The sequence below is a fragment of the Solanum lycopersicum genome, chromosome 10 (genome assembly GCF_036512215.1).
Source record: "Solanum lycopersicum chromosome 10, SLM_r2.1".
Lineage (NCBI taxonomy): Eukaryota > Viridiplantae > Streptophyta > Magnoliopsida > Solanales > Solanaceae > Solanum > Solanum lycopersicum.
This window is the reverse complement of record NC_090809.1, coordinates 24,804,160-24,876,248: the sequence shown is the minus strand read 5'-3', so window position 1 is coordinate 24,876,248 and position 72,089 is coordinate 24,804,160. Positions and strand designations below refer to the sequence as shown.

At 36.6% G+C, this 72,089-nt stretch overlaps 5 protein-coding genes across 25 annotated transcripts in view; 1 reads left to right on the top strand and 4 right to left on the bottom strand.

Moving 5' to 3' along the window:
• The window catches only part of LOC101263168 (regulator of nonsense transcripts UPF3-like), a 24,009-nt gene extending 15,384 nt beyond the window's left edge, over positions 1–8,625 (bottom strand). For 11 of the 21 annotated variants that reach the window (XM_004248802.5, XM_069290622.1, XM_010329231.4 and 8 more), the window contains exons 1-7: positions 7,889–8,254; positions 7,650–7,756; positions 7,379–7,474; positions 7,189–7,287; positions 6,947–7,026; positions 5,983–6,093; positions 5,312–5,456 (exon numbers count right to left, since the gene is read on the bottom strand). In XM_004248802.5, the coding sequence (XP_004248850.2) occupies positions 5,312–5,456; positions 5,983–6,093; positions 6,947–7,026; positions 7,189–7,287; positions 7,379–7,474; positions 7,650–7,756; positions 7,889–8,022 (772 nt within the window). In that variant the 5' untranslated portion in view covers positions 8,023–8,254. Of the gene's footprint in view, positions 1–5,311; positions 5,457–5,982; positions 6,094–6,946; positions 7,027–7,188; positions 7,288–7,378; positions 7,475–7,649; positions 7,757–7,888 lie in introns of all 21 variants that reach the window. The other 10 variants (XM_010329229.4, XM_069290621.1, XM_069290623.1 and 7 more) reach the window with 3 other exon arrangements.
• A 12,396-nt stretch (positions 8,626–21,021) lies between these two features.
• On the bottom strand, positions 21,022–21,491 carry LOC138338763 (uncharacterized). Its single transcript, XM_069289851.1, has 2 exons — positions 21,486–21,491; positions 21,022–21,420 (listed from the first exon to the last, which is right to left on the bottom strand). The coding sequence occupies exons 1-2, from the start codon at positions 21,489–21,491 to the stop codon at positions 21,022–21,024; spliced, it is 405 nt and encodes a 134-aa protein (XP_069145952.1).
• Positions 21,492–38,286: 16,795 nt separating this feature from the next.
• LOC138338762 (uncharacterized) lies at positions 38,287–39,747 on the top strand. Its single transcript, XM_069289850.1, has 3 exons — positions 38,287–38,475; positions 38,836–39,019; positions 39,263–39,747. Exons 1-3 carry the CDS (start codon positions 38,287–38,289, stop codon positions 39,745–39,747), a joined length of 858 nt encoding a protein of 285 aa, XP_069145951.1.
• Positions 39,748–56,611: 16,864 nt separating this feature from the next.
• LOC138339059 (feruloyl CoA ortho-hydroxylase F6H1-3-like) lies at positions 56,612–58,394 on the bottom strand. The gene is made up of 2 exons (XM_069290365.1): positions 57,820–58,394; positions 56,612–57,342 (listed from the first exon to the last, which is right to left on the bottom strand). Exons 1-2 carry the CDS (start codon positions 58,335–58,337, stop codon positions 56,769–56,771), a joined length of 1,092 nt encoding a protein of 363 aa, XP_069146466.1. The 5' UTR covers positions 58,338–58,394; the 3' UTR covers positions 56,612–56,768.
• Positions 58,395–64,498: 6,104 nt separating this feature from the next.
• On the bottom strand, positions 64,499–66,281 carry LOC138339058 (feruloyl CoA ortho-hydroxylase F6H1-3-like). Its single transcript, XM_069290364.1, has 2 exons — positions 65,707–66,281; positions 64,499–65,229 (listed from the first exon to the last, which is right to left on the bottom strand). The coding sequence occupies exons 1-2, from the start codon at positions 66,222–66,224 to the stop codon at positions 64,656–64,658; spliced, it is 1,092 nt and encodes a 363-aa protein (XP_069146465.1). The 5' UTR covers positions 66,225–66,281; the 3' UTR covers positions 64,499–64,655.
• Positions 66,282–72,089: the final 5,808 nt, after the last annotated feature.

Below are 72,089 nucleotides of genomic sequence, written 5' to 3'. Positions count from 1 at the left end.
CCAATCAAAAGCCAAGTCCAACAGACTCAAATAACTTGCAACGTGTCTACTCATTTTGCATATAATATATATCCTCACTCAAGGTCAAGATCAGCTAGCGAGCACACAAAGAGAAATCCCAAGCACTAAGATAACCAATCGCCATAGCAGAAATATTTGTGATATGGCAGGTTATGCATAGTATTTCCTTCTTCTCTAGCGTCATTTGGTATTAACATTGTAGATTAGTGACTTGTATAAGGGTGGAGCCTGAACATCAAGGAGGAAAGATTAAGTTGATCCTAATCTTTATTATAATATAATTACTTCTGGGGAGTACCTCTCAACAAGATGACAAATGGCACAAAAGAGAGGGCTAACCAGGTACATAAGTAATAGGTCTATCAATGCACAGAATTATTCTCCTGTCCATTTATGTTTTGGTCCATGAACCTTTATACATATTGATGCTTGCTTCTTTCAACATATTTGTTTAACTGAGCAACAAAAAACATAGAAAAAGAGATATATGATTGTCTTAGTTCCTTGGTCTTACTACTGCATAAAATATAATTCCAGAAAAACAAATGTCTCAGCCAGTCAGCCACAAGTTAGTGTAGCTTATTTTCCTACAAATGAAACACTGAGACAGAAATAAAAAGCTTGGAGGCTGTTAGAATATGAATAGAAACACGAATAGCACATAGAATCCTACTCGAATAGGAATAGGAATAGTATATCAAATCCTATTTGAAAAATGATTATAATGTAGTGTCCTAGTTGGAAAAGAAGCCTGATGTAATGTCTACAAATAGGGTCTCAAAGAGATACATCTACGATCCTGATAGAGATTCAAATAACTTTCAACGCTGGCGAGCAGCTATGACTCATTTATGTCGTCCGTTTGGCTAATGATTATGCTAACGCAAGTAGGACTGATCTAGGGCATATTTATGTGCCTACAAACAAAATAATACTCATACTTTAGCCGAGTTCGAAGACAAATTCTCATTGTATTGATAGTGTTTGATTCATGTTATTGCATTATGATCAACCGTTATGATTATTGACAGTAGGTTGGGAGCAAGAGAAAAAGCACAAAAGTGGAAAGCATGTGAAGTGGAATTGGCGATCAAAAGGCACGAAGGATAAAAGGAAGTTCAAAGTGGGAAGCCTCTCCGCATCGCGGAGAGGGAATTTATTATTCCACTCTCGAAGGTTGCTGATGAAGAAGAGTATGTATCCTCTCCGCATTGCGGAAAGGAAGAATTCAAGAAAGTGAAAAAAGCATATGCAGAGGTGGAGTCAACTTTTCCCACTGAATAAATAGACTCCGATGTTATTATTTTTATTTTAATTTTTCAGGCTTTTGGAGAACGACGACTTGGCTTCTATTGATTTCTCTTATGTTTATTGAATTCTTGAAGATTGAGAATCACATTATGAGTAAGCTAAATTCCCTTGTTGTACGGTTGTGGCTAACATGATGATTGTATAGTATTGAATTAGATGGATTGAAATTGGTTATCGCATAAATTGCTCATTTGTTCTTAATTTAGTATTTTGTGACGGCCACCGTTGAAATAGACTTATTGTCTGAGTTGAACTCAGAAGAGGAATAAGAGGATAGAACGTGTGACATAAGGAGCATGATCATCTCTAGAATTAGAGTTGATTCGTATCTAGGATAGGGATATACGTAGAGACCTTGCTTGGTTGATAAACAGGATGAAAACGTAAAGCTAGGTAATTGTTCTGTATATCCCCACTCAAAGATGTAGTTAGACTGTCAATTACAGTAGGCGATTAGAGGTCGGGAGAGCATGATCACACATTTAACTAATTGACGTCTGTTAAAGAATATAGTATGCATGAATTCAAAGTAGACTGCAGCCCGAAAATTCACTTGTCATTGTTTTAACTCCAACTTGAAATTGAATCATATTAGCTAAATTATTTTGAATCGTTACTTTAGAAACATTCATCAACCATTCTGGGAACACTTGCTTTAAATTATAGTCATTGGAAAAATCAAATATCATCTAATCTCAAGTCTCTGTAGTTACAACATCCAACTCTTGAAAAGGGCTACTTAATTACTTGCACAACCAAACTTGCATGTGCATTTGGACGCAACAAGGACCAATGATATATGCATGAACCCTATATTTAGGGAAGAAAACTGGCAAGTCACCATGAGTCAATTTTCGGAGACTTTTTAGGATTATTTTGTGTCAAATGCGTATGTGCCATCTTTTTGGTGACTATTTATTCATATTTGATTCGTGTAGCACTGTGCATCTTTTTGGTGACTACTTTCTCATATCTAATTTGTATAGCACCGTGCCATCTTTCAGTGACTATTTTTTCATATTCGATTCGTGTAGCACCTTGCATCTTTTTGATGACTACTTTCTCATATCTACTTTGTGTAGCACCATGTCATCCTTCTGATAACTACCTTCTCATATCTAATTTGTGTAGCACGGTGTCATTCGTTCGATGACTACTTTTTCATACCTATTGTGTGTAACACTGTGCCATCTTTCCGGTGACTACTGTCTCATACTACCTCCGTCCCTAATTACTTGTCCACTTTTCCTTTTATAGTTGTCCCTAATTACTTGTCCATTTTGATAAATCAAGAAAGGACAATTTTTTTACCTCTTATACCCACAATTCAATGACTAATTACTTTGAAAAATGTAGAACTTTTCATTCACTTCATAATTAATAGGGGTAAAATGGTCAATGGGGGGAAAGGGGAGTGGGTAGGCGGGCTCCTTTAACTTGACTGTTTAGTTAGGACTTTTTTCTACGATGTTCGAGATCTTTGTCTTGCAGAGGGCGAAATGAGATCTTCAAACTCACTACGTCATTAATTATTTTCTTAATAGGTGTGCCAATTCAAAAGTGGACAAGTAAAAAGGGACAGAGGGAGTATCTAATTTGTGTGGCATCTCGCTATCTGTTCGGTGACTACCGTCTCATATCAGTTTATGTAGCACCGTGCCATCCTTCTGGTGACTACTTTCTCATATCTTATTTTTGTAGCACCAAGTCATACTTCGGTTACTACTTTATAATATCTAATTTGTGTAGCCCTTTGCATCTTCCGGTGACTACTTTCTCATATCTATGCTACTTAGCACCTTTTGTATTACCAATGACTTCTCAGATATGATTAGAATAGTTCTAAACATTTTTCGAGTGATATTGATACTCTCTCCCATGGCTAAAATAACATATGTCCGCCTTGTTCTATTTATGACTGTTGTTTGTCGTTGATTTTTTAATCAATTGGACATTAAGAATGATTCTCTACAATGATCTGGAGGAAGAAGTCTATATGGAGCAACTGTCTAGTTTTATTGGTAGGGGGAGTCTAGTAGCCTTGTATGTTGATTGAGCAATCATTTTAAGGTCTGAAATAGTCTTCTCAAGCTTGGTTTGGGAAGTCAGCACAGTAATTCAAAAATTTGGCATGACTACTAGTGGAATTGATCACTCTGTATTTAATTGATATTCTACATCAGATCCAATATTTCTTGAGGAGACTACGCACATGAGATTGACTGTCAATTTTGTAAACTCGAGTGATCAACTTGCAAATATCTTCATCAAACCCCTCATCGGTCCTCGTATTAATTACATTTGTAACAAGCATATGACTTGTATGCACCAACTTGAGGGGGAGTATAAGAATATGAACAGGAGCAAGAATAGTATATATAATCCTACTTAGAATAGGAATAGGAATAGTATATAGAATATTACATGAAAAAGGATTATAACATAGTGGCTTAGTTGGAAAAGGAGTCTTATGTAGTGTCTATAAATAGGATTCCAATGTAATAATGTAGAGACACAATTCAATAACATTCTTCTCCAATATTTCTCACAAAGGTCTAGACAGAGAACTGTTCCCTCCATATCCACCCACCCTGCTTTTGCAGAGTGCATCCTAGATCCTCCTCGGGTTTTTGTTAAGTTTCCAACATCCAGATTCTTCACTAGCAAAGTTATGATATAGATCTAACTGGTTTTAGTATATGTACCAGCAGTACAATTTCTTTACCTTTAATCCAGTGTTTTGGGAGGCGAGAAGCGGAAAAAAGCGACGAGGGCTTGCTTCACAGAAGCGAGAAACGAGAAGCGAAGCGCACGCTTTTTTTAAAAAGCGACAATTAGTATAAAAATAAAAAAATATTAAATAACTAAATAGAAGTAATATAGTCTTAGATAAAAAGAAAATAGATAATCAATAATACTCATAAGTCATAACATATAAAGCAAAAGATCAAAAACATTATTAAATCACAAAGACTCAAACTCCTATTCTTCAACAAGATCCTCAAACTCTTCAAGTGCCATAACCAAGGGTTATAATTGGTCATCATCTTCTTCATCATAAGAAGTGTCAAAAAATAAAAAAAACAACTGCTAGCAAACACACTGATCACAAAATAAAAACGAAAAAAAAAGAAGCAAAAGAATTGAAAAAAACAGAGGAGGCAGTCAGTAATTGTGAACAGTTTCAGAGAAGATCGCAGCAGAGATGAAGAGAAGAAGAGAAGAGGAAGAAAAAACTACAGCAATCGCATCGTGAAGAGAAAAGAAACTCAGAGATGAAGCAAAGGCGAAGATTGTATATTTCAGATGAAAAGGAACTCATAGAGATGAACTAATAAACATAGGTTAAAACTTACCTGCAATCGCGGTCGAGGTGTGAAGAGAGAGGCAGTCTCAGGTGCGGTCGTGAAGAGAGAAGACGCGAAAGAGGAGTCGTGAAAGAAAAATTAAGTTATATTGTATAGTTTAGATTAAAAAAAACTAATTTTTTTATAAAAGAAAACCCTAATTGTCGCTTTTTTATATAAAAGCGCTCTTTAATGCGCTTTTGCCTTAGTGTCACTTCTCGCTTCTTTATCTGAAGCGAGCGCCTTTTTCAGATCGCATCGCCTCAGGAGAAAGAAGCGCACTAGTGTCGCCTCGCTTTGAAGCGCGCTTTTTTGCGCTTTTCACAACACTGCTTTAATCTAAATCTCCACACAACATCACGAGTCAATTTGTCACTTTCACTTGTTATCCCTCCCAAATGCATTAACGTACGCAGACATTCAAATCATAAGATCCAAATGTCTTGAGTATTAAAGATTAAACATTCTAGATCCCAATTGAACGCCCCTAAAAGATCTTTTAAATTTTGACGGTTAAACTTTCCTCAAACTAACACATACACACACACACTCAAAAACCCATTACACATAAGAAAAAGGAGATGGACATCAACTGCAGTATGTAGCAAACCTGTAAGAAACATAAGACATACCAATTTCTCCTTCCACTACATCAATCCAAGATCCAGGAGCAGAAGCACTAGACTTGTCAGAGAGTTGCTGATAACCACATTTTGACGCTAGAATATATGATTTGTCCTTACTGTTGCCAACCTTAGAACTGTCCCGTTGAACATACTGTGAAATAAGGAGTTGCGTAAGTAATACAAGACATGAGATACTAACTACATGAAAATAAATAGAAAAATTCCCAACAAGCAGCAGCTTTATTGTTTAAATCCTACATGAAAAGATAAAAGAACAAAAATATGCATCTAGATGTGCGCGTATGTGTGAGTTTTATGACCAAACTAAATATGTTATGCTTCCTTGCATTTAGAGAAAATGGTAACAAGTATCGAAAAGCTCAATTATAAGGCAAAGTTGCAAAGTACAAAAGCAAAGTAAGAGCGGTGAAGGCTTGACATCATCTTCATCTACAAGCAGGCATGTAGATCAATCCAGATCAGGCATTACAATGAAAGACAGTTGAAAGCAGTTCAAGAGTAAAGAATATTACACTCATAGAAAGCCTTAATATTCTCTGAACTTGAACCGGAAAATTTATCATGTATAAAAAGTTGTATAGAGAGTTGTGGTGTAAAAAGACATGGACTAATCACAGTAGTTCATGGCAACAAACTTTGGGATGAAAAGCATGTACCATGGTTGTAGAAGTTCTCTTTTCAGAGCCTCGTCTAGATGCAGTTGAGCTAGGACTTCTTGAGCTTGTACCACCAACACTTTTACTTGATTTTCCATTAGAGATAGACTTCTGTCAAAAACCAAGGCCAATAAACTTGGTGTCGTTCGTTACACTTAAGGGAAAATGCTCAAAAGAAATATACCATAATTCATTTTACAAGACAAAAGATACAAGATCAAAAGAGAAGTAGTAGAGAATGCTATGGAATCTTCTACATAGAAACAAAGGTAAACAAAGAAAGACCAACAAAGGAACTTCCAGAAGAGAAAGACTGAATATAGTCCGCAAATCAGCTTTAGAAGAACATAACACAATCTTTACCACAAGATGTAATTCGACTATATCTGGTTCTTCCCACTACTTTTTTCCTTGTATATTATCAATTACCATCTGCAATTGTAAATAATTAACACTCAAAACTTCAATCCCTTGTATAAAAGAATTCATTGCTGAAAAATCCAGATTAACAGGGACATTTTATTTTGTACTAAGCAAAATTAGAAGCTTATCCTAGTAAAATCTACACAATCAACAAACTTATTTTACCAACAGGTAGCTCAAAGAGGAATATTTACAGATTATTCAATTATTTGAGGACACATTTCAACCTGAAACAATAAGATAAAAGGAAAACAGGAAGTTCCATTATAACAATCCAATTTAGACCAAACTATGAAACTTTTCCTCAATTGCTCCCGTACCCAAGTAAGTCACTGAAGGTAACACAAAATTGATGTGCAAGACCTAGTACTTTCCCGTTTCTCTTTTTAACACATTCAATGGCAGAAGCATCCAACAAATAAACCACAGACAAATATAAATAGAAAGCTGCATATTACAAGAACATGCAGAAACTAGTTCTTTAATGGTAAAGTTTGAGAATCCCAAGATTCTGAATTTTGAAACAGGAAAGTTTCCCCACCCGAGCTCCACTCGTCACAGCTCTTTTCTGACGTACATAATCCATTAATGGAGTAACTATAGGAGCATCCTTTGCTGAGCCTGAAATATAGAAATAAGTAGAACTTCAGTTTCTTGAGAACATGATGCACTCCACCTTCATGTTTTGCTCTCCAACTCTCATTTTGATAGATCAGATCTCCATTTGATGCTCAAGGACAGTAGGAAAATGTGGGGAAATGTTCTAATCATGTTCTGACTAACCAGCTCGTTCAGCTTCCTTTCTCTCCAATTGTATCTCAGCGCTCGGCAGATTCTCAACAGGCTTTGCAAGAAATTCAAGGAACTCCATATATGCAGGATCTACAAGTGCATCAACAAAATTAATGTAGCAGCAGGCAAGATGGACATAGCATGTATGTCACATCATGCAATCAGCTCATCATTTAAATACCTTTCAATATGGTCCCTTCACGGGCATCCTTCTTGAGCCAGTGCTTTGGGACACGCTGAGAAGGAGCATACTCGACAATTGTTTTGAACTGAGTGCCTAGTATAGACATTCCGCGAAGATGAGCATAATAATTTGCCAATCATATCAGATCAGTGAGCAAGATAAATCTAGTAGGAAGCAGATAAGAGATAAAGCAACATATAATAGTGTGGTGACAACCAAAGATTTTCAAATGCCCAATTAATCTGGTGTAACTGTGCTTGAGATTTACCTTTCTCATTGACAAACATGTGTCCATCAAAGAACTCAGCAAACTCAGTGACATCTTCCATATTCCGAAAGTCAATATAGGCTTTTGAATAGCTTTGATGCTTCAGGCTGCACAAGAAATTTGGACATAAATGTTGTCAACAATTGAGAATGAGGAGAGCAGTGGAAACCTTAAAATATTTGCAGAACTATCACAGAAAATAATGCAGCCTGCTATTTGCTATTAATGGAAACCCTAACCTGGTCTTGGCTGGGCGAAAATTGAACCAATTGTATCGACCAGCAAAGCGAGAATCAACATGCTCCAGAAGCATAGACTGAGAAAGTGTCGGCGGCAAGTGCCGGAGAACGACTTTGGTTCGCCGATTCTTCATAGGAAAATATCCAAAATCTAATCTACTCTGCTCAAATTACCAAAAAATTAACTGAAAATTTGCCAACAAATCACATCTTTTCCCTGTAGCAGTGATGAATTTCTATAGCCCTAATACGAAAATGTCCATGCATAACAAATTCTTTCACAGAGATGGAAAGAGACCAGCTTGACCAAAGAGGATTTCCCAAGGAATTTTGTTTTGTTTCTTATACATATACATGTTTTTAATTAATAAAATAATAACTAGAGTATTCATCCTATATTCCAACTAAATTAGTATATCATTTTTAGCAAAAAAAAAAAGAGAAAAACACTATCTAAATATTTAAAAGTTAATAATTTTTTCATTCTTTTGTTGAAATTTGTAGAAACTAACACACCCCACAGGAATCAAATTGCCCTTTTCAACCTTATCAAGTAGAATGCATGTGACTATTAATTTCAAAATGCATGTTTTATAAAATAATAACTAGAGTATTCATCCTATATTCCAACTAAATTGGTATATCATTTTTAGCAAAAAAAAAAGAGAAAAACACTATCTAAATATTTAAAAGTTAACAATTTTTTCATTCTTTTGTTGAAATTTCTAGAAACTAACACACCCCACAAGAATCAAATTGCCCTTTTCAAGCTTATCAAGTAGAATGCATGTGACTATTAATTTCAAAATGCATGTTTTATTAAATTGTATATTGCTTATTTAAGCGAAAATTTAAATAATAAGTTTACCAAATAATAATATTATAGATTCTTTTATGAATGTTCAACATGAATCATTATGTGTATATTTTATTTACACAATCATATGAAGATGGTCAATGAAAAATTTTATTAGTTAATTGCAATAATGTATATATTTATCAATTTGATAAGGTTAAATCATGTAATTAGTCTTATCTCGCTAATATTTCCTTATCTCGCTAATATTTCGCTAAACATTTTAAAATAAATATATTTTAAATTAGAAGATCTTGTTGACTTGATAATACATTTGTGACATACATAATACTTTAATTCAAAGACAAATACTTAACCAAATACAAATATATATTTGCATTAATGAAAATATTTATCTCATAAAATTAATTATTAAATAAATTATAAAAATAATACTAATACAAACTTCAAGTGTGTTATTACAAGTCATATGAACCTTTCTTCATCTCAAATACTGAAATATTAAGAGATACTAGTAAATAAGTAAAACAAAAGGGAAATACTTATATGGTAATATTTTTTTGAAGCAAACTTCATGAGAGTCTAAATCACACAAGTAATATTGATAAATAAAGTCATTCTTTTGTCTTGAGCATCAAAACAAATCGTGACAATTCTCTAAATTTTGGAAAAGATATTCAGAAGCATATATCTATATCACAAGAGAAATTGTTAACAAAAACAAATGAATTTAAACTATATCATGTTAACTTCATATATTGGAACATTACATACTAATTTATATATTAAGCAAAAAAAAATTAATTATATCATCAAAATTATTTTCCTCAAGTACCCGAGGTTATGTAATATACCCTCTTAGGATAGAACAACTTATTTCATCAGAATAGTGGTATCTCATATTTGTCTTAACTTCGAACTCACTCAACGACAATAAATAACAAAAAAAAATGCAAGAAGAAGAAGAGTAGAAGATTAAAATAAATTGGTTTAAAATGAAGGAAGTCTCTCTATTTATAGTCATCAAAGGGCAGTATGAACAAAAAAAATTTGTGTGTTTTCTGAAAAGTCATGACCTTTTTTAGAAGTGACAACTCTTTGAAAAAGTCACAACTTATTGGGAAGGTCACAACTATTGAAAAATCACAATCCTTAAAAAAAAAGTCACAACTTATCGAAAAAGTCACAACTCATTAAACAAATTCACAACCTAATTAGTTAGGAATATTATAGTAATTTAATATTCAGGTTAGAAGTTCATGCTTTTAAGATAAAACTAATTTCATGGCACGTGCATTGCACGTGTGTAATAAACAGTATACAACGTTGTCAAATAGAATTAATATTACTAAATTAATATTTTTAGTAAATAATTATATTTGAAAGAAAATATGACAAATGCTTTGAAATGATTAATACATATTGTCATATAGTTTGTTGTATTTTGAAATCAAAATAACTAGATATCACTGAAACATTTCTAATCCATTCATTCAGAGTTTAAATTTGGGGAGAAAGTGACATTTTCTTAGTAGTATTAATTTCACTTCACTCAATTTTGTAAACAAATCTAAGTGACATTTTTTTTTAAAAAAAAATATTCATACAAATGTGACCAATAATTTTTCCTCTTGAGGTTATGAAAATAAGTGATGGACATCATGTAAGTACAATTTTTATTTTAAATACTAATATTTGAAATTTCGTATGTGCATAACACGAATAAGGATTACCATAACATTTGGGAAAATGCATCATAGTGTCACGTAAGCCGAAAATTAGTAGAAAATTGTTCATAAAATAAGTTCGGGGGGAGGGGGAGAGGGGGATGGGACCTTAGTATAGTATAAATGTGTCTTTTTGAGATTTCGGGTGTAGGTTGGAGTAAATGCTTATAAATTTTTCCTAAAAGTCATTGCTTATTAGAATAGATGTGAATTATGTCTTATCAGAAAAGTTACAACCTTTTGAAAAAAGTCATTGCTTAGTAGAAAAGTTACAACCCTTTGAAAAAGTCAAAACCCTTTGAAAAATCACAACACTTCGAAAAAGTCATAGCTTATCGAAAATGTCACAACCAGTCAAGAAAGTAAGTGCCCTTTGAAAAAGTCACAACTCTTAGAAAAAATCACAACCCTTTAATGTGAAAAGGTATTTACTTTTAATATAATTAAATTAATAACAATAATAAATCAAGTATTTTGATTGAGGGTATTATAGTAATTCAGTATTCAATTTTTGCTGTTCATACTTTTTAAGTAGTATAGATAGATAGATAGATAGATAGATAGAGCAACCTCAAAAATATTATATGAACTTTTTTTTATAATAGAGTTTTTTATTAGGCAAAGTCTATTAATTTGATAGTTTTTTCATTTATTTTACATATGATTTAAGATCAAAAAAAAGTTCATTTGAAATATGTTTATTCTCGATTAAATTTGCTAGAGGAGTAGTTAATGGAGATGCTATTTTAGAGAAATCCTGCACAAAAAGCTTGTAGTAATTTTCCAAACCCTAAAAGCTTCGAATTTTTGTAGGTGAAGTAGGTCTGGGCCATTTCTGCACAACTCTTGTCTTTTTGGAATCCACCTTGATCCTGTCTTTGGACACCACATGCCCCAAAATGTTATTGAGTCTAGCTAAAATTCACACATTAAGAACTTAGCATAAAGCTTATGTTCTCGTATAGTTTGTAACACTGTCTTTAGATAATTCTCATGTTCTTTCTAACTACGAAGTATACCAAGATATCATCAATAAAACTATCACAAACCTGTCTAGATACGACCTGAACACCTTATTCATTAAATCAATGAATGCAATCGGAGCGTTAGTTAATCCAAAAGACATCACAAGGAACTCATAGTGCCCGTATCGAGTACTTAATGTTGTCCAGATAAATCTTCCTCCCTGATTCTAAGTTGACGATAACAAGATCAAAGATCAATCTTTGAAAAGTGGACAACTCCTAGTAATTGATCAAATATGTCCTCTATACGAGGTAAAGGATATTTATTGCATATTATTACCTTGTCCAACTGCCTGTAGTCTATGCATATTCTTAGAGACCCATCTTTCTTCTTTGCGAATAATATTGGTGCTCCCCATGGAGATATACTTGGTCGGATAAAACTATTATTGAGTAAGTTCTGCATCTTTTATTTTAGCTCCTTCAGTTCTGCTAGTTTCATACGATATGAGGATATGGATATTGACAATGTATCAGGAGCCAAATCAATATCAAAGTCTATCTCGCGTACATGAGGTAATCCTGGCAAATCCTCAAGAAATACATTAGAAAATTCATTCATCGCTAGTATCTTCTCCAAGCTAAGTGCTCCTTCTGTTGTATCCCTTACCATAAAAGACCCATACAACCTTTCTGTAGTAATTCCTGAGCCTTCACAAGGGATATAATTTTTCCAACCTCAGGGACTTGATCCCCTTTTAATACAAAAGTAGGCTCATCGGGTATTTTGAATTTGACTATCTCTGCATGAAAATAAACACTAGCACAACAAGGGGATAATCAATCCATGCCCATAAACACATCAAAATCAATCATATCAAGTACAATTAGGTTAGATAGAGTATTTCTACCCTCTACTCTGATGTGTGATACGCTCAAATTATACTTCCCTAAAGAAGTATAAGCGGTCGTATCAAGTAAAGAACCAAATTATTAGGTTGGGGTCGATCCACGAGGAAAATAGTTTAGACTCAACTTTAGTCTACGATTACGTCTATTTAGTCAAGTCCTTTCCGAAAAAAGTTAATTAAAGGGGGGGGGGGGTTGTGAAACAAAAGTGTTCAATTATGTCTAAGTAAAACAAGTAGCAAGATTAAAACTTTGGTGTTTATCAAGTGATGAGAGTAACTACGGTATAAGTGTTCCCCACAGGTTCATAACACGGAAATTCTAGCTATAACAATTCTTTTCTATTGTCTTGCATGCAAAGTGGTAAGTTATGTATCTCTAATTCCTTGGACCGGCAACTAGATAATTTCACTCCGTACCTTGGTCCGGCTACGTGTATTTAAATTACTAACCCTTACCTTTTACCTCATATTAAGCATCATATTCGCTGTATGGCTTAGTTACTACTTCGTACCAATCGAAACTAGCCTATTAGATAGTGCATACTAAATCTATGTTGATAATTCTTTTCCTATCAGCTACCTCCTTGGTCCGGCAAGTGAAATAGGGTAAGTTACGTTCTAACGCGTGCACTCGTTAAAAAGACTTCTAAGCGAAAAAATTATCAGTACATGCAAGAACCTATTCTAGAATTGTTATTTAGTTAGTTTTACCTTGTTAATCACCCATGGTTCCCACAACCCTAGTTGTGTATTTAGTTACCCATGCTTAGAAATACACAATTCATGGTTGTTAAACAAGAATTCATGTACTTACTTTGACAAGTTTGAAGAAAATTCAGAAATAGCACTTGAATTAACGAAAATATCTTGAGAATCGATTCCAGACTTGAAGTAATTCCCAAAATCCAAAGTTCAACTTCCAATAACAAGTATGAAAAATAACAAAAACTCCAACCCCAAAAACGAGGTTTTTAACCCTATTTATATTAATAAAGTCCTAAATTAAAATGAGTTCTAAATAAGGAAAGTCTATCCAGAAACACATCTTCAATCGACGACACCACTAACGGTCCGTCAATGGAACGACAGACCGTCGACTGCCTCCGTCGGTCCATACTTAGCATCTTCTTCAGCCTTCATCCTTGCATATTCTCTGATCCAATCGACAAACCAACAACACAATTCGTCGATACACTTACGGTCTGACGATGCCTCTGTCGTTTCACACTTAGAGTTTTTCTTCAACTTTGGGTACTAAGACTAATCTCTGATCTGATTGACGATTTGCCAGGACGGTCCATCAGTCAGTCGACAAACAGTTGATCCTTCCATAGCCCCACACTTGGTAATAATTCCCCAAGTTGCTTCCAGATGCTTGGACCTCCAGTCGACAATCACCACTTACGGACCGTCGATGGAATGATGGGTCGTCGATGGCTTCGTGGGTCACCTCTTCTAATCTTCTGCATTTCTATTTTGGACGACTTTCCTGCAAAACACAGATAAAAACCATTAAAATTACTACAAAAAGGCCCTAGATACACACTAAACTTAAGGAAAAATCATTGAATGTACCGTGAAACCACAGTACATCAACAACCTCAACTTAAATTTGTTGTTTGTCCTCAAGCGACGCACTATGACTCAACCTTTGTACAAAAGTATCCTCATTTAAGCTTTCACAATCATATGGCTATCAATCCTGATTATTTTCATTGCTTTCATGCATGATATTACTCTAAGGCTCACTCATGTGGATCAGACCATGACACAGACTCACCACGCCGACAGCTCTACTCTTTTATCTCTCACAAAGGCACTAACTCTCAAATATTGCAACTTGTGTTCTCACTTCAAAATATATCCTCCTTTTTTCACACGGTGGTTTCAAATTTGCGTATGAGGATCATTATTCAACACTCACTCTCAGGAGAACTTCACACTTAATTGATACTTGTCGTCATAGGCTTGCCCTTATTTTCACTACTTTAAGTTCACCATATTAGACTCTTAGGATCACGATAGGACTTTCTTGGCTTGTAACGTAGGCTCAGGGTCAGGTATGGTACATATGGATGTATTTTAGTGACTTTTTGCCCTCCTTGACATTACGACTAAGCTTCTTACCTCTTTGATTGTCTATTATGCCCTATTCTTCCTTTTCTTGTATTCTTTGCCTTATTTTCTCCTTTCTTTCTCCTTTTGTGCAAATGACTCTTCTTTTATTTATTTTTTATTTTTTATTATTATTTTCTCTCAAATTCTTCACTTTATTTCAACTTTGATTGAGTCACTTCTCTTCTTCACTATTTCTTTCTGTTTTTTTTTCACATTAATCTTCTCAACCCCACTTTTTGGAACATTACTCATAGTAACCACCCTCAATTCATGGCTTTGCCATGAGTCGAGGTACACAATACCCAAGGTTGGGTCAGGGCCAAGACGAGATTGGTTTCTGCATTAGCCACCCTCAACTTATGCTTTTGGCCTAAGTTGAGGTGCACATGTCCAGAAGGGAAACCAGGGCCAACACATTATACCCAGAAAAGATGAGTTGGGGTAGAAAAGAATGGTCCATTGTAAGCTCAAAATATTTGTATAAAAAAAGGATCAATTTCATTTGGTTTTTCTTTTATTTAGGCTAAAGATTGAGTAATTTGAACAAAGGCCTATGATCCTATCCTAATTGTCTAACACAAATTACTTTTTGCAGGACTAACTTGGCAAGTTCTAGCTAGGTACCAACAGTGGGATAATCAACATTCCTCACACTCTCTTAACACCTCATTACCCTACCAGATTATCGGACACCTAGTTCGAGTGTTAGATTGAGGGTCATGCAATGGTGTATCCCTATGTCATGCTTAGAGCCAATACATTCAACATTCACTATGCCTAATCATGCAAGCATTCTCTTTAGAACGGGATATCATTGTATTTAGCCATCATGTTTCAGATTTCACATTCATACTTTGTACAAGATACTAAACATGTCGGTGCAACAGTAAAAAAACCAATCTCTTGGGGCAAAAGAACACAGGCAAGAAAACCCCAAGAGAGGATCGTTAGTTGGGCTGCTCAGACTTCACCCTAGCACTCACTTCCCATTTACCCCACCCCCAACAAGAAAGCATGAAATTGTCCCTAATGCATAAGAAATATAAGACAAGGTGGTAGGTGAAGCAAACCTGAGGTGCATAGCGCCGACGATCAACAAGCTGGTAGGTCCAATTTCCCAGAATCAGCTCCATCAGTAGTGTTCGTAGCAATGTCAGCACCCTCAGTGGTGCTTCTCTCAACATCATCAAGCCTGGAGCTAGACCCCCCAGCAGCTAACGTACACGCCCTCATTTGTCGGGCCTCCTCATCTACCAAAGAAGATCTTCTCGCGGCCTCCAACTCAGTACGATCCTTCTTCCTAGCCCGAGCCTCCTCACTCTCTCTGGACGGTGCCTCTTGGCACGCTCATGTGGTGGGGGCGGTAGTGAAGTAGAGGTAGTGAACAATGCAACAAGTAGAAGTAGGGCACCCGCACATCCAAAATGGCATCCACATCAGCCCTTAGACTCGCCACAACAGCAAACTCTCAATTATAAATCTCTCATAAATTATTAATTATTATATTGTGATATTGAGTTGGAGTTTGAATTTAGGAAGCTACAATAGGCAACTATGAAATTCGGCTTTGGTTATACGTCTACTTTTACGTAGACGTTTGGTACATTCGTTCCAACTATTAACTTTAATTGTTATTTGTTTATTAATTTAGTTGTTTTATCTCTTTTATTATATTATTTTGCTTGTTTTTCTCATAATATTTTATTGTTTTAAATTTTAACATGAATTCGGAAAGAAATAGTGGTAAAAGACCAATGTCGGAATTAAAAAATAAAAAGGGAGGAGTAAGTAGTTCTTGTTCTAAAAATTTGCCACCTAGATATTTAGTTAATACTAATGATTATACTTGTGTTAATGAAACTTTTTTTACGTCACCAAGACCTATTGAATTTAATTCTGAAAATGAATTAGATCATGAGTCTTTAAATAGACATTATACTAATTTTGAAGAAGAATTAGAAGAAGAAGTAGAAATAAATGAGGAAGATGAAGAGACCCCTACCCCGACTAGTCCGGTTACCAAAGTCCCCTCTTTACCTACTTTTTCAAATGTCGCCGTCGTACGTGTTAAAAGATCGTTAGTATGAAAATTTTTGATACAAAATAAGGAGAAAGCTACTGTTACGTGCACTAAATGTAAATTGGTAGTGAAACATGTAACTACGGGTACACAAGGGGGAATGGGACGACTAAGAACATATTTACGAAAATGTAATAAAGAATTTGCTCGCCTAGATGATATAGAAAAAGCTAATAGAAATGGAACACCCATACTCGAAAGTTCTATGGGTGTTGGAGGTTCTAATATGGTTCAAAGTGTATTAAATATGTCTAACCCGGCTAGTCGAAGCACACACCGCACGTATAATAAAGAAAAAGATCGTAGAGAATTAGCTAAAATGGTTGCTGTTTGTGGTTTACCCTTTTCATTTCCTTCTCATCCTGGTTTTGTTCATTATATTCGAGAATTATATAACCCAGATTATGATGGTACTCCAAGAAATACAATTAAAAGTGATCTTTTTAAATACCAAAAAGAATATTCTCATTTTCTTTGTTGTTTATTTGCTTATTATGATGGTAGATTATCTATTACTTCTGATTTGGGACGTAGTCCTAATGGTAACGTTTATTTTACACTTACTGTCCATTGGATTGACCATGAATGGAACATGCAAAAACGAATATTAGCGTATAAATATGTTGAAGAAACTAAAACCGATTCTTATATAGCATCAAAAGTAGGCTCTATTTTACAATATTATGGAATATGTGATAAAATAATGAGTGTCACTTTAGATAATGCTTCTAATAATTTAAGAGCCGTTGATTATTTAAAAATTAGACTTTGTCCAATTGATAATGGTTGTTTTCATATTAAGTGTGCCGCACATGTTTATAATTTAATACTAAAAGATGGTATTTCTCAATTTGGAGTTTCTTGTGAAAAAATTAGCCTTGCTTGTGATTGGATTTTTAAAGCTAAAGTAAAAGCTAGAATTACTGAATTTAAAAATCGTTGTAATGAATATGGACTTGCATATAGAAAAATTCCAAAAGAAATATGCACTAGATGGAATTCTTTATTTTAAATGCTTCAAGTTGCTTATGTTTATCAAGAACCGCTACAATTAGTTTTTAATGCTCATAATGCGGATCCGAGTTTAAGAATTTTCTTTGAAGATGGCAAAATACAAAAGAACTGATTGATTTTTTAAATGTTTTTTTATAAAGCAACAAATGAATGTTCTGGTCAATACTATCCTACTATTTCTTTTGTTTAGTAAATATTTGTGCTATTTCAATTGAATTTGCTAAATATAAAGGAAAAGAACATTTTAAAGATTCAATTGCTTGTATGATTTAAAAATTCAAAAAATATTTTTTCCCTATTCCTCAAATCTATTTGACTGCTACTACTTTTAGGTGTTGAAAGAATGGTTGAAAAGATTTATAAAAATTTAGAAATTAAAGATGATGAAACTCCTAGTGTTGAACAATGTAAAAGTAGCATTTATACAAAAGTTAAAGATTTATATAATGCATATAAAGTTATGGAAAAAAATATTCCAATAGTTGAACCTTCATCTTCTAAGCCTAAAAGTGATGATACGGATGATATGATGGATGAATATCTTGAGCTTGAAAGTGATGAAACTAATAATGATTTTGATTTATATTTCAACTAGGCACGGGAAAAGATTAGGCGTAAAGAAGGAGAACTTCAACCTCGATTATTAAATTGGTGGAAGAATTGTGAAAAATAATTTCCGACCCTTTCTAGGATTGTTAGAGATGTGCTAGCGATTCAAGCATCACCGGTCGCTTCGGAGCAAGACTTAAGTGCAGCGAGATTTATGATTGGAGATCATCGATATTCATTAGCAAAGGACAATTTGGAAATATCGGTGTTGTTTCGAGATTGGGTCAATGCCGAAAGAAGAAACACTGGACTACCACTATTAAGTAGCCATATAGAAGACCAAATAGATGAAATATTTGGTGAGAATAGTGATGATGACATGGAAGCAATGGAAGAAGAATGACAAATGCCAATTCCAAAAAATCTTCCTTTTCAAATGATACAAAATTTACAAAAAGAATTTTAAAAAAATGGAATTGTTAGTATAATAATTACTATTCACTCCTCCTAAATTATGTACTCTTAATCTCTTTCTAATATTTGTATTGTGTAATTTATTTATTTGAATAAATATACGGCTATTCGCCTTGATTTTTTCTTTTATAATAGTCTCTTCTATTTAATTCATGTCATTTTATAAATTTAATTTTTAATTATTTGGATAAAAGTTTATATTATAACTTTAAATTCAATATAAACTTTAAAGTTTAAATTTAATTTCAAGCTTTAAATTCAATATAAAGTTTAAAAAACTTTAAATTCAATTTCAAACTTAAGTTCAATATAAAACTTTAAATTCAATTTGAAACTTTAAATTCACTATAAACTTTAAAGTATAAATTTAATTTCAAACTTATATAAACTTTAAAGTTTTCAATTGAAGTTTTAATATAAATATATAATATTATATAATAATTAAAATAATTAATTTTTTTTAAAAAAAATACCGGATGAACCGGTAAGACCCGATTCCAAACCAGTTACTAATGGTCCGGGCGGAACAAGGTGATTTTTCCGGTAAAACCGGTCCGGTAAAATCCGGTACCGGTAAGAAAATCTAGTAAGAAAAATCCGGTACCGGTCCGGTTACCGATAAACCGGTCCTGTTGACCCGGTCCTGTTGACCCGGTCCTGTCTGTTTGCCAGCCTTAGTTAGGAACGACGAATGTGCAGAACGGCCCGTCGATCAATCAACAGAACGTAGTCCACTTCTGTCATCCCAGAGTTAAAACAAATATAGGGTGCAACTATTGATGGACCCCATCGACGGTCCGTCGACTAATCGATGGTCCGTAGACGGGGTCGTACTGTCGGTCAGAGATAGATTTTGTTAAGCCCTTTTTGGTATCCCTCAAAGGACAATTTCAAGCATATCAAGACATATCATGTTCATATAGCAAACAATACACCATTTCGTCATTCCTAGGGCTTCGATTATTCCAATTTCAATCCTAGATTCTACGAGACGATCAAGCTCTAAGTCAGAAAACCACAAAACGCATAACATAGTTCATTTAGATACTAGCACACCCAAACCATTCACTTTCGATCATTCTAAGGGACAAGGAACCCATTTTTTAACAAGTTAATCATGAATTTGTGTCCCGAAGTAAAGACCCACATAAAGTTTCATCATTTTTGCATGCAAATGAACGAGAATTCATTGAGCGGATGAGAATGGAATACCTGTACGTTTTAGTGGAGTGAATATAAGGATGAACTTTGCAATAACAACACCGAGCCCGCCTTCGAACACCGTAAAAAAATGAAAGAAAAGGATGGGAATTTGGGAAAGAATTGTTTGGGAAACTGAGGGATTTTTGGAGAAGATGGGAAATCAGATGGGAATTATGGTGGATTTAATATAGGAGTGAGTGGGGGAGTAAGAGAATAAGGAGAGGGAAATGGTTCGGGAGAATTTGAAAAGGTGGGTGTAACTTAAAGGGTGTTATTTTAATATATAGCCGGTCGGGTCAGGTTGGGCCATGGGTTCTGGGGAACTCACGATTCCACGTTGACGGACCGTAAGTCAATCGATGGTCCGTCGACTTCTCCATCGATTGTGCTTTAACTTGGACAAAATTAAAAATCATTCCTGGAATCCACGGACGCTATTGACGGTCCATCGATGGGACGAAAGCCCGTCGATTGGTCCGTAGATCAGTGCATCAGACCAATATCTGCAAATTTCCGTAGGTTTGGTACCTGCACATTGAGCACCCAATAAACCATTCTTTTTGTATTTTCTAGACACTTTTTTAGACACTGACCCTAGACTACTCTCTAGCCAACACTCTAAAAGAAATAAAAGAAAATCCACACATGACATTACGTGAAAAACCGAAATAATGCAACTATTCCTATATAGACAAGAAAAAAACTAATGTTGTCTAGAAGATACATATTGGGTTGCCTCCCAATCAGTTCTTGATTTAACATCGCGACACGATGCAAGAATCTTGATTACTCAGACTTCATTAAGATGGTGTGCCTCAACAACTTTATTCACATTTTTTGCATGCCCGAGGTAAATTTTGATTCTTTGCCCATTTACCTAGAACCTTGGAACCTCCTTGTTCTCCAACTCAACCGCACCATGAGGGAACACTTAGGTGATCAAGAATGGACCAGTCCATTTGAACTTGAATTTGCCCGGAAACAAGCGCAACCTAGAGTTGAACAAAAACACCAAATCCCCAACAACAAATTTGCCCCTTTCAATCTTTTGGTCATGGTACTTCTTCATCTTTTCTTTGTAGAGGGATGAACTTTGATATGCCTTCAAGCAAAACTCATCATGCTCATTTAACCCATTTAATTTCTATTCTGCTTCTTCATTCCAACCCATCTTCAGTTTCTTCATTGCCCACATGGCCTTATGCTCTAACTCAACCGGCAAGTGAAAAGCCTCCTATATACAAGCTGGTATGGAGACATACCTATGGGAGTCTTTTATGCTGTCCGGTAGGCCCAAAGAGCATCATCAAGCTTTCTTGACCAATCCGTTCTACTAGCATTCACCGTTTTCGTCAGAATTTGCTTGATATCTCTTTTTGACACCTCAACTTGCCTACTAGTTTGAGGATGGTAAGGAGTGGCTACATTGTGGCGAACCCCATATTTCTCCAACAACCCTTTGAACAACTTGTTGCAAAAGTGGGATCCCCCATCACTATTAATGGCTTTAGGGGTGCCAAATCTGGAAAATATGTTCTTTTTCAAAAACGCGATGATAGTGTTCCCTTCATCGTTTGCAAGTGCTATGGCTTCCCATTTTGACACATAATCAACCGCCACAAGAATGTACTTCATCCCATGAGAACTCACAAAAGGGACCATAAAGTCAATGCCCTTCACATCAAATAACTCAATTACAAGAATGGGATTTAAAGGGAGCTCTAGCCTTCTAGAAATACCTCCATCTCTCTGGAACCTATCACATGCCTTGGCGAACTCATGAACATCTTGGTGGATGGTTTGTTCAATAGTAGCCACATTGCAAGATTTTGTGGGCAGTCCGGATACCACTATGATGGCCACCCACAAGCGAGGAGTGGCATGACTAGAAAATGCTTAACATCTCAACTTCCGGCACACAATGGTGAATAAGACCATCAGCATAACTCCTATATAAATATGAATCATCCCAAAAGAACTTTTTCACTTCATGCATGAACTTCTTCCTTTGATGAAAGGACAACTCCGATAATACGATATCACTAGCCAAATATTTATCAAAATCGGTGAACTATGGAAACAAGTGATGAGAAGCGGCCAAAACATGCTCATCATGGAAAGTATCATCAATTTTAGCCTTTTCAGCCAACTCTCGCATAGCTTCATCTTCTAATCGGTACAAGTGATCGGCAACTTGTTTTTCGGTCCCTTTTCTATCTTTCACTTCAAAGTCAAATTCTTGCAACAATAATACCCATCTAATAAATCTTGGCTTCGTATCCTTCTTTTCCATCAAATATATCAAAGAAGAATGATCATTATGCACTATGACTCTTGTGCTTAGTAAATAGGAACGAAATTTCTCAAATGCAAAAACCACCGCAAGGATCTCTTGCTCAGTCACAATATAGTTCTTTTGAGCTTTATTAAGGGCCTTACTAGCGTAATAAATGGGGTGAAGGATTTTGTCCCTTCTTTGACCCAAAACTACAGCAAGAGAAACCCCACTAGCATCACATATCATCTCAAATGGCTTACTCCATTTCAGGGAAATAATAATGGGCGCAGACACCAACTTTTCCTTCAACTCACCAAACGCTTTCATACAAGATTCATCAAAATAAAATTTACACTCTTTCTCGAGTAAATTGCACAGAGGATGTGAAATTTTTGAAAAATCCTTCATAAACCTCCGGTAGAAGCCCGCATGCCAAAAAAAAATTCCTCACACCTTTTATAGAGATGGGTGGAGAAAGTCTCTCTATCACTTAAACTTTTGCTCGATCAACCTTTATACCCTTCTGTGAGATGCGATGACCCAATATAGTAGCCTCTTTCACCATGAAGTGACATTTCTCCAAATTTAGCAGAAGGTTGCAATCTTCACACCTCTTGAGAACCTCGGGAAAGTGATTCAAACAACTCTCAAAGGAGTCGCCAACCATTGAAAAATCATCCATAAGCACCTCAATAGTGTCTTCCACCATATCGGACAATATCAACATCATACATCTCAGAAATATAGCCGGTGTATTACACAATCCAAAAGGCATTCTCTTGAACGTGAAAGTTCCATAAGGACAAGTAAAGGTGGTTTTCTCTTGATCATACGGTGCAATAGAGATTTGGTTGTAACCCGAATACCAATCAAGAAAACAATACCACCCTTTTCCTACAAGCCTATCCAACATCTGATCCATGAAGGGCATCGGAAAATGGTCTTTCTTAGTCCATACATTCAACTTTTGAAAATCCATACAAACTCTCCATACGGTCACCGGCCTCATTGGAACAAGCTCATTCTTCTCATAAGGGACGTCATTCCCCCCTTTTGGGCACACACTGAATAGGATAAACCCAACTACTATCGACAATCGAATATATGACCTCAACATCCAACCACTTAATGAGCTCCTTCTTCACTACCTCTTTCAAAGGTGGATTTAACTGTCTTTGATGCTCTATACTTGTCTTATGATCGGGCATGAGTTGGATTTTGCATGAACAAATATCGAGTGGAATCCCAATAATGTCTGCAATAGTCCAACCAATGACTCGTTTTAACCTCTTCAACACCTCTACAAGACATTCCACATTCAAATTCGATGCAATGATTACCGACAAAGTTTCCCAAAAAACATATCTCAAATGAGGTGGTAGAGCCTTAAGCTCCAATTTTGGGGCCTTCTCAATAAATGGTTTCGCGGTGGAGACTCGCGATTCTTCATATCCAACTCCAACTTCTTTGGTTTGAACCGAACATCACCTCGATCAAGTGCAGCAACCAATGACCCATACTCTTCAATACCATCACTCTAAAATTTTATGAGCACTACCACTAGTGCCTGAACACCAAGGCCCTATTCTATTTGTACCTTAGACAAACTCTCAACTCTGTAGGATATCGTAGATACTGATTGAAGCTCATCACTCTGCCTCATGGACCTACAAATGTTGAAAGTCGCTTCTTCATTATTTAACCAAAACTTCATCTGCCCTTTCTCTATGTCAACCAATGCGCGACAGGTAGCAAGGAACGACCTCCCAAGAATAATAGGCACCTCAAAATCCACCTCAAAATCAAGAATCATAAAATCGGCCGGAAATATGAATGACTCCACCTTCACTAACACATCGTAGAGTATCCCAATAGGCCTCTTCACCGTTCAATCGACCATCAGTAATTGCATCGCAGTGGGATTCGGGTCACCTAAACCTAACTTATTGTAAATAGAGAGAGACATGATATTTATGCTTGCCCAAAGATCACATAATGCTTTAGCAAACTGTAACAACCCAATTGTGCATGGAATAGTGAAAGCGCCCACATCTTCTTTCTTTTGCACAAGAGACCTTGTAGCAATAACACTACAATGTTGCATCCGATCATCATCCTAAAAACTAACAAATCTCTTCTTAGTGACCATATATTTCATGAACTTGGCGTAACCGGGCATTTGTTCAAGAGCTTCTATCAAAGGGACATTGATGGAGAACTGTTTCAACATAGTAATAAAAGGCTGGTAGTTACCATCATCGGTCCTTTTCACCAACCTTTGCTGGAACGGTAATGGTGGTATAGTAATGGGAGTCACCTTTTGGGGTAGCTCTACTTCTTTTCCCGTTTTGTCTACCAACTCACCACTAACTTTCTCTACCACATCATCTCCTCTCATCTCATCTTCTACGCCAGATGGTGCAGGTGGGTCAATGGTTTGCTTACCCCTTCGAGTAGTGACTGCCATACAATGTCCATTATTTTTTGGATTTTGGACGGTATTGCTAGGAAGAGTACCCAGTTGGCGTGGGTTCACAGTAGAAGATAATCGGGCCATTTGCAACTCAAGATGCTTGATTGAGATTGCATGTGCATCCACCTTTTTCCCAATATTCGCTAAATCACCTCTCAACTCTTTGGCGTGCTGATCACTAGCATCAAACCTCCTCCTCATCTTCTGCAATATATCCTCAACTTGCACCATACTACCTCTTCCATCCCTAAGAGCAACTTTCAATTTTGAGGTGGAACATAGGGCCACTTTGATCATTTGAATTACCATAGTTACCCTGATTGAAGTTGTTTTCGCGGTTGTAGTTGCCATCTCGAACATAGTGACCCCCTCGATTGTAATTCCCATAGTTTTGAACTTGATTTCCTTGACCTTGACGCCAATTCTCTTTATTGGAGTCTTGGGCGTTTGGTCGGAAACCCCTCATTTGCTCATGTACTGCATAAAAGTCTTCCTCATAGTAAAATTCATCTACCGGCGGTGGTGGCTTAGTCAAATAATTCACCACATTCACTTTTTCTGCACCCAAAGTGACATGTTTTAATACGAACCCAAGCTCAGTCCTTATTTGAGCCATCTTTTCACGAATCTCATCTGCGGACGGATTGTGTGTAGCTTGCACTGCAAAGATGTTTCTCCCAGTGTTCGACTTCCTAGTTCCCCAAGCCTTATTGTTTCGAGAAATTTTCTCCAACCTTTCCTCCATCTCTGCGTAAGTGCACTCACCATAAAACCTCCTGCAATAGTATCAAGTACTACCTTATTGTTATCATCTTGCACCCTGATAGAAGTACTCTTTCAATGATTCATCATCAATACGGTAGTTTGGGACACTTCTCAGAAATGAGGTGAATCTATCCCAAGAACTACTTACCGACTCCCTAGGCAATGCCACAAAGTTCTTTACCCTATCTTTGTGGTTAAGCGTTTTAGAAATTGGGTCACATACCTCAACTGCTCCAAAGTATAGATCGAATTATAAGTAACTCAGTAAACCAGATTGCAGCCTTTCCCATCAGTGAGAGAGGGAACACTTTTAATCCAATGATATCCATGTCCAAGTCTGATCTCCCTACACAACTCTTGCATATCGACCTCAATTTGGAGATGTGAGCATGTGGATCCTCATATGGTAGCCCCAAAAATAAACCTCTAGTGGTGAGCATCTGTATCAGGCTACTAGTTACCACGAATGAATGACCTTGTGGTAGAGGAGGTAGGACAAGAGGTCTATCCGAATCGACAATGTTAAGATTGCCCCTATAATACTCCTGAGGGCGTGGGACAGGAGGTTGTCTCCTCAGAGCGCCCTCATAAGGGTTTTTCACGATCACTTGGTTATGAGCATCAACCGGCGGAGGGAGTTGACGGTTGATCCCATCGCCAATATTATTAGTATTGTACGGCTCATTTTGCGGAGTGTATGGTTCAGTTCTTGATCAAGTGGAAGTATTGATTCTCCTCGACTCCATGTACTTGGCATACAATAGAGGTCTAACACAAAGAAAAAAAAGTCAAATTAGGAAATTATTGACTAAAATTCAGTTTTTGCGCTTAAATTTAATCTAAAATCCATTTTCCCCAACAGCGGCGCCAGAATTTGACAAGCTCAAATTATACTTCCCTAAAGCGGTCGTATCGAGTAAAGAACGCAATTATTAGGTTGGGGTCGATCCCACGAGGAAAATGGTTTAGACTCAACTTTAGTCTACGATTACGTCTAATTTAGTCAAGTGCTTTCCAAAAACATTTAATTAAGGGGGGGGGGTGTGAAACAAAAGTGTTCAATTATTCATATGTAAAACAAGTAGCAAGATTAAAACTTCGGTGTTTATCAAGTGTTGAGAGTAACTAGGGTATAAGTGTTCCCAATAGGTTTATAACACGGAAATCCTAGCTATAACAATTCTTTCCTAGTGTCTTGCATGCAAAGTGGTAAGTTATGTATATCTAATTCCTTGGTCCGGCAACTAGAGAATTTCACTCCGTACTTTGGTCCGGCTAAGTGTATTTAAATTACTAACCCTTACCTTTTACCTCATATTAAGCATCATATTCGATGTATGGCTTAGTTACTACTTCGCACCAATCGAAACTAGCCTATTAGATAGTGTATACTAAATCTATGTTGATAATTCTTTTCCTATCAACTATCTCCTTGGTCCGGCAAGTAGAAATAGGATAAGTTACGTTCTAACGCGTGCACTCGTTAAAAAGACTTCTAAGCAAAAGAATTATCAATACATGCAAGAACCTATTCTAGAATTGTTATTTAGTTAGTTTTACCTTGTTAATCACTCATTGTTCCCACAATCCTAGTTGTGTATTTAGTTACCATGCTTAGAAATACACAATTGATAGTTGTTAAACAAGAATTCATGTACTTACTTTGACAAGTTTGAAGAAAATCCAGAAATAACACTTGAATTAACGAAAATATCTTGAGAATCGATTCGAGGAGCTTGAAGTAATTCCCAAAATCCAAAGTTCAACTTCCAATAACAAAAATATGAAAAATAACAAAAATTCCAATTCCAAAAACAAGGTTTTTAACCCTATTTATAATAATAAAGTCCTAAATTAAAAGGTTTTTAAATAAGGAAAGTTTGTCCAGAAACACGTCTTCAATCGACGACACCAATGACGGTCCGTCGACTGCCTTTGTTGATCTATACTTAGCATCTTCTTAAGCTTTCATCTTTGCATCTTCTCTAGTTCAATTAATGGACCAACAACACGGTCCGTCGATACACTTACGGTCTGTCGATGCCTCCATCGTTTCACACTTAGTTTTTCTTCAGCTTCACGTACTGGGACTAATCTCTAATCTGATCGACAGTTTGCCAGGACGGTACGTTAGTCAGTCGATCGATTGTCGATCCTTCCGTAGCCCCATACTTGGTTAGAATTCCTCGAGTTTCTTCCAGATGCTTGGACCTCTAGTTGACGACCACCACCTACGGACCGTCAATGGAACAATGGGCCATCAATGGCTTTGTGGGTCACCTTTTCTGCACAGTGTTTTGCATTTCTGTTTTGGACAACTATCTTGCAAACACAGATAAACAACATTAAAATTACTTTAAAAAGGCCCTAGACACACACTAAACTTAAGGAAAAATCACTAAAAGTATTGTGAAACCACGGTACATCAATCTGACAATCACAATACTCATGCTTAACTAACAAAGTATCCCCCACAGGAGTAGAAACAAGAAAAGGATGATTCAACATCTCTAGTTGTCTAACAAATATCAAAGAGAAGTATGAGGACATATAGGAGTGGATAGATCCTGGATCAATCAAAGCATGTGCATCAAAGGAAAAAACTGAAAAAATACCCATAACCATCGCATTTAAGGCATGAACATCCTGTCTAGTAAGTGCAAAAACTCTTGATTGACTTCTACCAGCATTCCCTTAACCTCTATTTCTAGTGAAACGATCTCCAACAGCTCTACCTCTGTTTACAGTACCGATATTACTTGAACCGTTATGAGTGGTCTGATTAGGTTTCAACTAGTTGACTAGAAGTCTGAGTGGGGTTTCTCGGAGGTTGAGGGAAATCCCTAATGATGCCGTAATTGACCACACCAAAAGCACCCTCCAACCAAAATGTGACACTGGACTGCATGTGATCTACCAAAAGTATGACAGGATAGAGCAATGGATTTTATTTGCCCAGAATTACGATGTCCTGGTAATAATGATTTTTTTGAATTCCTTGTCTGTGATGTGGGTTGTATGTTGACTGTAAAACTACATCCATCCTTATCTGAGAGAGATATTGTTGCCTTCCCTGATTCTTTGTTTTGTGATTTTCACCCAAGTCGCCACTATAAGATCTCTCCATCTTGGCCTTCTTACGCATACAATAGGTTGCGCGCTCCTCTCGACCTTTGTCTTCAATCTTCCTAGCTAGATCAACTGCTTCTGAATAAGTCATGGTACTCACATTTGAGGTTACGGAATTAAATAGACCACTAACCAACCCATGCACGAACCTCTGAACTCTATCTAGTTTAGTGGGTACTAATAAATGAGCATATCTAGCTAGCTTATAAAATTTGGCATTATAAGTTGCCACATCCCTATTTGGAGTCTGTACTAATCTCTCAAACTGTGTTGCATACTTTTGCCTCTGACTGTTAGGAAGGAAATTATCCATGAACAACTTGGTGAATTCATCCCACTTCAGTGGTGTCGTCTAGTGGGTCGACCTAACAATACAATATCATACCAAGTGTTAGTCATGCCCTCTAGTTTGTATGCTGCCAACTCTATAAATCTCACTAGAACATCCTAGAGACTGAAGGGACTTGAACGTCTTGTCCAAGAAGCTTTCAGGATCCTTTCCTGAGTGACCTCCCTTGAAGTCCTAGTACTAGTGTTGTCATTCCCTATGGTGGCATGACTGTAAGACCCCAAAAATGACTTATGTGAAATAGAGCCTAACATGTTTTTAGTGATGGTATAAGGTCCTAAATAGGTATATAATGTGATATTGAGGTAGTGTCTAAGAGTTTAGGTGCATTGGAAGTCAAAACACCAAGGGACGACTAAGATGTTCGACGATTAAGTCACCTATGTGCCTCATATGTTTTTTATGTTTATATGTGTGATTCATGAGGTTATAAGGTTCTTAAATGAGTTACTATAGCATAAATAGGCAGTGTGACAAGTTTCGTGGAGTTTGGAGGTCAAACGTCCATGAACGTCCATGACGTTTGAAAGTGTTGCCTTGAAATGACCTTGTGTGTTTAAGCATGTTTTGTCAAGTTTTACGTTTCGTTTTGGATGAAATTCATGTGATAGGTGATAAACTTGTATACTATCATGTTTGGGTTGGAAAAGTCTGGAAAAACATCCCCAAGGACTATCCAAGGGTCCTTGTGGAAGGACCTAAAGTTGGTGCCAAGGCTGCCAAAGACAGCCCAAACCACAGAGGCAATCGACGCCCAGTGGGTCAGTCAACGCCCCATTGGTAGGGTATCATTGATTTGTAGTTAGACATGGTAGAGGAGATGCCAAAGATAAGCCTCAGTCCCAGACCACGGACCAACAGGACGGTCCGTTGGTCAAGGAACGGGCCGTCGATGGCCCTTCTATCTGGGAAGCTGTCTCCGCGTGCAATTCACTGCCAAGTGAGGGGTGAACTTGTAATTTCACCCACTTCCAAATAAGAGTATTGGCAGTTATTTAGGGGTCTTTTTGGTATTTCAAGTGTGTATATAAATGTTTAACCCTTAGAAGAATTCATTCTTCAAAATCAAAAACCCAAATTCCTTAGACTTCTCTCTAGAACTCCTTTGGAGTCAAAACTCAAGGAAGGCCTAAAAGTTACGAATTGAGTGGAGATTCTTCATAAAATTAAATAATTAGATTCATCAAGGTATGGGTTTTAATACTTGAAACTTTCTTCATCAAGGAGCCCAACCAAGAAGTTTTCTAAAGTTTTCAAGTTGAATTGTCTAATTTTATGATCTATTTCATAGGTTCTTGCATTAATTGTCACAACCCAGATTCTGAAATCACAACCGACGTCGTTAGCCTCTCAGAGGTCATAGACAAGCCTCATCTTACATTCATAACATTAATTTTGTTAAATTTGCGGAAAATTTAAAACTTTTTATATGTATGAAGTATACATAGACTTCATATAATTATTAACTAGATACATCATATACTAAGATCAACATAAGAGAACAACCATTTAACATAAAGAATAAATTCAAAACTGAAGATGAATATATCATAAATAGTTTTCCAAACATGGCCTTATTACAAAGCTTTGAAATGAAGGTGCGAAAGAAATGCTAGGGACAACATCCACTAGATATGTCTAAAACTAAGGCTAGACTAAATCTGTAGCATCCTCGAAATCATGAGGACCTACCAAATGGTTTGGAGAAACGCTGAAGTCCAAACCGCTGCGTGTGTTGTCAACCTGTCCTCTGACCTGCACCTATAAAAATAGTAAATAGTAGGGGGTTAGTACACCACTTGTACTAAGTGTGGGTGTATGCACACATACACATAAAACTATGCATGATCAATGAAAGCTCTTCCTAAACGACATGCTATTTCTGGAAAGTCTAGTCACTAGACTTTCTTATTTCATTGGTTGTGAATTGTGGTACGGATATGATGTGTTTTAATGCATTCAAAGCACATAACTCATTTTCTATATGATTACAAAACATTAGTATCATCAACATAATTTTAGAACAACTGGGGCGAAGATTTGAGATTTTGATCCTCTTAGGCCGGAGCTCCTCTTTGTACACTTTGATTATTTTTCAATCTTTTTCTTCTTGTTGTTGTGTAGTTCAATAAATCCTTTGGTCCTATGTTTTAGTTACAAGTGCAATGATTCATTGGAGTTCCATACCCATAATGAATCGATGTAAGCAATCCAAGGACTAAGGAATGATTTCCCTATCTTATAGTGAGTCATTCTTTACATTATATATTCATTACCTTTCATAAGCAATTCTATATTGATCATGCAATTAATTTCATTACTTTAATGTTTTATATATTATACATTTCATATACATGAGACTTTGGAATCATTGATGTAGCATAAGACATCTCAAGTGAGGGCCCAACATATGGGACCTCAACCCGAGGGCCTTCTTTAGCAAACACAGAGTCTGCTTCATTCGTTCATTCGTACTTCACATTATTCATTTCATTCATTTGTAGGCTTATGTAAACACCAGCTATACCTAGGATGAAGTTGAAGACTCTTATCGGGATCATGAAGTGCAATGACCAAGAATGACCTAATGTCATTACTTGAATCTGATTTCACATCCTGATTGTCTTGCACAAACACCTTGAGCATCGTTCATTTCATTATTTTTCATACATTGAGGAACTATAACCTTAACCGACATAGATCATGTGAGCATCATGAAATCCAGTGTCTACCCCACATTGAAAAGAGGTGGAATCACCGGCCAAAGTTACCCAAGACATGCTAGCTTACATGGGAATTGAACCCCCAGATCCCTATATTGGCAGTATCGGTTCGAAGACAAGGAGATACAAGGATACTCATACCCGGCATGCCGGAAAGTCTCATCTCATGAGAGTTACGTGAACCTCCGCCCTTCCCGAAAGAAGGCATCACCATTCATAGCTAACCTATCGGTGCTCAGTATAAAGTTCCATTTCATTCAACTCATACTCATGGAAACTGGCTTCTAGTATGAGGACATCATAGATCAATAGATGATTTCTCATCTCATCATTAGTATTAAGTATACATCAATCTCAATACTTTCACAGAGTGTACATAGAGACTGGTCTCGTCATTAGCTTTACACTCTCATAGGTCAGTACGTTTTTGTAACATTTACTTAGGCTCATTTGAGATTGCTCTCATATTTCACATTAGCCTCTTATTATATTTTAACCACATTCATTAGCATTAGCACATTTGCTTTTCATAATTACTCATCCATTTTACTTGAATGTTCATTTCTTCTTTATCTTCTAGTATTGACTCAAGCATCATGGAGGCTTGCTTCTAGGTTGAGATTTACTTAATCTATTGATGACAGTCATCCTTACTTTACATTGATGAAATGTGAATTTTCCTTACATATCATACTTTGTTGTTAATGAGACTGGCTCACACCTTCTAACACATTCATACGTGAGTATTCTTTTAACGTAGTAGCTTAGGTGTAAGTGAGGCTTGTCTCACTTCCTTTAACACCCCATTCTTGTCACTTACTTACTTACTTTAGTGTAGTAGATTGATATCATCGTTTATGGACGATGAACACTTTATTCAATGAGTTTCATGAGTTTATATGACATTCTTTTAGAGCATGTTGGAAGTTGTCCCATTCGATAAATTTTTCTGTTTTTCTTTCTTTCGTTGCTTGCTGTTTTTGCGTCGCCTTTTTCTATAAGTTTGAACGTGATTTTTAGGTTTAAGAACTGATATTGAATTATAAAACATAGGTTTAATAAGTTAATTTAATAAACTAATTAACCAATGACCAAAAAGCCCCTCCAAAGTTGATTAAACATAGGAGAACATAACACTTAGTCAAATCTGGAAATTAGTGTTGACTATGGTTTTGGTCAATATTTTGACTTTATATTAATTAATTAAATCCTTAATTTAATTAATTTAGGTACCTAGGGTGACTAAATTACCCCTAAGTCATTGGAACCAAAATTAACCCTTTTGGACCATCTTAGGTTAAATACTAGGGTGTTTCTTGAGTTGTACTAAGTTAGTGTAAGAATTTCGTTTTGATCATTTAAAATAATTAATTAAACTGATAATTTAATTAATTATGTGACCTAAGGTAATTACTAAATTACCCTTAAGTCTTTAGGACCATAACCAATCCTTTGAACCATCCTAGGTTAGGTACTAGGTTGTCTTTTTCTTGTTTTAACCGAAATCTGGAAATTGCATTGTGATTTAGGTTTTGCCCCTTTAAATTAATTAATTAAGTTTCTAAATTAATTAATCAAGTATACTAGGGTAATTACTAAATTACCCTTAAGTATTTAAGATCTTAACTAACTCTTTGGACCATCCTAGGTTAGGTACTAGGTTGTCTCTTTCTTGTCTTAACCGAAATCTAAAAATTTCCTTTTTAGTTTCGATTTTAGACCTTTTAAATTAATTAATTAATTTGCTAAATTAATTAATTAGGTAACCTAGGGGGATTACTAAAGTACCCCTAAGTTGAGGACCATAACTAACCTTTTGGACCATCCTAGGTTAGGTACTAAGTTGTCTCTTTAACTAGTACTAGGTTAGTGTCAACCCGGTTTTGGTCCTAGGTTGTCGGGTGCACTAAATAGATATTTCGTTTGGTCCTAGGTTATTTAGATATTTAGGACTGTAGATTAGATTTTAGAATTAGTTAGGAATTTAGTCTCTACATGGAGGGGTCCCTTGTACACGTTTTCCCCCAACTACCCTAACCGAATTCGGTTAGGGTGGTCCCCTCCTTTTGCATCTTCTTCACATGTCTTGCACATGTGTTGGTTGTACTTTCCTCACTAACTATTATTTATGGTTCATTTGGGAATGCTTACTTATTTTTCCAAGGATCCTCACTATGTCCTTGGGCACTGCTTAATTTACATGATCATTTTAAACGGTCATGTTCTATGGTACTAGGTTTGACACTTGGATGCCTAGTACTTCATGTGTTTGAAATGAATCTGTTGCATTTTAGCCTAGGGTCTGCATTGCAGGTACATTTCTTGGTCAATGAATCTTGGATTGGGGTATGACAACCCAAAAATGTATTTTTCTTGTTTATATATAGAAAATTAGCTAATATCCCTTAGCCAATTTTTCTATACTATGCCCAATATTTCTCAATATTGGCCATTGGGGTGCCTATGTACCCCTATTACGTACTCTTAGAGACTTAAGGGCTCTTCATTAGACATATGATTTTCCGGAATGTTACATTAATGGTTTTTAAACATTAAATAATGATTGAATTTTTATCGTATTGATGATTTCAAACTAAAATAACCTATGAACCCATGAATTGGATGAACCTTAGTTTTTGACTAAATTATGGGTTACTTGATATTGATCTAATGTTGATGAATTCTAATGTAGTTTTATGTCGTCCATTGATTAATGTAATAATTGTAGTAAATTGATATCTAGGTTTCCTTGGATTGATGAATATGTAGTAATTTGACCTAGTTTCATGAATATTGTTATAATTATGTTGAACTGTTGGTTATGGCCATGGGTAATGGCCTTGTGATATCGAATGTGATGATTTGTCATTGGATTGAGATGTTGAGGATGATGTGGTGGTAATCTTCCCTAATTCCTTTATTTTGATATTAATTAGACGTCAATTATATTGTGATTGGTATGGTCCACTTATGGTGGTTGTGTCATGTGATTTACTTGCAATTGATGTGGCCTTGTCGGAGTAGGTTAGAACTTCGGATTCCATGTCTTGCAATCATGGTCTAAATCGGTTATTGCCTATTCTAATTATATGGAATACCTATTAGCATTATAGAAGTTCTATGAAGTTTAGGTGGTGGTATGGAACACTATCTAGACATTGCACAATAGGTTTTGAAGGTGTTAGTTGGAGTTCATAGGTCTTGTCCAAGACCATTACTGTAATGTCCTTTATGTGTTGAATATTTCCTAAATGAACTAATGAACGTATTGACTTAAGTTAAGAAAGTATTTTAATTGAATAAGTACTTATATAGAGTAGTTAAGAGGTGTCTAGTTAAGGTGTGAAGGGGGCATAGGAATGGTCACTTCGTATCTTACCTAGAATGACTCTAGATTGGGAAATTGGTTGGTTATGTGAACATGATCTAAACTTAGGTATTCTTAAGGATTACTTAGGTAATCTTTAAGAGATCAATCATGGACATTATCTTCTTGATTTACTTAAAGAGGTCTTTTGATAGCCTTTGGAAGGGGAATATCATATTATCTATGTGTTGATGCTTTGATGTCTTGTAAGTATGTATGTGACTCATTATAAGTAGTCTTGAGGATCATTTACGCATGCCTAGAAAGGGTGTATGGGTGTTCTCTCTTTGTGTTGCTTAAGTAAGTCTTAGGATATCTTTAAGTGGGATGATTACATAGTAGAAGATGTCTAAGGTGAAGATAAGCAACTTCAGTGTACAATGAAGGAATTCACTATAACATGTAACAGTTAGTTGAGGTTACAAAAAAGTGACCTAAAAAATTATGATATTTGGTTTATTTTTATCTTATGTTTTTCTAAGTTGATAAATGTTGTTATTATGATTATAATATGATTTTTAAATGAAAAGACGCATATTTGTAATAAATGTCTATTTTCATGATTTCCATGCATTATGCCATACTTAGTTCATGTGGTTGTACTAATCCATGATTTTATCTATCTCTATAGTTGTTGGTAGGTGAGGAGCATTTGAGAAGGAAGACTTGGACCATAGCATCAGTCAAGAGAAGTCAAAGTATGTCCTCATTTGATTCGAGGGCATAGATTTCTTTTATGTTTCTTATTGAAGTATTCTAATAGACTAAGTATTTCTATATTTTGAAGTATGGGCCGTGTCCCAAGTATTCTCGTGTCTTAAGTTTGATGAGATTGAGACTTAGCATTTCTTATGACTTAATATGAAAGAGTTTTTAAAATTTGATATATTTGTAAAAAGTATTAATTCCGCACTACTTTTCTTTATGTATATGTGATGAATGATATGTAAGGGCTTGTACAAGACCTCTGAGAGGTCAAGTATGCCTGTTGCAATCCGAGATTGCTCCTAACTTCTAGGGTGTGGTTTTGGGATGTGACAAGCTTGGTATCAGAGCATATGTTATGAAAGTAGTATTATAAATTAAGAAATCTCATCAAGTCACGTCTAGTAGAGTCTTGACCATCGGTATTAGTCGCGACACATCTATGGGAGAAAGGCTTTAGGACAATCGAGTTTCCATTTATTTCTACTCCTATGTCGTGCCGTAGAGTAAAAGTTATGAGTACTGTCACATCCCAAAACCACACCCTAGAAGTTAGGGGTAATCTCGGATTTCAACAGGCATACTTGACCTCTCAGAGGTCTTGTACAAGCCCTTACATACCATTCATCGCATAAACATAATGAAAAGTAGTGCGGAATTGAAACTTTTTCACAAAACATATCATAGTCTATAAAAATCTCTTTCATAAAATGTCATAGGAAACACTAAGTCTCAATCTCATCAAACTTAAGATACGAGAATATTTGGGACACAACCCATACTTCAAAATATAGAAATACTTAGTCTATTACAATACTTCTAATAGAAAACATAAAAGACATATATGCCCTCGAGTCAAATAAGGACATACTTCAACTTCTCTTAAACGATGCTACGGTGCAAGTTTTCCTTCCTAAATGCTCCTCACCTACCAAGAACTGTAGAGATAGATAAAATCATTGAGTTAGTACAACCTTATGTACTAAGCATGGCATAATGCATGAAAATAATAAAAACGGACATTTATTAGAAATATGCATCTTTTCATTTAAAAATCATATTATAATCATAAGAAATATGGTTGATTTTGATGTAATTCTGGGTATGACTTGGCTTTCTCCAAATTTTGCAATATTAGATTGTAATGCTAAAACTGTGACGTTGGCCAAGCCTGGGACAGATCCGTTAGTGTGGGAGGGTGACTACACTTCCACTCCAGTTCGTATAATCTCCTTTCTTCGTGCTAAGAGAATGGTTAGTAAAGGGTGTTTATCTTTCTTGGCACACCTCAGAGATGATACTACCCAAGTACCTTCAATTGAGTCGGTTTCGGTAGTCCGTGAGTTTCTGGATGTGTTTCCTGCAGACCTTTTTGGTATGCCACCGGATAGAGATATTGATTTTTGCATTGATCTGGAATCGGGTACTCACCCCATTTCTATACCCCCTTATAGAATGGCTCCCGCGGAGTTAAGGGAGTTAAAGGCTCAACTTCAAGAATTGTTAGGAAAAGGCTTCATTAGACCAAGTGCATCCCCTTGGGGTGCTCCTGTTTTGTTTGTGAAGAAGAAGGATGGGAGTTTTCGGATGTGCATAGACTACAGACAACTGAATAAGGTAACTGTTAAGAACAAGTATCCTCTTCCTCGCATTGATGATTTCTTCTATCAGTTACAAGGTGCTTGTACCTTCTCAAAAATTGATTTGAGATCCGGTTACCATCAATTGAAAATACGGGCAACGGATGTGCCCAAGACTGCTTTTTGGACCAAGTATGGGCATTATGAGTTCTTAGTAATGTCTTTTGGGCTTACGAATGCCCCTGCTTCTTTCATGAGCTTGATGAATGGGACTTTTAAGCCATATCTGAATCTCTTTATCATCGTATTCATTGATGATATACTGGTATACTCAAAGAGCAAGAAAGAACATGAGGAGCACTTGAGAATTGTATTGGAAATGTTGAGGGAGAAAAAGCTTTATGCCATATTCTCCAAGTATGAGTTCTGGCTAGATTCGGTGTCCTTCTTAGGGCACGTAGTTTCTAAGGATGGAGTGATGGTGGATCCCTTTATGATTGAAGTAGTGAAGAGTTTGGAAAGACCTACTAATGTTACAGAGGTAAGGAGCTTTGTTGGTTTAGCTAGCTACTACCGTCGATTTGTCAAGGGATTTTCCTCTGTTGCTTCCAAAAGGACAAATTTGACTAAGAAGAGTGTTCCATTTGTATGGTCGGACGAGTGCGAAGAAAGCTTTCAGAAGCTCAAGACCTTGTTGACTACTGCACCAATTCTTACCTTGCCAGTGGAAGGTAAGAATTTCATTGTCTATTGTGATGCATCCTATTCCGGTTTGGGTGCAGTGCTAATGCAAGAGAAGAATGTAATTGCATATGCTTCGAGGCAATTAAAAGTGCATGAACGTAACTATCCGACCCATGATTTGGAGTTGGCTGCGGTAGTGTTTGCATTAAAGCAATGGAGGCACTATCTATATGGCGTGAAGTGTGAAGTCTATACGGATCATCGTAGCCTACAGTATGTCTTTAATCAGAAGGATTTGAACTTGAGACAGAGGAGATGGATGGAACTACTGAAGGACTACGATATCACTATCTTGTATCATCCAGGAAAAGCTAATGTTGTGGCAGATGCTTTAAGTAGAATGGCAGGAAGCATGGGAAGTCTAGCTCACTTGCAAGTTTCTAGACGTCCATTGGCTAGAGAGGTTCAAACTCTGGCTAACGACTTTATGAGGTTAGAGGGAAATGAGAAGGGAGGGTTTTTGGCCTGCGTGGAGGCAAGATCTTCCTTTCTTGACAAGATTAAGGGAAAGCAGTTTACTGATGAGAAACTGATCCGGATCCGAGATAACGTGTTGCGTGGAGAGGCTAAGGAAGCACAAATCGATGAGGAAGGTGTTTTAAGAATTAAGGGAAGGGTATGTGTACCCCGCATCGATGATTTGATCAACACTATTCTGACAAAGGCTCATAGTTCAAGGTATTCTATACACCCTGGTGCAACCAAGATGTATCGTGACCTAAAGCAACATTTTTGGTGGAGTAGAATGAAGCGTGACATTGTTGAGTTTGTCGCCAAATGTCCAAATTGTCAGCAAGTAAAGTATGAACACCAGAGGCCTGGAGGAACACTTCAGAGAATGCCCATTCCGGAATGGAAGTGGAAGAGAATTGCAATGGACTTCGTGGTTGGTCTTCCAAAGACAATGGGTAAGTATGACTACATTTGGGTAATTGTTGACAGATTAACTAAGTCTACTCATTTCATTCCTTTCAAGGTGACTTACAATGCAGAGAAGTTAGCCAAACTTTATATCTTGGAAGTTGTTCGATTGCATGGGGTTCCACTCTCCATCATATCAGATAGAGGTACACAGTTTACTTCTAAGTTTTGGAGAACATTGCATGCTGAATTGCGTACTAGGTTGTATCTGAGTACCGCATTTCACCCTCAGACCGATGGTCAGTCTGAGCGAACGATTCAAGTGTTGGAGGATATGCTTCGTGCATGTGTGATAGAATTTGGTGGCCATTGGGATAACTTCTTACCCTTAGCAGAGTTCTCCTACAACAATAGCTATCACTCAAGTATTGATATGGCCCCTTTTGAGGCATTGTATGGGAGAAGATGTAGGTCTCCCATTGGGTGGTTTGATGCATTTGAGGTTAGACCTTGGGGTACTGACCTTCTGAGGGAATCATTAGATAAAGTGAAATGCATTCAAGAAAAGCTTTTAGCGGCTCAAAGTAGGCAGAAAGAATATGCAGATCGTAAGGTTAGAGATTTAGAGTTTATGGAGGGTGAGCAAGTCTTGCTAAAGGTTTCGCCCATGAAAGGGGTGATGCGGTTTGGTAAGCGAAGTAAGCTTAGTCCGAGGTATATTGGTCCCTTTGAAGTCCTGAAGCGCATGGGGGAGGTAGCTTATGAATTGGCCTTACCTTCAGGACTGTCAGGAGTGCATCCGGTATTTCATGTGTCTATGTTGAAAAGATACCATGGGGATGGAAACTACATCATTCGTTCGGATTTGGTTCTGCTTGATGAGAATTTGTCTTATGAGGAGGAGCCTGTTGCTATTTTAGATAGAGAAGTCCGCAAGTTGAGGTCAAGGGAGATTGCATCCATTAAAGTTCAATGGAAGAATCGACCAGTTGAAGAACCCACTTGGGAGAAGAAGGCTGATATGTAAGAAAGATACCCACACCTGTTTACAGATTCAGGTACTCCTTTTCGCTCTTGTTTTCCTTCTTGTGATCGTTCGAGGACAAACGATTGGGTAAATTGGTATCTATTGTAATGACCTATTTAGTCGTTTTGAGTAGTAGAGTAATTTCTGGTAATAACTGTCTAGTCGACGGATCCCACGACGGACCGTCATGGGCACGACGGACCATCGAGGGGGTCTCATTCCAAAACACTTAGAATTTAGAAATTTGGGTACTGAGATCAACTCTCTGAACTTCGCGACGAAATGGTAGGACGGACCGTAGAAGACATGACGGGCCGTCACAGACTCTTTAATGAATTGAGTCTCTGAACTTTGTGACGGAAGCAGCAGGACAGACCGTCGCAGGCACGACGGGCCGTCACAGGCTGCGTAACCCTGACTGGGTCGGAATTCTGTTAAATGTTTTAAGGGGCGTTTTGGACTATTCATGTTATAATTATAAAGTTAGTGGTTGAATGTTAATAATTCAATTACTTAGGGGTTAAAGAAGATAACCTTGAATTAATTAGTGGGTTACTTTTGTCATCTTTTATACTTTTATTATATGGTAATTAGGGTAAAAGAAAAAGAGTTTGAATAAGAAAAATAGAAAGAACAGAGAGAGAAAGGGAGAAGCGATCGATCGATCGAGAGAGAGGAACGAAGAGGATAGCAGAGCATTGGGGAATTAACTTGCTTGATCACGAATTCTTCGGTAAAGGTAGGTTATGGTTTATGTTATTTCATAGTAAACTCTTAATAGCGTATGATATGTATTGGGTAGTATTGTAAACCCTTCTATATGCTTAATTGTGTGCTTGCATGATGTGATTATATAATTGTGATAAAATAAGCATAATGAGGCTGTTGAATCCTAAACCTTGAAACCTCTTTGTTAATTATGATGCCTTGGTATAAAAGAAGGCTTGATGAACTAAAAGAATGAGGTTAGTGGATCGGGTGTCACGTTCCGGCACTAGGATAGTAATAGAGGATCGGGTGTCACGTTTCGATACCATGATAGTATTAATGGATCGGAGTGTCACATTCCGACACCAGGATAGTATGATGAGGATTGGAGTGTCACGTTCTGACACCAGGATAGTATTAATGGATCGGGTGTCACGTTCTGACACTAGGATAGTATGATGAGGATCGAAGTGTCACGTTCCAGCACCAGGAAGTAGTAGTGGATCGGGTGTCACGTTCCGACACCAGGATAGTATGATGAGGATCGGAGTGTCACGTTCCGATACCAGGATAGCAAAGAGAATGAATCTTGAAAGATGTTAATATACTCAATTTAATGAACCTATTTCCCGAATGAGTATGGTATGGAGGCTTGAGTCCTCATGGGTGTAATTGATGTTATTTATAAATGATTCTTATGTGTGTTGCTATTACCTGTTAAGTATTTGGTTGGTTTTATGTTATTACCTGACATATAATGTTTTCTATTTTGAGTTGGTCGATGATACCTACTCAGTACTTGTGTTTTGTACTGACCCCTGCTTGTATTTGTTTTTCTTTGTTAATTGTGGAGTGCAGCAAACGTGTCATCGTCTTCAACTCCGCCGCAACTCTAGCCAGTCTTCATCACACCAGATTTCAGGGTGAGCTAATGCTTCTAGCTTGGACTGGATCTTCTTCTTCATGTCTTGATGCCTTGAAATTCCGGCATGGACTAGCTGTTTAATTGTTTTAGTTTCTTAGACATTCTTAGATTTAGTAAATTGGAGGATAGACGTTCTTGTGGTGATGACTTCCAGCTTTTGGGGATAGTAATTGATAAATTTTAGAAGTTATTAATTGATTTTGTTAATGAGTTTTAAGTCTTCCGCATTATATTCTGGTTATATTGTATTGAAGTGTTGCGGTTTAGATTGGTTGGTTCGCTCACATAGTAGGATAAGTGTGGTTGCCACTCGCGGCTATCTGTGATACTAAATTATATGATAATTAGGGTAAAAGAAAAAGGGTTTGAATAAGAAAAATAAAAAGAACAGAGAGAAGAGGGACGAACGAGAGAGAGAGAGAGAGAACGAAGAAGAACGCAGCTATGGGGAAGTAGATTGCTTGATCACGATTCTTCGGTGGAGGTAGGTTATGGTTTATGCTATTTCATAGTAAACTCTTAGTAGCGAATGATATGTATTGGGTAGTATTGTAAAGTCTTCTATATGCTTAATTGTCTGCATGCATGATGTGATTATGTAATTGTAATGGATTAGAAAGATGAGGTTGTGAATCTTAAACCTTAAATCCACTTTGTTAATGATAATGTCTTGGTATAAAAGAAGGCTTGATGAACTGGAAAATAATGAGATTAGGGGATCGGGTGTCACGAACCGACACGTAGTAGTAGTGGATCGGGTGTCACGTTCCGACACCAGGATAGAAGGGGATCGGAGTGTCACGTTCCGACACCAGGATAGTAAAGAGAATGAATCTTGAATTATGTTAATATACTCAATTTAAAGAACCTGTTTCCCAAATGAGTATGGTGTGGAGGCTTGAGTCCTCATAGATATTCTTGGTGTTGTGGCCAATGGTTATGGAACTTGTTGTTGTCACCTGTTGAGAATATTAGTTTATTTTATGTTATTATCTGATATATATTGCTTTCTATTTTGAGTTGGCCGGTGATACCTACTCAGTACTTGTGCCTTGTACTGACCCCTACTTCTATTTGCTTTTCCTTGTTATTTGTGGAGTGTAGCAAACGTGCCATCGTCTTCAACTCGTCCTCAACTCTAGCCAGTCTTCATCACACCACATTTCAGGGTGAGCTATTGTTTCTAGCTTGGACTGGATCTTCTTCTTCATGTCTTGATGCCTTGAAGTTCCGGCATGGACTAGCTGTTTATTTATTTTAGCTTCCTAGATACTCTTAGATTTAGTAATTTGAGTTTTTAGAAGAATATCTATCCTCAAATTACTAAATCTAAGAGTATCTAAGAAGCTAAAATAAATGAACAGCTAGTCCATGCCAGAACTTCAAGGCATCAAGACGTGAAGAAGAATATCCAGTCCAAGCTAGAAACAATTGCTCACCCTGAATTCTGGTGTGATGAGAATTGGCTAGAGTTGCGAACCAGTCGAAGTTGATGGCACGTTTGCTGCATTCCATAAATAACAAGGAAAACAAATACAGGTAGGGGTCAGTACAAGGAACACGTACTGAGTAGGTATCATCGGCCAACTCAAAATAGAAAGCAATATATATCAAATAATAATATAAAATCAACTACATACTCAACAGGGGATACAACAAGTACCATAACCCTTGGCCACAACACCAAGCACATCTATAAGGACTCAAGCCTCCACACCATACTCATTTGGGAAATGGTTCTTTAAATTGAGTATATTAATATAATTCAAGATCCACTACTATCCTGGTGTCGGAACGTGACACTTCGATCCCCTACTATCTAGGTGTCGGAACGCGAAACTCCGATCCTCTACTATCCTAGTGTCGGAACGTGACACTCCAATCCACTACTATCCTGGTGTCGAAACGTGAACTCCGATCCTCTACTATCCTGGTGTCGAAACGTGACACTCCGATCCTCTACTATCCTGGTGTCGGAACGTGAAATTCTGATCCTCTACTATCCTGTTGTTAGAACGTGACACTCCGATCCTCTACTATCTTGTTGTCGGAACGTGACACTCCGATCCCCTAATACTACGTGTCGGTTCGTGACACCCGATCCATTACCCTCATTCTTTTAGTTCATCAAGCCTTCTTTTATACTAAGACATCATCATTAACAGAGTGGATTTAAGGATTAAGATTCACAGCCTCATCTTTCCAACCCATTACAATTACATAATCACATCATGCAAGCATACAATTAAGCATATAGAAGACTTTACAATACTACCCAATACATATCATTCGCTATTAAGAGTTTACTATGAAATAGCATAAACCATAACCTACCTCAACCGAAGAATCGAAGTCGACCAACTACTTCTCAATGCTTTTCCTTTCCTCAATGCTTTCAAACCTTTCCCATCTATCAAGTGTATATGCATAGTTTGTAAGTTAACAATCCTATAAATACTCATGTTATTATATGTCTAGCTTAGACCCAAAAATCTCCTAATTCTATAATCAAGTTCTTAAAGTTCAATCCTAAGGGTAAGTCTCTATTAGCATAACTTTCATGTACTACACCTTATAATAACTACACCTTATATTTAATACTATATATCAAATTTTTGGTTTATAAGGTGGTAAAGCTACCACTGTCATGATACCAGTGGAAGCCAACAGATGAACCTGACAAATAAACTAACCAAGGGAAACCAATATCACACCAAAACTGACGAAATCCATTCAGAATCACGAAAATAACAATGACAATTCAATTTTGTAAATTTTTTACCTGTAGTCCACTTATTGCTTTAATAATAATTTACATTACTTTAATCATTAAACAATTTCCCTTTAACCAATCAATTTTAAATATTGTCCCACGTTTCAATTGTAACAACATATTTGTTCAATAATTAATGAATAATTATAAAAGTGTGAAAGTAACCAAATATAAATTATAATGTTATTTCTTTAACCACCAACTAAATCAATTATTAAAACTACCCTACTAATCTTATAATATAATTACAAATAGTCCAAAAAAATTTATTTAGAATCTATCGAAGGACTCCTTTATGAAATAAAATGCTCTATTGCTCAAATTGAACAAATGGGTCGTTACAGTATATATATATATATCCATATTATATGAACATCTAAGGGGGAGTATTGTAAACATGTGAATGGCATGGAACCCACCTTTTACTGTAGCAACATTACTTCTCCAAGTAATATTTTTCCTATAAAAAGGCAATGCAGGATGTCAAATATATAGAAATTAAAAATTTACTTGTACTTTCTACTTTACTTATTCCTTCTCTCTCCTCTTGCAATTTAAGTGTATCATTTTTTTCATTTTACTCTCGTCGTTCATTTTTATTTGTCATGTTATATTTTTGGAAAATTAATTTGATTTATTTTTTAAAGTAAAATTAGATTATATTAATTTAATTTTTTTTAAAAAAATTAGATATTCAAAAACTATATAAAAAGTATTATAAATTGCATTTTTGCGCTTGTCAATATGATGAAAATAACATTGTAAAATATTGGTCAAAGTTCTTATAATTTGACTCTAAAAAAAGATCATGACAATTTGTAACGACCTGTTTAGTCGTTTTGAGCAGCAGATTTTATTTCTGGAAAAACAGGCTGAGACGACGGAACCCACGACGGACCGTCATGGGCATGACGGACCGTCGAGGGGTCTCGTTTCAAAACACTTAGAAATTCTGAAAAATGGGTACGGAAATCGACTCTCTGAACTTCGTAACGGAATGGCAGGACGGACCGTCACAGGCGTGACGGACCGTCACAGACTCTTCAGAGAATTAAGTCTCTGAACTCTGTGATGGAGCAGCAGGAAGGACCGTCGCAGGAACGATGGCCCGTCACAGGCTGCGTAATCCCAGGCGGAGTTGGATTTCTTTAAGGTTTTAAGGGACGTTTTTGACTATTCCGGCTTTAATTATAAAGTTAGTGGGTTAATCTTAATAAGTCTAATTACTTGGGGGTTAAAAGAGGTAACCTTAAGTAAATTAGTGGGTTATTATTGCCATCTTTTATTCTTAATTATATGCTAATTAGGGTAAAAGAAAGAGGGTTTGAATAAAGAAAATAGAAAGAACAAAGAGAGAGAGAGGATCGAACGAGAAGAGGAAAACAAAAAGGCTTGGGAAATTGCTTGCTTGATCACGAATCTTCGGTGGAGGTAGGTTATGGCTTTTATACTATTCGTAGTTAACTCTTAATAGCGAATGATATGTGTTGGGTGTATTGTAAGTCTTCTATATGCATAATTGTATGCTTGCATGAATGTGATTATATAATTGTGATGAAATAAGCATGATGAAGCTATTGAATCCCAAATCTTGAAAACCCCTTGTTAATGATGATGTCTTGGTATAAAAGAAGGCTTGATGAACTAAAGTAATGAGATTGATGATGCCTTGGTATAAAAGAAGGCTTGAGGAATTAATGGAATGAAATTAGGGGATCGGGTGTCACGAACCAACACGTAGAATTAGGGGATCGGGTGTCACGAACCGACACATAGAAATAGGAGATCGGGTGTCACAAACCGACACGTAGAATTAGGGGATCGGGTGTCACGAACCGACACGTAGAATTAGGGGATCGGGTGTCACGAACCGACACGTAGAATTAGGGGATCGGGTGTCACGAACCGACACGTAGAACTAGGGGATCGGAGTGTCACGTTCCGACACATAATAGTAAGGGAGCGGAGTGTCACGTACCGACACAAAAATAAAGGTGATGAATCCTGAAAGATGTTAATATACTCAATCTAATGAACCTAATTCCCAAATGAGTATGATATGGAGGCTTGAGTCCTCATGAATGTACTTGACATTATTTAGCAAAGATCCTTGTACATGGTGTTGCTACAGATTGAGTATTGTAGTTGATTTATGATATTATCTGATATATACTGTTTTCTATTTTTAGTTGGCCGATGATATCTACTGAGTACCCGTGTTTTGTACTGACCCCTACTTGTATGTTTCTTTTTGATTATTTGTGGAGCGCAGCAAACGTGCCGTAGTCTTCAACTCAACCGCAACTCTAGCCAGTCTTCAGTACTCCGGATTTCAGGGTGAGCTAATGCTTCTAGCTTGGACTGGATCTTCCTCTTCATGTCTTGATGCCTTGAAGTTCCGGCATGGACTAGCTTTTTATGTATTTTAGATTCTTAGATACTCTTAGATTAGTAATTTGAGGATAGATGTTCTTGTAATGATGGCTTCCAGATTTTGGGGATAATAATAGTTGTTGAGTTTTTAGAAGTTATTGAATTGATTTTTATTAATGAGTTTAAGTCTTCCGCATTACTTTCTGTTGATATTATATTGAAATGTTAAGGTTTAGATTGGTTGGTTCACTCACATAGGAGGGTAAGTGTGGGTGCCAGTCGCGGCCCGATTTGGGTCGTCACAAACTTGGTAACAAAGCATTAGGTTCGTTGGTCTCATCACACATGAACGAGTCTAGTAGAGTCTTAAGGAACGGTAGGGGGACGCCCTTACTTTTCTTTGAGAGGCTATAAGACTTTAGGAAAATTCTATTCTTTCTTTCTTTCGTGCTATAACTTAGGTCCAATTGGTATCTAGGTGATACAAATTGGTATCTGACCATCTTCACTCTATTTCGCAGATGGTTAGAACTAGAGCAACAACCACACCAACACCAGCACCGGCGGGACAGGGTGCGTCTGAGCCAGCCACTGGGGCTGTAGCTCGAGGAAGAGCAGCGGCAAGAGGCCGTGGTAGAGGTCGTGAGAGGACGTCCTCTAGGGGAAGAGGACGAGCACCTAGCCCATCTGATACTAGGGCAGTGACTCCTCCACCGACTGAGGAAGTAATAAGAGAAGGGGAGGATGGGGAAAATGAACAAGTGCAGAATGAGGGATTGCCACCCCAGCCTACCCCAGAGATGATAAATCAGGTGCTTGCTTATCTTAGTGGGTTATCTGATCAAGGTCAAACACCTCCAGTGTTATCTGCACCAGCACCTCAGGCTCCGGAGGTACAACATGTGGCTACTGTGGCTCCCCGCATGGATGCCTCATTGGAAATAGGCACATTTCCTCGTCTGACTGCAGGGCCTGTAATGATAAATGATCAGCATGAACTTTTCAGTAAGTTCTTGAAATTGAAACCTCCAGTCTTCAAGGGTGCTGAATCGGAGGATGCTTACGATTTTCTAGTTGACTGTCATGAGCTATTACACAAGATGGGTATAGTAGAACGGTTTGGTGTTGATTTTGTGACTTATCAGTTTCAAGGGAACGCCAAAATGTGGTGGCGGTCACATGTTGAGTGTCAACCAACAGAGGCACCACCTATGACTTGGGCATCATTCTCTAGCTTGTTTATGGAGAAGTATATCCTCTGAACTTTGAGGGATAGGAAAAGAGATGAATTTTTGAGCCTAGAGCAAGGTAGGATGTCGGTTACTGCATATGAGGCTAAGTTTCATGCATTATCCCGGTATGCCACCCAACTATGTTTCAGTCCACAAGAGCGGATTCGCCGTTTTGTGAAGGGGTTGATATTAGAGTTGTGGATTTCAGCCTTACAGGTAGCCGTTACAACGAAATCTTTTCAAGAAGTGGTAGACTTCGTGATAGAGGTAGAGGGAGTGAAGCCAGATGACTTCACCATGGAAACTACATCAAAAATGTTTCGAAAGGGAGGTGAGTTTAATGGTTCTTACTCTAGAGGACAGGGTTCAGGAGGTTACTCAGTCCGACCAATTCAGTCTTCACTACAGACTGTAGTTGGGGGACCACCTCAGACCGGTCAACACTTCTCTGAAAGACCTATGCTTGAATCCTGAGAGTGTTATGGATGTGGGGAGACTGGGCACGTTAGGAGAAATTGTCCGAAACAGAGTTACAGACCTCCAAATGTTAGAGGCAGAGGTGGTTATGGAAGAGGCCGTCATTCTGGAGGACACGGTGGTCGAGGTAATGGTGGTCACCAAAAAGTCCGGGGTGATGGGCAAACTGGAGCCACTACATCACAACATGGTAAGGGCAACGGACAGACAGGTGAGAGGGCCCATTGTTACGCTTTCCCTGGGCGGTCAGAAGCGGAGACATCAGATGCTGTCATTACATGTAATCTTTCGGTTTGTGATTGCATGGCTTTTGTATTGTTTGACCCTGGCTCTACATTTTCATATGTATCTTCCGCATTTGCTAATGGTCTTGATTTACATTGTGAATTGCTCGACATACCTATTCGTGTGTCTACTCCGGTGGATGAGTCGTAATAGTTGGAAGGATATATAGGTCTTGTTTGGTGAATTTTGTGGGGAACAATACTTATGTAGACTTGGTTATCTTAGAAATGGTTGATTTTGATGTAATTCTGGGTATGACTTGGCTTTCTCTGAATTTTGCGATCTTGGATTGTAATGCTAAACTTGTGACGTTAGCCAAGCCTGGGACAGATCTGTTAGTGTGGGAGGGTGACTACACTTCCAATGCGGTTCGTATTATCTCCTTTCTTCGTGCTAAGAAAATGGTTAGTAAGGGTTGTTTAGCGTTCTTGGCACACCTCCGAAATGATACTACCCAAGTACCTCCAATTGAGTCGGTTCCGATAGTTCGTGAGTTTTTAGATGTGTTTCCCGCAGACCTTCCTGGCATGCCACCGGATAGAGATATTGACTTTTGCATCGATCTTGAACCGGGTACTCGCCCCATTTCTATACCCCCTTATAGAATGGCTCCCCCGGAGTTAAGAGAGTTAAAGGCACAACTTCAAGAGTTGCTAAGCAAAGGCTTTATTAGACCAAGTGCATCTCCTTGGGGTGCTCCAGTATTATTTGTGAAGAAAAAGGGTGGGAGTTTCGAATGTGCATAGACTACAGACAACTAAATAAGGTAACGGTTAAGAACAAGTATCCTCTTCCTCGCATTGATGATTTGTTTGATCAGTTACAAGGTGCTTGTGTCTTCTCTAAGATTGGCTTGAGATCCGGTTATCATCAATTGAAGATACGGGCAACGGATGTGCCAAAGACTGCTTTTCGAACTAGGTATGGGCATTACGAATTTGTAGTAATGTCTTTTGGTCTTACGAATGCCCCTGCTGCTTTCATGAGCTTAATGAACAGGATTTTTATGCCATATTTGGATCTCTTTGTGATCGTATTCATTGATGATATATTGGTATGCTCAAAGAGCAAGAAGGAACATGAAGAGCATTTGAGAATGGTATTGGAAATGTTGAGGGAGAAAAAGCTTTATGCCAAATTCTCCAAGTGTGAGTTTTGGCTAGATGCAGTGTCCTTCTTGGGGCATGTGGTTTCTAAGGATGGGGTGATGGTGGATCCTTCTAAGATTGAGACAGTGAAGAATTGGGCAAGACCTACTAATGTGTCAGAAATAAGGAGCTTTCTCGGGTTAGCTAGCTACTACCGTCGATTTGTCAAGGGGTTCTCTTCCATTTCTTCCCAATTGACGAACTTGACTAAGCAAAATGTTCCATTTGTATGGTCGAATGAATGTGAAGAAAGCTTTCAAAAGCTCAAGACCTTGTTGACTACTGCACCAATCCTTACCCTGCCAGTGGAAGGTAAGAATTTCATTGTCTATTGTGATGCATCGTATTCGGGTTTGGGTGCAGTGCTAATGCTATAGAAGAACATAATTGCTTATGCTTCAAGGCAATTAAAAGTGCATGAATGTAATTATCCGACCCATGATTTGGAATTGGCTGCGGTAGTGTTTTCCTTAAAGCAATGGAGACACTATTTATACGGAGTTAAGTGTGAAATATAAATGGATCATCGTAGCCTACAGTATGTCTTTACTCAAAAAGATTTGAATTTGCGATAGAGGAGATGGATGGAACTACTGAAGGACTACGATATCACCATCTTGTATCATCCGGGAAAGGCTAATGTTGTGGAAGATGCCTTAAGTAGAAAGGCAGGGAGCATGGGAAGTCTAGCTCACCTGCAAGTTTCTAGACGTCCATTGGCTAGAGAGGTTCATACTCTGGCTAATGACTTGATGAGGTTAGAAGTAAATGAGAAGGGAGGATTGTTGGCTTGTGTGGAGGCAAGATCTTCTTTTCTTGACAAGATTAAGGGAAAACAGTTTGAGGATGAGAAACTAAGCAGAATCCAAGATAAAGTATTGCGAGGAGAGGCTAAGGAAGCACAAATCGATGAGGAAGGTGTTTTGAGAATCAAGGGAAGGGTATGTGTACCCCGCGTCGATGGTTTGATCAACGCTATTCTGACAGAGGCTCATAGTTCAAGGTATTCTATACATCCTGGTGCAACCAAGATGTATCGTGACCTAAAGCAACACTTTTGGTGGAGTAGAATGAAGTGTGATATTGTTGATTTTATTGCCAAATGTCCAAACTGTCAGCAAGTAAAGTATGAACACCAGAGGCCCGGAGGAACACTTCAGAGAATGTCCATTCCTAAATGGAAGTGGGAAAGGATTGCAATGGATTTCGTGGTTGGTCTTCCAAAGACAATGGGTAAGTATGACTCTATTTGGGTGATTGTTGATAGGTTAACTAAGTCTGCTCATTTCATTCCGGTCAAGGTGACTTACAATGCAGAGAAGTTAGCCAAAATCTATGTCTCAGAAATTGTTCGGTTGCATGGGGTTCCACTCTCCATCATATCAGATAGAGGTACGCAGTTTACTTCTAAGTTTTGGAAAACATTGCATGCGGAATTAGGTACTAGGTTGGACCTCAGTATTGCGTTCCATCCTCAGACCGATGGTCAATCTGAACGAACGATTCAAGTGTTGGAGGATATGCTTTGTACATATGTGATAGAATTTGGTGGTCAGTGGGATAGCTTCTCACCCTTAGCAGAGTTCTCCTACAACAATAGCTATCACTCAAGCATTGATATGGCCCCATTTGAGGCACTATATGGGAGAAGATGTAGGTCTCCCATTGGGTGGTTTGATGCATTTGAAGTTAGACCTTGGGGTACTGACCTTCTGAGGGAATCGTTAGATAAAGTGAAATCTATTCAAGAAAAGCTTCTAGCGGCGCAAAGTAGACAGAAGGAGTATGCAGATCGGAAGGTTAGAGACTTGGAGTTTATGGAGGGTGAACAAGTCTTACTGAAAGTTTCGCCCATGAAAGGGGTGATGCGGTTTGGAAAAAGGGGTAAACTAAGCCCAAGGTATATTGGTCCCTTCGAGGTTCTGAAGCGTATAAAGGAGGTGGCTTATGAGTTAGCCTTGCCTCCAGGGCTGCCCGGAGTGCATCCGGTATTCCATGTGTCTATGTTGAAAAGATACCATGGGGATGGAAACTATATTATTCGTTGGGATTCCGTCTTGCTTGATGAAAATTTGACTTATGAGAAGGAGCCTGTTGCCATTCTTGATAGAGAAATTCGCAAGTTGAGATCAAGGGAGATTGCATCCATCAAAGTTCAATGGAAGAATCGACCAGTCGGAGAAGCCACTTGGGAGAAAGAGGCTGATATGCGAGAAAGATACCCACACATGATTACAGATTCAGGTACTCCTTTTCACCCTTGTTTTCCTTCTTGTGATCGTTCGGGGACGAACGATGGGTAAATTGGTATCTATTGTAACGACCTATTTAGTCGTTTTGAGCAGCAGATTGTATTTCTGAAAAAACCGGCTGAGACGACGGAACCCACGACGGACCCTCATGGGCACGACGGACTGTCGAGGGGTCTCGTTTCAAAACACTTAGAAATTCTAAAAAATGGGTACGGAAATCGACTCTCTGAACTTCGTAACGGAATGGCAGAACGGACCGTCACAGGCGTGATGGACCGTCACAGACTCTTCAGAGAATTAAGTCTCTGAACTCTGTGACGAATCAGCAGGACGGACCGTCGCAGGCACAACGGCCCATCAGAGGCTGCGTAATCCCAGGTGAAGTCGGATTTCTTTAAGGTTTTAAGGGACGTTTTTGACTATTCTGGCTTTAATTATAAAGTTAGTGGGTTAATGTTAATAAGTCTAATTACTTGGGGGTTAAAAGAGGTAACCTTGAGTAAATTAGTGGGTTATTATTGCCATCTTTTATTCTTAATTATATGCTAATTAGGGTAAAAGAAAGAGGGTTTGAATAAAGAAAATAGAAAGAACAAAGAGAGAGAGAGGATCGAACGAGAAGTGGAAAAAGAAAAGGCTTGGGAAATTTCTTGCTTGATCACGAATCTTCGGTGGAGGTAGGTTATGGCTTTTATACTATTTGTAGGTAACTCTTAATAGCGAATGATATGCGTTGGGTGTATTGTAAGTCTTCTATATGCTTAATTGTATGCTTGCATGAATGTGATTATATAATTGTGATGAAATAAGCATGATGAAGCTATTGAATCTCAAATCTTGAAAACCCCTTGTTAATGATGATGCCTTGGTATAAAAGAAGGCTTGATGAACTAAAGTAATGAGATTGATGATGCCTTGGTATAAAAGAAGGCTTGAGGAATTAATGGAATGAAATTAGGGGATCGGGTGTCACGAATCGACACGTAGAATTAGGGGATCGGGTGTCACGAACCGACACGTAGAAATAGGGGATCGGTTGTCACGAACCGACACGTAGTATTAGGGGATCGGGTGTCACGAACCGACACATAGAATTAGGGGATCGGGTGTCACGAACTGACACGTAGAATTAGGGGATTGGGTGTCACAAACCGACACGTAGAACCAGGGGATCGGAGTGTCACGTTCCGACACATAGTAGTAAGGGAACGGAGTGTCACGTACTGACACAAGAATAAAGGTGATGAATCTTGAAAGATGTTAATATACTCAATCTAATGAACCTAATTCCCAAATGAGTATGATATGGAGGCTTGAGTCCTCATGAATGTACTTGACATTATTTATCAAAGATCCTTGTACATGGTGTTGCTACAGATTGAGTATTGTAGTTGATTTATGATATTATCTGATATATACTGTTTTCTATTTTGAGTTGGCCGATGATATCTACTGAGTACCCATGTTTTGTACTGACCCCTACTTGTATGTTTCTTTCTGATTATTTGTGGAGTGCAGCAAACGTGCCGTCGTCTTCAACTCAACCTCAACTCTAGCCAGTCTTCAGTACTCCGGATTTCAGGGTGAGCTAATGCTTCTAGCTTGGACTGGATCTTCCTCTTCATGTCTTGATGCCTTGAAGTTCCGGCATGGACTAGCTTTTTATGTATTTTAGCTTCTTAGATACTCTTAGATTAGTAATTTGAGGATAGATGTTCTTGTGATGATGACTTCCAGATTTTGGGGATAATAATAGTTGTTGAGTTTTTAGAAGTTATTGAATTGATTTTTATTAATGAGTTTAAGTCTTCCGCATTACTTTCTGTTGATATTATATTGAAATGTTAAGGTTTAGATTGGTTGGTTCGCTCACATAGGAGGGTAAGTGTGGGTGCCAGTCGCGGCCCGATTTGGGTCGTGACACAATTAATTGTGGACTGATTGAGTATGACACTTTCTATTTTTGCAGGTCATTTGGTACAAAAATCAATAATGCAGGGATTAGTAATGCAGATATAAGTAATGCAGGGATTATTTTTATCAAGCGTTTTGTGCATTGTTTCTTACCTAATTTTGTGTGTGGTTTAAAAGTTTACCAAAAAAATTCTTTTCAATTATACCCTAGAGTTATTATGAGATTTTCTATTTCATGTAATTGAGTCAAGATAAATAATAAACAGACAATATTATTTTTTATAACATTTTTAACTAGATAGGGAAATAAAATTTTATTGTCATACTCACTATTTTCTCACTTAAATTATTTGACAGTATATAATTGTCATCTTAATAAATTGGAGTTAATATCTCAAAAGGTCACACAACTATAATGATTTATGGGGAAAAATTATTGAACTTTGTTTTGTATCAATTAAGTTTAAAAAAACTCTTTATCATAAAATAAATTTACAAAAAATAAATATAGAAAAATAAATTAAATTACTTTATACTCGAGATGTGTGTGTGTGTGTATATTACTTTATATATGCACTCTTGATTCAGACTACTTGTGTAATTTTTAATGGACTTTCATTAAGAGGCAATATTTTTATTTATGAATTGTTCTTAAATTCATACATCAACATAAGCATATTAGTCGGATTATAATATTGGGAAAATTGTATATAATAGCAAACTAATAACCTAAAATAAATCGAGTAGCTAGAGTTTGATTTAATTGTGCTCCATAGCAAACGTTAGCCAAAGTTTGTCAGGCGCCTCTCTCCCGAAAATCTCGCTCTCCACTCTCCCTCTGCTTGCCTCTCTCGCTTTTTACACAGAAGTGTATAAATTCTGTTTCTGTTTTGTATAAAGCGAGAGAAAATTGTATATACACATGCAAAAACATATATCTTTGTGTTATACACTTAATTATACAATTTACAAATATTTTGCTTCAATTCAATTATAGAAAAATGCAAATTTTATACAAATATTGCAGAGAAAAAGGCCAACAAATTATACAATTGTGAATTATACAATTGCAGTGAAATACACTTTTCTCTAGCTTTATACAACAGAAGCGTATATATTGTGTTTCAGTTTTTGTATAAAGCGAGAGAAAAACGTATATCTTCTTGCTATACACTTATAATTATGCAATATACATACATTTTAATTCGATTAAATTGTATGCAAACCAAATTTTATAAAAATATTGCAGCGGAATAGGTAGCGAATTATACAATTATGCATTATAAAATTGTAGTGAAATAGGATAGCGAATTATACAATTACAGCGAAATAGGCCAGCGAATTATACAATTTAGGCCGCGAATTATACAATTGTATATGTATAGCGAATTATACAGTTTTATGTTTGCTATGGAGCGTAATTATGGAAACTTTGCTATAGCATACAAATATGATTTTTTTGTTTGCTATATGTGAAAGTTTCCCTATAATATTTTATATTAATAATAAATAGATTAAATAACTCATATTTTAGAAACAAAAATTGTAAGCTAATTTATTTAAATAAAATTTATTAGTATAAATATAAAATATAAAATATAACATATAAAATTAAAAAAATAAACAAAATGATTAAAAGGATTTGAGGGGGATATTTTTGACTTTACATAGATTAGTCCCATGGTATTAGAGCTAATACCATCAAATGGAAAATATTAGTTATACACCCTCTAATACTATGTAGGGTGCATAACTAATCTCTAGATTGATAATATAAAGATTCAAAATTCCTACCAAACATAGTATTAAATAATTTAAAAGTAGTTTTTTAAAGGGAAGATAGAAGGGAAGGGATATGTGGATCTCTTCCCCACCTTACCTTTGATAGTGTTAAGGGTCCAGCCCATTGATGGGTGACCCATATATTTTGGGCTTTGTTGACTTCTTCTAGAAGTCTTGGGCAGCTGATGTTGGGGCTGGGGTTTTTTGTTTTGGAGGAGAAGAAAGAAATAGAGAGAGGGTTTGAGAGAGAAAAGAGTTGCTGGTTTTTCTGGACAGCGAGACAAAATTTCATCTTGCAAGAGATCCGACCGTTGGATCGTTCTGAAATTTTGACAGCTGGTTCACAACACATAGCACTACATCTTGACCGTTCAGATCGTCAATCAGAGTTCTTGATCGTCTGTTATCGCAGCTGGCGTAACCTGCATTTTTTTGGTGATATTTCTCAATTTCTCTTCTCTTTTGTGTTGGCTCTTATGTATGTTGTTGTTGGTGGGCTGTGACATCCTTGTAGACTGATTTGGGTGTTTTTACCCTCAATTTGCATAATAAGAGAAGAAGAAGGGGGGACTCCTTCAAGTCCCGTGGTTTTTTATCCTTCATACCGAAGGGGTTTTCCACGTATAAATCTTGTGTGTCACTTGCGTATTTATAATTCATATTTGCTTGTGATTCAATTGATGTGTTCCTGATTTGAGCTTGGTTAATATAGTGGTGAATTTCTTTTGGTAAATTGGTGAAGTATATTTGGTTGATTGTCTTGAAGTCGATCCTTGTAGGTGTTATATCCTACTTGTGTTGTTTTGTGACTCCCCTCACAGATAGTATATAGTAAGGATAATTTTGGTAGCCTTAACTGTCACTTCATTAAAAAATAAAACTTGAATTTTGTTTATATTTAAGTTATATGTCCAAAGTTTCTACTTATTTTTTAAATTGTCCAATTAATTAAACATCGTTATATAAATTAAGATATGTTGAATACAAAAGTCTTATTTTTCTTTTGTGAAAACAAAATTATTCTATTATTCGTAAGAGGGGTTTATGGGCATTACATGTCATGACATCTTTTCATTAGGTTTCCTCCGCACCTTTGGAAATGAAAAAGAAAAAGTTAATAAGATTTTGTTTTACTTGATACAATGAAGTATATTATATCTTTGCAAAATCAACAGTGTCCTTCCCATCATGAGCTTTTCTGAAGAAATGCTTGACATAATCCGAATAAAGAACTTGCTTATACACTGCCTTCTCACCACTTTCTAACACTTCTTGTAAGGGACCAATAACATCATTAGGCTTAGGGTTCACAAATATTGGCACTGAAACTCTGTTATTGCTTCCATTAGCAATAACACGATGCTCGATACTCTTGTATCGACCATTGCTCAGGATTTGAAGTGCATCACCAATGTTAATCACAAGCGCCCCACTTATTGGTGGGACAGGAAGCCAAGTTTCATTGCCTAGTTTTTTCACATAAAGCCCTCCAATATTGTCTTGAAGCAAAATGGTTAATGTTGAGACATCAGAGTGACGTCCAACCCCGACAGTAAGTTCGGGGTTTGGACATTTAGGATAGTAGTTAAGGTTGATCCTTTTGGAGCCCATTAGAAGTGATTCCCTCTCTTCATCAATTTCCTTCACATTTAGTCCTCTCATTAGTGATTCCATCAGTCTTTTGATCACAAGCTCAGTCTTTTTCATGAACTCAATTGCTTCATCCCTGAGATTAAACAACAAACAAAAAATTTCAAAAAGAGTTAGGATGACACATAATATAATCATAAGTACTATTAGAGAATATATATTCTCTCTAAATATAATTAAACTTTTAAATAACATAATCACAAAATTGATCAAGGCATCAGAGGAACTTTTAATCCAAATTTCGCAACTGAGTTTGCGATTAAATATCATACATATTTAATAAATTTCCTAATATGGATAAGAGGAAGTTGCTCAAATCGTAAACACCCCTCACTAACAACCTCAAGGTTGTGAGTTCTTGTCACCAAGGGAACAAAGGTGGGAGCTCCTTGGGGGAGAGGGAGGGGTTAAATAAAATCCTAATCCGTATCTAATGATCCACCCCTGTCATGGTGAGATATAATATGATCAAATAAAAAAAAGTATATTTTCTCTAAAAATTTAAACTTTTAGATGAAACAATATTTAATCAAACTTAAAATGAGAGTTGAACCTGCAAGCAGGAGGCCAAAGTGCATATGCTTCTTCATCAGAAACATAAAAGAGGCTAAGGTAATCTTTCCACTCTAATGCCTTTTCAGCTTGAGGAGTAAAGCTTGTCCCAAAACGAACATTATTTGTACAAGCGTAGTCTTTTGAGTACTTGTTCTTTTCTTGAGCAGGCAACGCAAAGAACCTATGAGTAGCATCTTTAACATTCTCAAAAACTTTTATTGGAATTCCATGATTAACAATCTGGAAAAAACCCCATTTCTCTGCTGCATTACATATCATGTTGTCCACTTCCGTATCGTTCAAATTTGATAGATCAATGACTGGTATACATTGTTCTTCATCCACCACCACATCACTCGAAGTTATTCGTTCTTCAAGAGGTTGAATGTATTGTTTAGGAAGTGTTTGAATGCTCATGTCTGCAAGACCTTTCACTCCATGCCCTTCATTTACAACAAAACTTTTGACATCCCAAGTGTTGGAATCAATAGAGAATGTTGCCAATGTTGGAGCCATTGCTTTTGTTTATAATTTTTGCTATTGAGCTTAATATGTTGAGAAGAATTGATGGATAAATTCAAGTGCTATGGAAAGCTATTAATGCTTTGGTTAAAGCGTTTCCTTCAAGAGTTAGGTTTGAAACAAAGCGAGTATGTTGTGTTTTGTGATAGTCAAAGTGCTATGGACTTGAGCAAAAATAGCATGTACCATGCTCGCACAAAGCATATTGATGTGAGATATCATTGGTTGCGTGTTGTCATTGAAGAGCAACTAATGAAGTTGAAGAAGATTCACACCAAAAAGAATGGTGCTGATATGTTGACAAAGGTGGTCCCTCGAAGCAAGCTTGAATTTTGTTCCAAGCTTGCAGGTATGTCTTCTTGATGACCTTTTATGTTTGGTCTCCCCGAACTGGGCTGGAGGGGGAGATTGTTAAGGGTCCAGCCCATTGATGGGTGGCCCATATATTTTGGGCTTTGTTGAATTCTAGAAGAAGTCTTGGGCAGCTGATGTTGGGGCTGGGGTTTTTTGTTTTGGAGGAGAAGAAAGAAATAGAGAGAGGGTTTGAGAGAGAAAAGAGTTGCTGGTTTTTCTGGACAGCGAGACAAAATTTCAGCTTGCAAGAGATCCGACCGTTGGATCGTTCTGAAATTTTCACAGCTGGTTCACAACACATAGCACTACATCTTGACCGTTCAGATCGTCAATCAGAGTTCTTGATCGTCTGTTATCGCAGCTGGCGTAACCTGCATTTTTTTGGTGATATTTCTCAATTTCTCTTCTCTTTTGTGTTGGCTCTTATGTATGTTGTTGTTGGTGGGCTGTGACATCCTTGTAGACTGATTTGGGTGTTTTTACCCTCAATTTGCATAATAAGAGTAGAAGAAGGGTGGACTCCTTCAAGTCCCGTGGTTTTTTATCCTTCATACCGAAGGGGTTTTCCACGTATAAATCTTGTGTGTCACTTGCGTATTTATAATTCATATTTGCTTGTGATTCAATTGATGTGTTGCTAATTTGAGCTTGGTTAATATAGTGGTGAATTTCTTTTGGTAAATTGGTGAAGTATATTTGGTTGATTGTCTTGAAGTCGATCCTTGTAGGTGTTATATCCTACTTGTGTTGTTTTGTGACTCCACTCACAATTGGTATCAGAGCTGAGTGTTAAACCATAGACATGGAGCATGGAAATAACTCTATGGTTAAACTGACACCAACCAATTATTCCATTTGGCGTCCGATGATGGAAGATTTGCTATATTGCAAGGATTTGTTTGATCCAATTGATGTGGATAAAACAAAGAAAGATGACCAGCCCACTAAGCTAGAGAAGATGACAGATAAAGAATGGGAAAAGCTGAAGAGAAAGACCTTGGGGACAATCAGACAGTGGATTGATATTAGCATATTCAATCATGTATCTCAGGAGACTGAGCCGCTTGAGCTATGGAGAAAATTGGAGGGTCTTTATGAGAGGAAGACCGCTCATAACAAGGCCTCGTTGATTAAGAGGCTTGTTAATCTCAAGTTGAAGCCAGGGAAGTCTGTTTCTGAGCATCTTAGCGACTTTCAAGATATTATTAACAAGTTGACTGTTATGAAAATTGTCTTTGATGATGAGTTGCAGGCTTTATTCCTCTTGAGTTCTTTGCCAGACAGTTGGGAAACTTTGGTTGTGTCCATCAGCAACTCAGCTCCAGATGGTACGCTTTCATTGGATGTCATCAAAGAGAGCATGTTCAATGAAGAGCTTAGAAGAAAGGAGATGGGTGTTGATATTTCGCAGGCACTTGTGGTAGAGAATAGAGGAAGAAGCAAGAGTAGAGGTCCCAAAGGGCGTGGCAAGTCAAAGTATAGGTCAAAGTCCAAGGATGGGAGAGAACCTACGATATGCCACTATTGTAGCAAGCCTGGCCACATTCAAAAGTTTTGCTACAAGTTGAAAAGAGACCAGCAAAATAAGAAGAATGACCATCATAAAGAGGGTGATGACAAGAATACAGCTGCTACAACTTCTAGTTCTGATGATCGTGTTTCTTTGATATGTGCTACTGGAGAATGTTGTTATGTTGATAGTTCTGACACTGAATGGCTTATTGATACAGGAGCTTCCTATCATTGTGTTCCTAATAAGGAGTACTTTATTGACTACCGAGCTGGAGATTTTGGTAGTGTGAAGATGGGGAATCAGAGCTCAGCAAGTATTGTTGGCATTGGAGATATTCGAGTCCAAACCAATGTAGGGTGCTATTTGACGTTGAGAGATGTTCGCCACATTCCAGATTTACGCCTCAATTTATTGTCTGCTAACGTACTTGATGAAGAGGGTTACAAGCACACTTTTGGTGAGGGTAAATGGAAATTGTCTAAGGGTTCCTTGACTGTTGCTCGTGGCAAGCTTTGTTGCACCTTGTATAAGACACATTTGAAAGTGTGTAGTGGTGAGTTGAATGCTATTGAGGAGAAAACATCTCCTAACTTATGGCACCGAAGATTGGGGCATGTTAGTGAGAAGGGTATAAAGCTGTTGGCCGGTAAGTCTCTTATTCCTGCTGATGTTACTATTTCACTTGACCCTTGTGATCATTGTTTAGCAGGAAAGCAACACAGAGTTTCTTTTACGAGGACATCTACAAGAAAGAAAGTGAAGTTAGAGTTGGTTTACTCTGATGTGTGTGGTCCTATAGAGGTGGAATCACTTGGTGGTAACAAATACTTTGTTACTTTTATTGATGATGCTACTCGGAGAACTTGGGTTTATATGATGAAGCACAAAAGTGAGGTGTTCGGTATCTTCCAGAAGTTTCATGCAATGGTTGAAAGGGAGACAGATTGCAAACTGAAGCGTCTTCGAACTGATAATGGAGGTGAATACACTTCAAATGAGTTTAAAGCATATTGCTCAAGATATGGCATTCGACATGAGAGAACAGAACCGGGTACCCCACAACACAATGGCGTTGCCGAGAGGATGAACAGAACCATTATTGAGAAAGTGAGATGCATGCTTAGAATGTCCAATCTTCCTAAGTCATTTTGGGGTGAAACAGTTGGAACTGCTGTGTATTTGATAAATAGAGCACCATCAGTTCCTTTGGAGTTTGATATTCTCGAGAGAGTTTGGTTTGGGAAAGACCCCTCTTATTCTCACTTGAGGGTGTTTGGATGCAAGGCTTTTATGCATGTGCCGAAGGAACATAGATTGAAGCTTGATTTCAAGACTTCTCCTTGTGTGTTTGTTGGATATGGTGATGAAGAGTTTGGTTACAGACTTTATGATCCAGCAAAGCAAAAAGTTGTGAGAAGTAGAGATGTTGTCTTTTATGAGCACGAGATGGGTTTTCATCTCTTGGGTGCTGATAAGACTTATTATTCTAATTTCTCTCATGATGTTATTGATATGCCCATGCCTCATGTTTCTGCTTCAGATGATCAATTAACAGGTGATGCTCCAGAGGATGGTCATGAAATTGCTCATGAACATGACCATATTGAAGAGGTACAACCTGATGTTGTTGTACCACAACCTGATGATGAAGCTGTAGATGTTCAACATGGAGAGTCTTCCAATCAGGGGGAGAAATCCAGCCCACAGGTAGAAGAGACAACACTTAGAAAATCGACCAGAGTTCGTCAACCTTCAAGACTTTATCCAAGTTCAGATACATCCTAATCACTGATGAGGGGGAGCCTGAAAGCCTTCAAGAGGTCTTGTCACATTCAGACAAAGACCATTGGCTCAAGTCTATGCAAGAAGAGATGGATTCTTTGAAGAAGAATGAAACCTATGACTTGGTGAAGCCTCCAAAAGGGAAGAAAGTCTTGAAGAACAGGTGGTTGTTTAAGAACAAGAAAGTTGACAACAAGCTAGTGAAGCGGAAGGCAAGATTAGTGGTGAAGGGATGCCATCAGAAAAAGGGCATCGACTTCGATGAGATTTTTGCACCGGTGGTGAAGATGACTTCCATTCGTATGATTTTGGGACTAGCTGCCTGTTTGAATCTTGAACTTGAACAACTTGATGTTAAAACTGCTTTCTTACATGGTGATTTGCATGAGGAGATTTACATGGAGCAGCCGGAAGGATTTGAAGTTAAGGGAAAAGAGAATTTTGTTTGCAAGTTGAAAAAGAGTCTCTATGGACTCAAGCAAGCACCAAGGCAATGGTATCACAAGTTTGATTCCTTCATGAGTAGTAATGAGTACAACCGGACTACTGCAGATCCTTGTGTGTATTTTAGAAAATTCTCTGAAGGTAACTTCATTATCCTTTGCTTATATGTTGATGATATGTTGATTGTGGGACAAGATGTTGAGATGATTTGCAGGTTAAAAGAGGATTTGTCAAAGTCCTTTGATATGAAAGATTTGGGTCCTGCGAAGCAAATTCTTGGTATGGAAATTGCTCGTGATAGAAAAGCTGGTAAGCTTTGGTTGTCACAAGAAAAGTATATTGAACGGGTGCTTGAAAGGTTCAATATGAAGAATGCCAAGCAAGTTAATACACCACTTGCAGCCCATTTCAAGTTGAGCAAGCGTTGTTGTCCTACAACCGAGAAAGAAAAGAAAAGTATGTCTCATATTCCTTACTCCTCTGCTGTTGGTTCATTGATGTATGCCATGGTGTGTACAAGACCGGATATAGCACATGCTGTTGGATTGGTTAGCAGATACTTGGCAAATCCGAGCAAGGTTCATTGGGAAGCTGTAAAGTGGATCTTAAGATATTTGCGAGGCACATCAAATCTGAGTTTGTGTTTTGGAGGTGGTGAGCCTATTCTTGAGGGATTTACGGATGCTGACATGGCTGGAGATCTTGATAACCGGAAGTCTACCTTGGGTTACTTGTTCAAATTTGCAGGGGGAGCCATTTCATGGCAATCCAAGCTACAGAAGTGTGTAGCGTTGTCTACAACCGAGGCAGAATATATAGCAGCAGTGGAAGCAAGCAAAGAAATGCTTTGGTTAAAGCGTTTCCTTCAAGAGTTAGGTTTGAAACAAAGCGAGTATGTTGTGTTTTGTGATAGTCAAAGTGCTATGAACTTGAGCAAAAATAGCATGTACCATGCTCGCACAAAGCATATTGATGTGAGATATCATTGGTTGCGTGTTGTCATTGAAGAGCAACTAATGAAGTTGAAGAAGATTCACACCAAAAAGAATGGTGCTGATATGTTGACAAAGGTGGTCCCTCGAAGCAAGCTTGAATTTTGTTCCAAGCTTGCAGGTATGTCTTCTTGATGACCTTTTATGTTTGGTCTCCCCGAACTGGGCTGGAGGGGGAGATTGTTAAGGGTCCAGCCCATTGATGGGTGGCCCATATATTTTGGGCTTTGTTGAATTCTAGAAGAAGTCTTGGGCAGCTGATGTTGGGGCTGGGGTTTTTTGTTTTGGAGGAGAAGAAAGAAATAGAGAGAGGGTTTGAGAGAGAAAAGAGTTGCTGGTTTTTCTGGACAGCGAGACAAAATTTCAGCTTGCAAGAGATCCGACCGTTGGATCGTTCTGAAATTTTCACAGCTGGTTCACAACACATAGCACTACATCTTGACCGTTCAGATCGTCAATCAGAGTTCTTGATCGTCTGTTATCGCAGCTGGCGTAACCTGCATTTTTTTGGTGATATTTCTCAATTTCTCTTCTCTTTTGTGTTGGCTCTTATGTATGTTGTTGTTGGTGGGCTGTGACATCCTTGTAGACTGATTTGGGTGTTTTTACCCTCAATTTGCATAATAAGAGAAGAAGAAGGGGGGACTCCTTCAAGTCCCGTGGTTTTTTATCCTTCATACCGAAGGGGTTTTCCACGTATAAATCTTGTGTGTCACTTGCGTATTTATAATTCATATTTGCTTGTGATTCAATTGATGTGTTGCTGATTTGAGCTTGGTTAATATAGTGGTGAATTTCTTTTGGTAAATTGGTGAAGTATATTTGGTTGATTGTCTTGAAGTCGATCCTTGTAGGTGTTATATCCTACTTGTGTTGTTTTGTGACTCCCCTCACAGATAGTATATAGTAAGGATAATTTTGGTAGCCTTAACTGTCACTTCATTAAAAAATAAAACTTGAATTTTGTTTATATTTAAGTTATATGTCCAAAGTTTCTACTTATTTTTTAAATTGTCCAATTAATTAAACATCGTTATATAAATTAAGATATGTTGAATACAAAAGTCTTATTTTTCTTTTGTGAAAACAAAATTATTCTATTATTCGTAAGAGGGGTTTATGGGCATTACATGTCATGACATCTTTTCATTAGGTTTCCTCCGCACCTTTGGAAATGAAAAAGAAAAAGTTAATAAGATTTTGTTTTACTTGATACAATGAAGTATATTATATCTTTGCAAAATCAACAGTGTCCTTCCCATCATGAGCTTTTCTGAAGAAATGCTTGACATAATCCGAATAAAGAACTTGCTTATACACTGCCTTCTCACCACTTTCTAACACTTCTTGTAAGGGACCAATAACATCATTAGGCTTAGGGTTCACAAATATTGGCACTGAAACTCTGTTATTGCTTCCATTAGCAATAACACGATGCTCGATACTCTTGTATCGACCATTGCTCAGGATTTGAAGTGCATCACCAATGTTAATCACAAGCGCCCCACTTATTGGTGGGACAGGAAGCCAAGTTTCATTGCCTAGTTTTTTCACATAAAGCCCTCCAATATTGTCTTGAAGCAAAATGGTTAATGTTGAGACATCAGAGTGACGTCCAACCCCGACAGTAAGTTCGGGGTTTGGACATTTAGGATAGTAGTTAAGGTTGATCCTTTTGGAGCCCATTAGAAGTGATTCCCTCTCTTCATCAATTTCCTTCACATTTAGTCCTCTCATTAGTGATTCCATCAGTCTTTTGATCACAAGCTCAGTCTTTTTCATGAACTCAATTGCTTCATCCCTGAGATTAAACAACAAACAAAAAATTTCAAAAAGAGTTAGGATGACACATAATATAATCATAAGTACTATTAGAGAATATATATTCTCTCTAAATATAATTAAACTTTTAAATAACATAATCACAAAATTGATCAAGGCATCAGAGGAACTTTTAATCCAAATTTCGCAACTGAGTTTGCGATTAAATATCATACATATTTAATAAATTTCCTAATATGGATAAGAGGAAGTTGCTCAAATCGTAAACACCCCTCACTAACAACCTCAAGGTTGTGAGTTCTTGTCACCAAGGGAACAAAGGTGGGAGCTCCTTGGGGGAGAGGGAGGGGTTAAATAAAATCCTAATCCGTATCTAATGATCCACCCCTGTCATGGTGAGATATAATATGATCAAATAAAAAAAAGTATATTTTCTCTAAAAATTTAAACTTTTAGATGAAACAATATTTAATCAAACTTAAAATGAGAGTTGAACCTGCAAGCAGGAGGCCAAAGTGCATATGCTTCTTCATCAGAAACATAAAAGAGGCTAAGGTAATCTTTCCACTCTAATGCCTTTTCAGCTTGAGGAGTAAAGCTTGTCCCAAAACGAACATTATTTGTACAAGCGTAGTCTTTTGAGTACTTGTTCTTTTCTTGAGCAGGCAACGCAAAGAACCTATGAGTAGCATCTTTAACATTCTCAAAAACTTTTATTGGAATTCCATGATTAACAATCTGGAAAAAACCCCATTTCTCTGCTGCATTACATATCATGTTGTCCACTTCCGTATCGTTCAAATTTGATAGATCAATGACTGGTATACATTGTTCTTCATCCACCACCACATCACTCGAAGTTATTCGTTCTTCAAGAGGTTGAATGTATTGTTTAGGAAGTGTTTGAATGCTCATGTCTGCAAGACCTTTCACTCCATGCCCTTCATTTACAACAAAACTTTTGACATCCCAAGTGTTGGAATCAATAGAGAATGTTGCCAATGTTGGAGCCATTGCTTTTGTTTATAATTTTTGCTATTGAGCTTAATATGTTGAGAAGAATTGATGGATAAATTCAAGTGCTATGGAAAGCTATATATATGTTGTCTCTTTCAAGTATTCAAGATTGAATTAATAGTTTTTTTAAGCCTACTTCCTACTTTGGTTGCAAAACTCATGCTTTTTTTTATGATAATGCTCAAGTTGCATTGATTAATCAACTCGCAAATACTTCGGTCATTAGTACTACTCCCTCCGTCCGAAATTATTTGTCACGTTGCGTTTATCGAAAGTTAATTTAATTAATTTTTAAAGGTAAATTAGATCACATTTATTTGATATTTTAAATAAAAAATTAAATATTTTAAAACTACATGAAAAGTACTATAAATTATATTTTTTTCATATTAATATGATGAAAAATACATTTTAAAATGTTAGTCAAATTTTTTATAATTTGACTCAAAAAGTAGAAATCATGACAAATAATTTCGAACGAAAGAAGTATTCTATCAAAAATAATTTATATTTTTGTGAGGATAAAATATTTGCACGGTCTCATTTGTTTTTTGTGACAATGCTCAAGTTGCATTGATTAATCAACTCGAATACTTGGTCATTAGTTACTATTACTATCAAAAATAATTTTTATTTTTGTGAGGATAAAATATTTGTACGGTCAAATTATTTATTTCGTCTATCTCAATTTATGTGAGGAGATCAGGAGTAAAAGGGTCAATATACCTAAGTTTGACGTGATCTTCAATTTATTCAAATAAAATTTGTATATTTAGAAATTAGGGATAATGTAAAAGTATTACCTCAACTTATGCCCGTAATATTCGAGACACATTTATACTATACTAAGGTCCTATTACCTCTGAACTTATTTTATTAATAATTTTTTACCTTTTCCGGCCTACGTGACATTATCTTGTGGGTCCAACGGTAATTGACTTCTTTTTTCAAATTAGTGTCATGTAGGCCGAAAAGGGATAAAAAATTACTTATTAAATAAGTTTAGGGGGGTAATAGGACCTTAGTATAGTATGAGTGTGTCTCTGAAATTTCTGACATAGATTGAGGGGATACTTGTGCATTTTCCCTAAAAACTACATGAAAATACTAAGGGATCGTTTGGTTATTGTATAAGAGACATCTTATTCATGTATAAAAAGATTACTATATTTGGTAGAAGTTTTATAGTAGGTATAAAAGTCAACATAACTTATATCATGTTTGGTTGCATTTTTTTTGACCTACATAATTAATATCAACATAACTTATGAGAAAATCTATGTATAAAGTTATGCAGGGTAGAAGATGGAATAAGTTATGTGGATATTAGTTATACATGTACTAAAATGATAAATTACATATTTACCCTATTAATTTATTTTATTATTTTTAATTGAAAATTTTATTATTTTCCTCTATATAAGTTTGTTGTTTTTATTTCTTTTTATTTTAGATCATTTTCATTTCTTTTAATTTATTTTATTTTTTTAATTGAATACTTTAATGTTTCATGTATTGTTTTTATTTCTTATTATATATAGATTATTTTCAATTCTTTTTATATACGTACCGTTTTGATTGATTTATGCAAATATAAATATTTTTTAAATATTAGAAATTAATTGTATATTTTTAACTGTACATATACTAATCAAATATTAGCATTATATATTATTCAATATATTTCACATTTTATCAGCATGTATTATTATTTTGTAAATAATATACATTAATAATTTACAACAAGTTTAATATTCAATAGTTAATAATTCATGTATTGTAATCTTTATATACCTAAATAATATCTACATATATAACTAATACCTCCATAGTTAATACCTGTATAGTTAAACCCTACATAACTAAACTTGCATAACTAAATCCTGCATAGCTAATACCTGCATAACTAAATTCTGCATAACTAACCTCTGCATAACTAACCTCTACATAGCTAATACTTGCATAACTAAACTCTGCATAGCTAATACATGCATAACTCTAACCAGTAACCAAACAATCCCTAAGTTAACATGTTGTTGTTTTTTTAAAAAAAGAAAATAGTTTAAAACATTTATAATGAAAGAAACAATGGTTTGACTCCTCAAGTAATAACACATTTAAATAAATGGGGACGAATGAAAGTATAAAGTAATTACATGTAAATCTCTATGAGAAATACTGATCGAAGGACAACTAACATAATATAATGTACAAATTATAATGATAGCACTAAAAAAGATATTTATATAGTATATATATAACTTAAAAACTACTCACTCTCTCCGTATTTAGTTGTCCACTTTAGAAATGACACATATTAAGGAATCAATTATTATCATACGTTAGTTATAATTTTATTCTTAACTTAAAAGATTATGCAACTCTCCAAGTATAATAAATGTATTTTCTGGTTTCAAAAAATATGCATTACAACTTAGTAGTATTAGAAATTTTATAGAATCAAATAAGGGCATATTAGGAAAAAAATTAATGTCATTTCTTAATTTGTTAAAATGAACATATAAATAGATACATATAAAAAAAATATGAACAAATAAATAGAGACAGAGTGAGTACTTATTACCTTTTACCTTTTAGGGGTAAATCTGTTTTGATATTTATGTATTGGTCTGATAAGATACGAGTTGCTGATGTTATGAATTTTTAAATTATTGACAAAACAAAAAGGAGAAAAGCAAAGCCTTGGCATGTTTTGTTCAAGTTTTAGTACTGGGGGTTGGTAGAAAGAGGTTGAATTTTTTTATCATTATCATTACTTGATTATTATTTTTAATTTTCTATCTTTTTCTATTATTTATTTGTTCTGTGTCATAAGCTCTTTGAAAATTCTTGATTTCCTGTCATGTCAGGCCTAATAGTTATTAACAAAACTCAAATATATCCATGGTTAATGCATGGTTAGGGCCATTGCAGTAGGTGACACTTGCTATTTAACTTGTATGAGTGATCACATCTCAATGACTCAATCTGTCTAATTTTATTTTATTTAAAGCATTATTATCCTACCATATCAATATGCACCTTGAGTAGGAATATAGCAAGTAAAGAACAAAAAAATCAATAATTAATATATAATATGTACCTCGTACTGTGGATAGGGTAGCAAATAAGCAGCAAAGTTCTTAGGATCAACTAAAATAAACTCGCAACTCTTAACCTAAATCAACTTAACTCACTTTTTAAATTTGGGATTTGATTAGGGATTTGGAACCATCTAGACTTTGTGAATTGGGACATGTTATTTGAATGAAAACATAGGTTTCACCACAAATCATCTCAAAATCTAACTGAATATGTCTATTGTTCCAATTTTATCAGATATAAAGGTTTTGGGGTTCAATTTACATTTTGAAAAAGGTGTTAGGCCCTCAAAATACATGTCCGCGAACGTGCGATTGACCAACGACTTGAGTTACACATTTAATTAATTTTAGAAAAAAATTAATTAAGTAATGAAAACCCATTTTTATTTATAAGGAGAAACAAATCTAAAGGGATTTTAAGGAAAATGACTCTCTAATATTAACAAACAACTAATAGGTAAGTAAACAAATACTCAAATATTTCACTTAAGCATAAAAAGAAGAAAGGCTATCTCTTTGGGAATTTAATTAAATTAAACCAACTTATATAAAAAGGTTAGAATATAATAATCAAATGAAGACGAAATTAAATCAAATTATTGGGCCTATGCCCAACCAATCCTAAATCTACAATTCTGTTATAAATGGGCTTGGCCCATTTTTGGGATCTTTTGGACCCATATTTCTGCTAGGACCTGTTGGAGCATAAGCAAAGTCAAGTAAAATTGGGCTTTGGCCCAATTTCATGCCAAAGTGGACGTATATACATCAAGTATACAATTTGTATGGGACTCATACTTTATATCTGGCCCTGTCTTTTATTTTCAAGGATAAATGACATAAATCTCACCTTTAAGTTCTCTTATTACCATTATCTGCTATTAGTTTCACAAATCCCCAAAATTTCTCATTTTCGCACATCAGATTAATGTATCAGCGCATTAGATTAATGTATTTCGCGCATCAGATTAGTGTATCTCATATAAAATGTACATCAGATTACTGTCTCATGTATAAAATGTAATGTATCTTACTTAACGATTAATGTGTCTCGCGTATCATATTACTGTATCAGCGCTTATATTATTGTATCAGTTTGAGGAATTTCTGTAATTATTAACTTATAAAGGAAAAATAGTAATTTTTACTTAAAAATATGTGATTTCTGTCTTTTCCCCTTCAACCTGTAGCCGTTGCGTTTCAACCCATATTTCCCTATTTTTGTGAATTGTATATCGATATTTTTGCAATCTATACTAGTGTATACAACATGTATACAAACACTTCTTGAGCTTTCTAAAGGCTGCATCCTTAGTCCCTGTAAACCTGCTATCAATTTGAAAACCGCTTAAGGCTGACTTGATGGAGGGAAATTGGGTCACATGTGCAAAAACGCAGAAATTAGAAAAATTAATTCATTGTATGAATATTTATTATGTATTCTTCCTACTTTTTTTTAAAAAAAATTATGGATATTGTTAGATAGATAAATAGATTTCGAAGGGGAAAAATGATAACGACATGAAAGGTAAACTATGACCGACTAATAAACATCTACTTTAATTACCAACAGAAAGAACAAATAAATTAACCAGAACAGAACTATGTACATGGAAAAAGAATCGTCCATTATAGTCAGAAAATTATATTCCATAAGTCAATGAATTGGAAGATAATATTGAAAATTTTAGCACATGGCCAAAATTATTTTTTCTCTCTATAAACTAAGATATAGTAAGAAAAAAATGGTGTTAACTGCCCAAACACCATAATTAAAAAAAAGAATTATAAAAAATCGTCAAAAAAGTTTGATAGGCATCAAGGCTCACAACATATGCTGCAAACAAATTACACCGTCACCCTTCGAAACATCAGTCTTGAGAATAGAGTACTTTACAAACGTACAAGTGTGGTTAAGCGATGTTCACTTCATTGCATCATTCAACTAAAGATTCTACAGGGACACATTTTTCACGGTAACGGTCAAAGAATTGCAGAGAAGAACAAACAGTCTTAGGCAGAGAAACTAAACGAAACTGACATATTGCAATTTTCAACAAATGCAAAAAGACTTGTAACAAAGCAATATTAATAAAATAAATACATAGAAAATAATAATGAATCACTACATAGCATTCATAAATGGAATAGTATAACAGAAAAATATTTTGATAATTCACAAAAAACAACAGGTATTAATGAGCTTAGATATATTTATATGCATAAGTAGTCAATGTTTGACCATGTTAAAGGATGAACTTTAGTTTATTAGCTTGATTTTGTGGTTGTTTTCTATGTTTATGCACTTACACACATAATTAGTAATTTCAGGAACTCTCGGAGAAAGTGGAGTTGGAACGAAGAAAGAAGGAACAAAGACAGACGTGCAAATAGCTAAGTATGGAAACACTTAGGCGAGGCGCACTCGCAGGAATGCCGCGCTAGGGCCTTACACGCAGAGCCATTGTTGAGGCGCTTTGCTAGGCGCGCCACACCAGGGCCTTACATACAGAGTCATTATTGAGGCGCACTGGCAAGCTCGACGTGCAAAGGCTAGACGTTCAGAGGATGTACACAAGCACGATAGTGACGCGCTGGGCCATGCAGTACCAGATGTGCTAGGTGTTAAGATCGAATCCACACACACACACTTGATGAATAAAGAACACAAGAACTTTAGAGATAATGATATGAGAGATCTAGAGAGAGAAAGACAGAAACCAATATTTCATGGTAACACCCCGTGAGTAAACTTCCA

Coding starts and splice junctions, on each gene's coding strand:
- LOC138339059 (XM_069290365.1), bottom strand. CDS start 58,337: ATGGCTCCAACATTGGCAACATTCTCTATTGATTCCAACACTTGGGAT. Junction 57,343..57,819: donor CTTTGGCCTCCTGCTTGCAG/GTTCAACTCTCA, acceptor GTTTAATCTCAG/GGATGAAGCAATTGAGTTCA.
- LOC138339058 (XM_069290364.1), bottom strand. CDS start 66,224: ATGGCTCCAACATTGGCAACATTCTCTATTGATTCCAACACTTGGGAT. Junction 65,230..65,706: donor CTTTGGCCTCCTGCTTGCAG/GTTCAACTCTCA, acceptor GTTTAATCTCAG/GGATGAAGCAATTGAGTTCA.
- LOC138338762 (XM_069289850.1), top strand. CDS start 38,287: ATGAGGTTAGAGGGAAATGAGAAGGGAGGGTTTTTGGCCTGCGTGGAG. Junction 38,476..38,835: donor TTTTAAGAATTAAGGGAAGG/GTATGTGTACCC, acceptor ATTCCTTTCAAG/GTGACTTACAATGCAGAGAA. Junction 39,020..39,262: donor ATTTCACCCTCAGACCGATG/GTCAGTCTGAGC, acceptor GGGAATCATTAG/ATAAAGTGAAATGCATTCAA.